Raw genomic sequence first — 72,089 nt, forward strand, 5'->3', positions numbered from 1 at the left:
TCATTTAGCCCTCCCCCACTTTTTCCCTATTCCCTCACCCTTCTCTTTTCTCATGCTCAGCATAGTGATTGACTTTGATAAGTTTGTGTGTATACATCATGTTCACTGAGTTGTTTTTCTTCCCCCAGCCCCCATCTCCCTCAGTTAGGTTACCTTCTTCACTCATCAAAGGTTTCTCCTTAGCCCCAGGTAGTCATTAGGAAACCAACTAACTAACCAGATGTTCCGAAGAAACTTTGATTAAAACATAAACACATTGAATTTTAGATCATATTTTCTTGTGTTTAAATTAGAACGTAGCTTTTCATGATACCAAGGTTTTAAAATATTGCATTTTGGTCAATAAATAATAATTTCAAAAAGACATTAATTAAATAATTGACAAGTCTTAATAAAAAAGTACTTAGTTCAGTACCCAAAGTGTCTACAAGGAGGCTTGTAGATCAGGAAGAACTTTGAAGAGTCTGTTCATAAAATTCTGAAAAGATGTTCTCCCTCCCAATATTTTCATTAACATTAATATGCCACTTCCTATTTATCAGCACCAATCTGCACATCTTCAACTTTCATGTAAATTAATCTTTACAGCACAAGGGATGTATAGTTATCTCGGTTATTTTATAGGTGAGACAACTAATATTTAATAAGATTAAGTAATGAACCCCAAATCATTTAACAAATTTAAAGTCAGATATTCTCAATTCTCCATGGTATTTTCTATGCATAAAGGAATGTAATAACAATGAAATCAGAAAAGCTTAATATCTAGGATCTGTCGGGAATCCAGCCCGACAGCTGGCGGGGCTTGGAAGGATGATGAGTACTGACGACTTGAACACAAACCCACGAGCCAGGAGTCAAGTCAAGCAAGATCTCCTTTATTTCTCTCCAAGCACTCCTTTATATAGCACCAAGCCACGAGGGGAATTCCCATGAGAAATAGCCTAGCCTATCCGGGATAAAGATCACTAGCAGTAGTTTACAGCCAATCCCAGGCCAGTACATGAGCCATTCATGTGTGCGGAAAGCTCCTTTAAAGGTAGAAAGGGAAAAACCGCTCAGTCTCCCCACCCATAATGAATGGGGAAACCACGCCTTTGTAATTTCCTCCAGGGGCCATCTTTAGCCCATTTTCTGCTGAATCACTTTACTTAAAGTTTTGCCTTAGGCTGTAGGCCGCTCAGGCCGAGGAAGGCTGCATCTCCTTAGGCGCTGTATGGACACATTGAGGAGGTAGAAAGGAAATAGGCAGATAGGGAAAAGGCCTTGGTAGAAAAAAGTTAATTTCATTGAGTTTCCTGAGCAGCGACAAATGCCTAAAACTCCAAAGGCTCAGAGTTAAGAAGGCCAGAGCTTCACAAAGCCATCCTGAGTTTCCTAATCAACAAACCCACCGAGCAAGTCTGGCATTCCTGAAAGGAGACCCTTCAAAGGACTTGCAAATGCCCTATGCAAATTCTCCTTGGAATCCCAAAAGTCACCCTAACCAAAACGAACTTGCAAGTGGTCAGGCTTTGGCCAGTCGGATGGCAAAGGGGGACTTTCCCGCTCGGGACCCCCTCCCCTTTTGGGGAGCTGTTCTCTCTCTTGCAGGTTGTGTTGGCCCTGAGAGAAGGCAGAGTGCATCTGAGGGCACGTGGCTCGGGCGACTCTTGAGTAGTGACCTGAAGGCCTCTGCTGGACATCATGGCTGACCAGGCCCCTAGGGGTGACCTGCACCTCTTTTCTGGCAGATCGCGTGGACTCTGGGAGAAAGTAGTTTGCAACTGATGGGCACTTGGCTCGGGCGACACTCGGGTAGTGACCCTGAAGGCAGCTACTGGACCCCGGAGTTCCGACCACCCCTATGGGGTGTTAGGCCACTTTTCTCTATTCCCTTCTGGCAGATCGCTTGGACTCCAGAAGAAAGCAGCCTGCACCTGAAGGCAATTCGGCTTGGGCTACTCTCAAGTATTGTCCTGAAGGCAGCTACTGGACCCAGAGTTCCAGCCCCTTTGGGGGTGTTCAGCCACCCTTGCCCCATTCCCTGCTGCTTCCAATAAACCTTTTGCTCCCCTTCCTGAGGTCTGCGGGTGTCATTCTTCGCTCACTGTAGACAAGAACTTGCCGGGTTTTTCTCTCAAGAAACCCCCGTTTTAACACCCCATCAAGGATCATTCATTTGAAGTGATTTTATCTCTAAAAGACTTAGAGATAAATATATTATTAATGAGAAAACTAAGGAGAATCCAAAAATAAAATTTGTTTAAAATTTTATAAGTTATTTCCATAGAGAAACTGTATATCCAATCCAATTATATTTATTATAATAGCCTCATTGAAGGCTACTGAATGGATGTTAAGTAGTAGGCATTGTATCAAATATCTCATGTTCATTACTTTAAGTTCCTATAAACAATTGTGAAAAAATAGTATCTTTCTTACTTGAAAAACTGAGACTCAAAGTTTAATTTGCCTACAGCAGCATAGCTCATTAAGGAACTGATATTTGAAATTTTAAGTATATGTATAATCACATTTATATGTTATTTAAAAGATAGTTGTGTTTATTTTAAAATAACACATCAAATTGACAATTACTTAAAGTATAAATAATTTGGGAGCATTAACTAGTATCATGAAAGAAAAAAGCCCAGGAATGAGCCCCAGAATAAGTACTATGAAAGAGCCCAGAAAAGAGAGACATGTGTGAATTTAAAATGAGAAGAATTTAAAGAAGTGCTAGAAGGTTCTAAAAGCCCTTTGTAACAAATTGAGAAGTTTTGGAAACTTACAGTGTGACCTTTTGGTCATGGCAGCATTTTGAAGCCACAGGAGCAGGATAGCAAAGCTTCACATAAATGTTGTAAGGACTAATTAGTAATATACACTGCGGTCCTTAGAAAAAGGTCTCTAGATGCAACATATTAAAAACAAGTGCACTGAGACTTTTTGGTCCCTAACATGATTGATGGGAATACAGAATATCTCATATTTTCAAAGGAAAGAGAATAGGGAAGCTTGGGAATAAATGGCATCTTACACAGAGAGCAGTCTGTATTTTCAGGTTCCTCTGCAATCTGACAGAGTTAACACAGAAAAGGAAAATAGAAAACTGGCTTTTGTGAACTAATTCAACTAACAAGATTAAGAACAGAGGAACTAAATTCTGAATATAAGAAGTGAAGGAAGAAATAAATTGAAAGCAGACTTGCTCGCTGTTGAAAAGCTGAAACTTTCAAATCAGTGAGCTTAGAGTTGGGTTCACAGTTGTATCCAGGAGAACGATTTATTTCTGACTTTATACTGACTTTTGAAAAGAAATCATTCTTAGATTAAAACATCCAGGGAAGGTGGTATTGGGTAAGGAGGATCTATGCCATTTATCTGAAAAATTGGAGCAGTCAAACTTTAAGAATTAGACAGTCTTTAAATTATGTAGACATAATTATACATATATATATGTAGACATATTTAATATAATACACTTAAATCTATGTAGACAAAAATGTTATTGCCTAAATGTTCTGATACTATAATTGAGGAAAATATATGTGTATATGGAGGAAATAGATAGACATATATAAGTATTGCAGATATATAAATACATATATATGCATATATATATATGCAAATTGTATGTCTATATCTGAATAGGTATGTATAGATATAGATACATGTAAGTATAGATACACATATACACATTCATATAATCTAAGTTGCCAGTGTTAACAAAACAATATGCAAAACAAAATAAAAAAAGATGGGATTCTCCCAAACTTTTTCTACAAGGCCAGTATCACATTAATCCAAAACCAAATAAAGATACCTCAAGAAAAGAAAATTGCAGACTAATATCCTTGATGAACATAGATGCAAAAATTCTAAACAATACACTAGCTATATGCATTCAAACCATATCAAGAGAATTATACAACACAATCAAGCTGGTTTCATCCCAAAAAAACAAGGCTGTTTCAACATATGCAAATCAATACATGTTATTCACCACATAAATAGAACTGAGAACAAAAATCACATGATCATAGCAATAGATGCTTAAAAAGCATTTGACAAAATTCAGCACCCATTCATGTTAAAAAAAAAAAACTGCAGAAAACTGGAATAGAAGGAATGTATTTAAACATCATTAAGACAATATACAATAAGTCCAAAGCCAACATCATATTGAATGGGGAAAAACTGCAAGAATTTCCTCTAAGTTCAGGAATAAGACAAAGATGCCCACTATCAGCACTCCTTTTCAGTATAATCCTCAAGACTCTTTCCAGAGCAAAAAGAGAAGAGAATATCAAAGAAATTCAAATAGTGAAAGAGGAATTAAAACTATCCTTGTTTTTAGATGACATGAACCTTTATTTAGAAGACCCAAAGAACTCAACCAAATGACTACTAAAGCTGATTAACCAATTTAGCAAAGTTGTAGGATACAAAATAAACCTATAGGAATCAGTTGCTTTTCTTTATTCTAACTATAAATCCACAATGAAAGAAATAAAAAAATTTCATTAACAATAACCTCAAAGCCAATAAAATACCTAGGAATAAACCTAACCAAAGATGAAAACGTCCTCTACAATGAAAACTATGAAATATTAAAGAAAGAAATTGAAGAAGACCTTGGAAGATAAAAGGATCTCTCTTGTTCATGGATAGGCAGAATAAATATCATCAAAATGGCCATTCTGCCAAAAGTTATCTACAGATTCAATGCAATTCCTATCAAAATACCAATGTCATTCTTCATAGACCTAGAAAAATGAGTCATGAATTTTATATGAAGAAAGAAAATACCCAGACTAGCCGAAGCATTCTTAGAAGTAAGAACCATGCAGAAGGCATCACAATCCCTGACTTTAAATTATACTACAGAGCAAGAGTAGTTAAAACAGCATGGTATTGTCACAAAAACAGGTACACAGAACAATAGAACAGAATAGAATATACAGAAACAATCTTACACATTTATAATAGTTGATCTTTGACAAAGGGGCCAAACTCATACACTGGAGAAAAGACAGCCTTTCAACAAATGGTGCTGGAAGAACTGACTATCCATTTGTAGAAATGTGCTACTTTGCCAGGCCTGGTGGTACACACTTGTAATCCCTGCACTTGGGAGCCAGAGACAGGAGGATCACGCGGGTTTGAAGCCCCTCACTGACTTATGAGACCCTGTTTCCAAATAAAAAATAATAATAAAGAAAAAATATGCCACTAAATTTTTACCTCTCACCATGCATAGGAACCAACTTGAGATAGATCAAAGACTTGGAAATTAGACCAGAGATTGTGAAGCTTTTAGAAGGCATAGGCTCAACACTACAACATATAAGCACAGGCAGTAACTTTCTCAACAAGACCTCCAAAGCTCAGGAAATTAAAACAATAATTAACAAGTGGGATGGCATCAAACTAAAAAGTTTCTGTTCATCAAAGAAAATCATCAAGAACCTATAGAGGAAGCCTACAGAATCAGAGAAGATCTTTAACAGCCACTACTCTGATAAGAGGGTTAATATCAACTTATATACAAATAACTCAAAAGACTCCACACTAGCAAAACAAATTATCCAATCAAGAAATAGACAACTGAATTGAATAGACACTTCACAAAAGAGATACAAATGGTCAATAGATACATGAAAAAATGTTCAACATCATTAGCCATCAGGGAGATGCAAATCAAAACTATGCTGAGATTCCATCTAACCCCAGTCAGAATGGCAAGATAAAGAACTCAAATAACAACAGATGCTGGTATGGATATGGGGAAATAGGAACTTTTTTAAACTATTGGTGGGAGTGCAAACTGGTTCAGCCACAATGAAGATCAGTATGGAGATTCCTTAGAAAACTAGGAATGGATCCACTGTATGATCTGGCTATACCACTTCTGAGTATCGTTCCAAAGGGGTTGAAATCAGAGAACTACAGTAACATATGCATACCCATGTTCATAGCAGCACAATTTGTAATAGCCAAAATATGTAACCAACCCAGGTCTCCATCAACAAAAGAATGGATTGCAAAATTATGGGAAGTACACCCAATGGAATTCTACACAGCAATAAAGAAGAATAAAATCATGTCATTCGCAAGAAGATGGAAAAACCTGGAAAACATTGTGTTAAGTGGGATCAGCCAAGCACAGAAAGAGAAGAGACTTATGTTTTCTCTTAATGCCCAAACTAGGGAGTATTAGGCACCAGAGGGACTTCAGATAATGGAAGGAAAATTGCAGCAAAGCTAGAATTGAAGGGTAGGAGAAGAAGAAGGCTGAGGCTGATTAACTGGAGAAGCTACATCTGAATATGTTTATAACTGTGAATATAGCATGGTCAACCTGAACACTCATTGTTGGGAGTGGGGTAAAGGGGAAGCAGGGGGGAGGGCACCAAGCACTGTGTGAATGTGCTATTTTCAATATGATCCACATAAAAATCTTCTTTGAAGATTTTTAAATGTGTGTATCCAGTTGGGACATGCTTATACTAAGATATTATTTATCTGAAATTCAAATTTAAATGGCATTCTGTATTTTATCAATAGCACAAGAGTGAATCTTGGCACTAACATGGGTAAGGAGCTTTATTCAATATACATATATACACACAAACAGAAATAAAGACACAGTAAAGTTAGCCCAATAACTAATTACAGAAATATTTAAAACATGATATATCAAGCTGGTTATGGTGGCACATTCCTGTAATCCCAGTACATGTGAGTCTGAGACAGGAGGATCATAGTTTTAAAGCCAAGCTCAGCAACTCAGTAGATGCTCAGAAACCTAGTAAGATGCTGTTTTCAAGTAAAAGAAATAGCTGGACGTTGTGGTGCACACTTGTAATCCCAGTATTTGGGAGCCAGAGACTGGAGAACTATAGTTCATGGATAGCCTCAGCTGCTTAACAAGGCCTTTTGGAACTCATTGAGACCCTATTAAAAAATAAATAAATAGCTGGGCACGGTGGCACATGCTTGTAATCCCCGCGCTTGGGAGGCGGAGACAGGAGGATCTCGCAGGTTCGAAGCCCCTCGCTGGCTTAAGAGACCCTCTTTCCAAATAAAAAAAGTATAAAATAGGTCTGGGAGTATAGCCCGGAAGTAGAAAGGTTTCCAGGAACCCCACTATCACCAAAAAAGTTAAAAATAAATAAAAATAAAAATAAAAGGCTAAAAAATAGGACTTGGGGTGTAGCTCAGAAATAGAATGCTCCTGGGTTCCATCCCCAGAACTTCAAAAATAAATTAAAAATAAAATTTAAAAAAATAAAATAGGGTTTGTAGCATATCTCAAAGTTATAACAATACAGCCTTCTAGGGATTTTTGAAACATGCTTATTGGTTTTTCTCAATCAAACTCACCTGCCTGAAATGTTATTTAGTATTATCTCCAACATTAATCATTATTGAAATAAAGTGACTTTTGAGCTAAAAAGGGAACATAGGAAGAATACATATTCCATAATCATTCCTTTGTGCCACCTATGTTGATGAAAACAAGTATAAACCCAATCCTGCTACACATGCATTTATTAGTGAGCAAGTCAGAAAGAGTCAAACAGCCCATTCTTATTAGAATGGAGCATCATAAGATATCTACTTGGCTAGAAGCAGTAGATCCATTATTATCAAACTTTTAATATATCTTAGCATTTTGAAGAACCTAATAAGAAAATGGTGTTTGAAAATACATGCACGATTTCTATGTGGAGAGCATTATAAAAAGTCATTTATTTTTCGTTTGGGTGTTTTAATATCTGGTAAATTACTGGGAACTCAGAAGATTTTCACAAATGTAAATAGCATTTTCAAAGTATACCCTTCTTAGGAATCAGTATAGGTGCCTATAAACAGATGAATGTATAAAAGATGTATAAACATACATGGCATTCTACTCAGCCATAAAAAATAATAAAATTATGTCATTTTCAGGAAAAATGGATGAAACTAGAGAATAGGCTGAGATCATTCAGTCTCAGAAAGTCAAGGGTGGTGTGTTCTCTTTTATTTATGGAAACTAGAGAGAAAATAAAAATCATAAACAATGCAAAGATAAATCTATAGAGTAGTTAAAATGGCTGGTGGTGGGAGCTAAGGAGGGGAAAGGGGAAGAGGGAAGACTTGGGAAGGAAACAATTCAAGTGATGTTACATCAACATGTGAAGATATTATTGCAAAACTCACTAACTCAAGTGGGAGTGGAGTGGGGAACCGGATGGGATATAAAGGGAAGTACACAAAGAGGTGTGTGCATGTGTGTTTTTAACACACTGAACCTCACATTAGTGTATAATTTTAATGCACCAAAAATTTTTTTGAAAATCATGTCATCATTATTTCCTTAGGCAACAGTTTTGAAGAACTAATTCTTAACATGGTCATATATTTGCATTTTGTATATGTGTATACATAAAACTAACTATATTATGATAATTAGAATACCTTGTGATACTGTTATGATAATTAGAAAGAACTTAACAAAAAAGATCTGCTATGGACCCAAACCAAACAAAACCAGGAGTTAAACTTCCACAATTGTTATTTATGTGATGGCCCAACTTTAAATGATCTCATCCTATTCATGGGATAGAGTCACAGCAAGTCATTATCTTTATACTATCATGAAGTTTTGAAGAATGTATTCATTGAAACAAAACACTGCTTTTATCTTGCCTTCAACTATATATTTGGATTAACAGAAAAGGGATAGCTTAGTGACCTAAACTTTTCTCTGTAGCAAGTCAACTTGACAAACCATGTCATAAGATGTAAAAAACTAGCTATAATCATGGTGTCATAGTCTCCTCTTTCCTTCTCACCTAGGAAGAAATAAAATTATAGTCTAGTAGATATATATATATAGGAAACACACACACACACACACACACACACACACACACACAGTCTGTTAGCTTGCTGTTCAGAATATTATTATACCAATGACATGCAGGAATTTATTTAATGCAATAATAACTTGATTGATCAGTAAAGCCTTACTAATGAGCAAATATATAAAGACTCTGCAAAAACAAAGAAAATCACCAAACTATCTTAAAATGGGATGAGATACTTCATATATAGAAACTATTCCTAATCAATCATCTTTCAGGCAAAAGGTCATTTTATTTCCCATCTTGTTAAAGATATGAGAGAATGTATCAGTAATCTTTTATTTAGATGTAACTCTGATCTTTATTACCTACTCAGATTTATTCCAAAATTTTTGATATTTAAATAAGCCAAATGTTAAAATCAGCTCATTTTTAATAAGATTCACTTTAATATAAATGAACCACTGCAGAAAATATGCCAGGTAATCAAAAATATTTTTAAATTTTTTTTACATTACTCAAAGTTATGCCTCCAACAAATCATTATGAAAAGGTAATTTTTAAGTTTGTCAAAACTGCATTCATTATTTTTTACTGCTATTGGCTAGAAATGGTTTAGAATATTTAAACATCTGCACTGCAGATAATGTAAACTAAGTTTTTGAGAAGCAAATGACAGAATATCATTTCTTAATTGAATACACTGACTAGTGGATAAATAAAAGTAAAATAATACTTAAAAGTAAGTTCTGTTTAGTACTGAAATACCTGTATTAAGAGAACCTCAAATTTTAGTCTTAGTAAACTCTACAGACTTCTGATTGCCTTATCCTATAATCTCATGTGTGTTCTTGAACCAAATATCAGTTGTGACAAGGAATTCAAACATGTAAACTTTCTGAGAACATAACTAGACATGTATCTTTGTGTACAAAGAAGATTTGCTGATATGGGAGTTTTGTTTGTAGCCTATTTATGGTTTTAGATAAAACTAATCCTTTTAGATAATCCTAAAAACTTCACTTATTTTTCTATTTGTGGGCTGGAAATTGTTAGCATTGATTCCATGATTTTTGTTTTCTTTTAACAAAGAATAATATTTTAAATATTTCTACATGCAATGCCAGTCACAAATTTATATTCATTGAAAATGTAATAATGTCACATATATATTGAAGTATGATCAAAATAATCTAGATATATTAAAAACAATGCTAACCATTTTTAAATAATACAAGACCTTTTTATTCAATTGTGATCTTGCATAATCCTCAGTGGAATGATGTAACCTAGAAAGTGAATAAGATGCTTATTTTATGTGTTTTATTTTGTTTCATTGCTATTTCAAATTTTACCACTTGTCTATTAACATATGAAAGAATTAAAATATGGTATCATTTTGGAATTGTTTTTCATTATTTTTATCTTTTTTTCCTCATAACTACATCTGAGATAAATTCAATTCACACTTCTATTGAGCCAGTGGGATGTGTCAGACTGGGGTCCAGCTTCTGGGGTCACACAAATGAAGGAGATAGGCCTGACCTTCAAAGGCCTCAAGTTAACAAGAAAAATAGATATATAAATTGTACCCAATGTACAAGAATCATCAGAAGAAAAAAATTCCCTCTAGTAACACTTGGTAGGGGTATAGGAAAATTTCTTTTACATTTTCTTTTCTTTGTTTGACATGATATTGCTTATTATGTAGCCCTTTGCCTTTAAACACTACAACCCTGTTTCTGTAATCTAAAAACATAAATTAGCAAGAGTTTGATTGCTTGTTGGTTTATTGGTAAACACTTTTACACAATTCTTATTTTAAAATATAGAATAACTTTTACATACTATCAATGGTTACTTAGCTATTTGTTTAATTGTTTTTATATTTAGGGAACAAAATAAAGTGTTATAGAATGTGGTCCTGGTAACAAGGATGAAAATCATTCCTGTCATGGGATACATGCTCTATTGTGGCTATTGTTCCTGCAGATAATTTTTAATACTATTTAATGAACTTTCAAAATGAATGAAATTACCCAATTATATGTAGATATAAACCATAGCTTTATATAGCGGTATAAACTTAAAACAAAATTATTGTAAATTTTAATAAAATACTAATAATTTTCCCTAGGTGCTTCAGATAGTTTTATAGAAATACAATACTTTAAATATATTTCAAACTCAATTAATTCTATTACCATTCTTTTTGTTAACACACTCTAGATGTGGTAATATCTTTCTGAAATATGATCTGGATTTCACATTTTTTAATCTATCTATGTATCTATAGGGAACAAAATGTTGTTTGTCAAAATTAAATGTGACTCCAAAGAGGTTGTGTTAATATATGAGCAGTATGTGTGAAATCATATACCTCCAAATTTTGATAATAACATACTATGTTTGTGTATGTGTATATGTGCATATATGAATTGGATGGCTATAAAATTATTGGATTTGCCTAAACTTTATTTATATGAATATTGGCCATCTTCATATGCAATTCAGTTGAATACCTAGTTCACTTATTTTGATATTTCTTATGTTTTTAAGACATTTAATGTTGTATATAACATCAATTATTTTCTTTTAGTCCATGAAATTTTATGTTCTGTAATGCTCTAAAATACCACATTTATCATACATTTTAGTAATTTTAATTTCACATAATTGATCATTCCCATTTCCTGGCTTTTCTGTGGTACTGGGGATGGAGTCCAGGGACATTGTACCTCCGAGATAAATCCCCAGCCAATATAGTCCTTGAGACTCTTGCTGCAGCTATCAGACAAGAGAAGGAAATCAAAGGAATTCACATAGGAAGAGAGGAATTAAAATTATCCTTATTCACAGATGACATGATCCTTTATCTGGAAGACCCAAAGAACTCAACCAAAAGACTTCTGGAGCTGATTGACAAATTCAGCAAAGTTGCAGGTTATAAAATCAACCTAAAGAAATCAGTGGCTTTTCTTTATGCCAACAATGAATCCAAAATGAAAGAAACAAAGAAAACAATTCCACTCACTATAACCTCAAAACCAATAAAATACCTAGGAATAAACCTAACCAAACATGTAAAAGACCTCTACAACAAAAACTATAAAACATTAAAGAAAGAAATTGAAGAACACCTTAGAAGATGGAAAGATCTCCCATGCTCATGGATAGGCAGAATAAATATCATCAAAATGGCCATTCTGCCAAAATTGATCTATAGGTTCAATGCAATTCCCATTAAAATACCAGCAACATTCTTCATAGACCTAAAAAAATCAATCATGAACTTTATATGGAGAAAGAAAAGACCCAGAATAGCCAAAGCAATTCTCAACAATAAGAAACATGCAGGAGGCATTACAATCCCAGACTTCAAACTATACTATAGAGCAATAGTTGGAAAAACAGCATGGTACTGGCACAATAACAGATATACTGACCAGTGGATTAGAATAGAAGATACAGAAACAAACCCACATATCTTTAGTCAATTAATCTTTGACAAAGGGGCCAAACACATACGCTGGAGAAAAGACAGCCTTTTCAACAAGTGGTGATGGGAAAACTGGCTAACCATTTGTAAAAAGATGAATCTAAACCCCTATATCTCACTAAGCACAGAAATCAACTCCCTAGCTTTTTAAAAGTACTTTCAATGGCTTGAGTCATCAGTTTTTCTTCAATTCTGGGTCATTTTCATTAATATATATATATTTTTTTTCTAATAGTCCCTTTTTTACCCAATCCTATTATATGCTTGAGTTTCTCCTCTCTGAATGCTAACTTTGTTCTTTACTTAGTGTTTTCAAAAATCTTGTACTAGCTGGACATGGTGGCACATGTTTATAATTCCAGCCTTTGGTAGGCTGAGACAGAAGGATCATGGTTCGCAGACAGCCTTAGCTACTTAGTGAAGCCCTCTGCAACCCAGTGAGACCTTGTTTCAAAATAAAGAATAAAAAATAGAACTAGGGTGTAGTTTGAAGATAGAGTGCCCCTGGATCCCATCCCTAGTACTGAAAAAAAATAATCTTAGGCTAATATTTCACCCATTTTTATCTTGTTTCTCACTACTGATTTGCTCACAAATATTTTCAAATCAGCCTTCAATGTAATGGATAAACACTCTTTGTACCTTCTCTACTACTTTCCTGTTCCAAATTCTTGCCATCCTCTGCCTGGTTTCACACTGTTTTTCTAACTTTAATAAATTAAGGAGACGCTGTTTCAAAAAAGCTAAGGGTGTAGCCCAAGGGTAGAGAGTATGTGAGTTCAATTCTCAGTACCACATGCATGCCAAAATAGGATGTCATACCTCAGTTAACATATGCATAATATCCTACTGTGTGAATAAACCATAATTTTTAATCTTTAATACTACATTTACACTATTTCCATTTTTTACAAATAATATGACAAAACATCATACGTATAATTTTTCTAATAAAAAGGTTTTGAAATAACCTTTGATTTTCTGGTAATTTTATTGCCATCGGTTCTTAGGAGATATAATTTGGGGTACCTGGGAGTAAAAATGCACATGGAATAAAGTCATAGTAGGATGGAATATGGGAATTAGCTGGTCTCAAGGAAAAAATAAAACAGGAACAAGTGTTGTGTACCAAAAAATACCCCAAAGTCTTCCTACATCAGCAGCAGAGTGAGTTTTTGAAAGACTTTACATCATATTCTGGGACACTGGTGCCACGTGGCTGAGGAAAGCTGTGGTGCAGTCTGTTTTGTGGTCCCTTGACTCCCATACTGCATCTCCTTGGTGAGCAGGACTGCAAGGCAACACCATCCTCCTGGAAAGGTGAAAATGTGATCATTGAGAAGCTTCCAAGTGCATGCCTAATTTGGGGTAAAAAGTATGGCTTGAGGTCTATCAGAACTAACAGAAAGGGAGCTCACAACTTTTCCAGGATCTTTGTTTACATCCTTGAAAAAGTATGTGGTGGGAATATTACTAAAATCCCTGGTGTGTGTGTGTGTGTGTGTGTGTGTGTGTGTGTGTGTGTGTGTGTGTGTGTTTTACTGGGGATTGAGCCCAGGACCTCCAAACTATGCCCCAAGCCCTATTTTATTCTTTATATTGAAATAGGGTTTCACCAAGTTACTGAGGCTGACCTTTATTTAACTTGTGATTTTCCTGTCTCAGCCTCCCAATTACTGAGATTATAGGCATGGACTGCCATGTCTGGCTACTGTTAACTTTAAAATGAAACAGGATGAGGCCGGGCGTGGTGGCGCACGCTTGTAATCCCCACGCTTGGGAGGCAGAGACAGGAGGATCGCGCAGGTTTGAAGCCAGCCACACGTGCTGGCTTCAGAGACCCTGTTTCCGAATAAAAATGTAAAAATAGGTCTGGGAGTGTAGCCCGGAGGTAGAAGGGCTTCCAGGAACCCCAGTACCACCAAAAAAAAAAAAAGAAAGAAAGAAAGAAACAGGATGAAAATCTTTCTTTTCTTCCTTTTTTCTTTCTTTCTCTCTCTCTCTCTTCTTCCCTCCCTCCCTCCCTCTCTCTTCTTTCTTTCTTTCTTTCTTTCTTTCTTTCTTTCTTTCTTTCTTTCTTTCTTTCTTTCTTCTTTCTTTCTTTCTTTCTTTCTTTTTGTTCCAGCACTATTGCCCCTGTTTCTCCAAGCTGTGACTCTTGCAGGAATGTCCACTATTCAAACATGTGTTGGGAGCTCCTGTAGAAGTGGCTATATTGAAATTGGTGATATTCTGGCACAGGTTCCTTTGTGACACACAAGAGACACTCGGGATTCAAATGATTTTATAAGACGGGTTATGCAGAGTTGAAGGATCTGGAAGGAATTCAGTATCATACCCGAAGATTAAAAAAAAATTTCTGGCAGGGGGCAGTGCCAGGGACCAAGGTGGTAAAAATATTATCTGGTTTTACTGTCTTTCCAACATACATTATGTTCAGTCCAAATTGACCACAATAGGGTCCAGAAGTCAATGTTATGCAGCCCAATTTCAAGTTAGCTATCCCCAAGCAGTTCTTTGAGTCCAGGTGGCAATTATTTGTAGCTGTCCCCTCAGGCAGGCCTTCCCCTTCTAGTTCACCACCGTATTTACCATTGCTCAGTTCAGTTCACAAGAATTGCCTCAATTGTTTGCTCACCTTCCTATTCCAGGTAAATACAGAAATTTTTGTCCTAACATTCCAGGCCTTTGAATTGAGGATTTAATCTGAGTTGTCAATCATTGTAACAATGGAAATTGTAGACTGATGCCTGAAACAGGGCCTGTTGCTGACTTTTTTGCCCTTTTCTTGCTTACTAGCAATTGGGACATCAATCATAAAACACATTTAACCTGCCAAATGAGCAATTGGTCATTTTGCTGGCAGAGTTCCAATTCTTTTGGAACTGGCAGAAACAAAGAAAACTCAAGAAGTCACTCAAATTAAGGACTCTGTGTGTATCTCCTGTCACCTTGCCCTCGAGCCTTTACCCCTGCTTTATATTGCTCTAGATACAGGGAATCAGATCATTAAGGACTGTGCAAATAGTTGAAGAGGAAAGCAGCTGATGTGAGCCTGGTGGTCTGCTGAATACACTTGAAAGTGGTGGTGGTCTTCCTAGATCATGTGTTTATTGAATTATTTTAGCCTTATAAAGATTGATTTATTTAAATACAACAATCAATAAATAACTTTTTTTAAGGTGACAGGTATTGAGAATACTATTTGTGTGTCTTTAAATGCAAAAAAAAAAAAAGTAGAGTTGCCTGCACTTTGCTTGAAATTAGGACCTAACTTGTTATTTGGTGGTCAAGAGCCAAGAGAAGAAGCTTCTGCTGGACAAAGAATTCTAATGCTCAGATCTTATCTAGGAATAATAAAAATAATATGAGTAGGAGTCAGGTAATGTAATTCATGTATATAATACCAGTTCTTGGGAGGCTGAAACAGAAGGATCAAAATTTTGAGGCCAACCTCAGCAATTTAATGACATCCTCAGCAACTTAGCAGAAGCCTGTTAAAAAATAAGTAAATTAAAGGACTAGAGCTTGGAAGTAGAATTACAATGTGTTTAATCTCCAATGATCAAACAAAAGATTAGAGTAAATGCAGCATTGTATAGGTATAGAGCTCCAAGATTGACTGATTCTTACAAAACTATAGTCTTTAGGGAAGTCAAGAATTCACAATCTAGTCTATTATTTATTAGCTATATGAACTTGTAAAGTTATCTAATCTCATGATTACATGAAATGAAGTCTATTTCATTTTTTACCATTGGTGCTAGGAGTTGAGCCCAGGACATTCTATCTCCAAGCTACATACACAGGCCTTTTTATTCTTTATTTTGAAACAGGGTCTTGCTAAATTGCTGAGGGCTTTGATAATGTCCTGATGTTGGTTTTGAACCTACAATCTCCCTGACTCAGCCTCCCGACTACTGAAATTACAGGTATACACCATCATGTCCTGCTTGACTTTAAAACATTTATCCTATAGATCTTAGCATACTTTTAAAAGGAAAATAGCTACTTGATTTAAAATATTTCACTTCATTTATTTAGATATTATTAATTAACTAATATTTTATAGTTGTATTATTCAGACCTTTGTTTCTTAAGAACAATAATCAGGTATCATTAAGAAGCTATTACTTTGGATGTGGTGTAGGAGTAGCACTTATACAAGAGATATATAATCAAAACAAAACTAAACAGAAAACCACCAAGTTCAAATTTCTTTCTTCTACGCTCACAAAGCAGCACTGTGCTCATTTGAAGACATAAAGTCTAGATGTTGGCATTGAAATCCCTACATAAAGCTGTTAAGTAAAAATGAGAGAGACCCTGGTAAACTGCTGAAGCCTGTCCTCTCTCTTTACACAATGCAACAGATGGACACATTAGGAAGAACATGATAGTTAGGGAAGCCTTTTAGTTAGGAAAGCATATATATAGCATTCCACTTCACTGTGCCATTTACAATAAGTAATTTTGAGGAATCCAAAAGTGATGGTGCACACCTGTAATCCTCATACTTGGGAGACTGAGACAGAAGAATCTCGGCAACTTAGCAAAACTCTGTTTCAAAACAAAGAAAAAAAAAAAAGGAAGAAAAGAAAAACCGGCTGGAGGTAGAATGCCCATGAGTTCAATCCCCTCTACCACATACACACATACACATGAGAGGGGGAAATATCAGTGGGAAAGAGTGATATCAAACTGACCATACCAATACTTTTAAAAGCACTTTATACAAAAGATAAATACACATACGACTGTCTGTATGGGAGAACAGATAGCAAATGTCATTTTGAAAGTTCTAATTCCATTAAAACCTGAATCAATAATCATCAGTTTTTAGTATGAGTTATTATAGATTATTCAAATGAGATACAACTTCTGTCTTTTATAAATTAAATGTCAAAAGAAAGAACACCTATATACAATGAAAGGAAAGCAAAATAACTAGGTAGTTTATATATCATTTATCCATCCAAATATTTATTGGTCTATTTTTTCAGTGATTATCTTTGTGTACCTATTATCTCTTTTAGTTTCTGGGGATAAATTAGTAAAAATTGAGTCTATCCAAGTGGATCTAATGGAATCCACACTGGTGGAATCATTCAGACAACATTTAAATTTAAACATACTAAAGTGTTCACAGTGATTAGAGAAAGACTGACAGAGAAGGTTTTTTGATAGGGTGGTCATGGAGGCAATGGTATCCAAGTAGAAATAAATGTCCAGTAAAACCAATGTAAATGGTTTTAAATGATTAAAAATGTTCAGTATAATAAAAAAGGAAAGAACATGGAGGAATGAACTTATGTACTTGAAGTTTATCAGGTTGTCTTAGCTACCAGAGCCATAAAAGGAATATGATAAGAGTTCAGGAACTTTATAGGGACAGGATCATTTGCCGTCATCTAGGTCATGGCAGAGTTTGGTTTTAATTCTATTGTGCTAAAAATGGGGGCATTTAAGCATAAAAGTAGTATGAAGAAATAAATTTAAAAATGTTAGAGCATTGTATGGTGAATATATGAGAAAGCACTAGAAATTGAAATAATTATCAAAAAGGAGGCTGTTGTCATCATGCAGTGACAGCATGATGCAGTGTATCCCAGTGCTGCTGTTTATGACAGAACTGGCGTGCATTGTTTGTCATTACTTTGCCCTTGTATAATGCATTACATTTTTAAAATAATTTCATCTCCTTTTAAGTTAATAGAACTGGCATCACTGTTTAATTTTATAAATTAAGAAATAAAGATACTAATCAAGATACTTGTCCAAGGGATATGGTGCAGAATAGCCTCTTGTTTTATAATACTAAATATATACCTATGTATTTCAAGTTCTAGGGTGTCCACAGTAACAAACTTGAGCCTCCTTAACTAAAACTCTGGTATTTTAGAATATTTACTACATTTATCAAAATATGTTTAAAATAGTATCTAGTTAGCACTAATTAATAATGCGTTTGGGCTAGGAGTTTGAGACAGGAGGATCACAATTTCATGACAAGCCCCATCAACTTAGCAAGGCCCTCAGCAACTTGGACTTCATTTAAAAAATAAAATAAAATAAAATAGGACTGGGGTGTACTTAGGTAAAATGCTGCTGGGTTCAATTCCCTGTACCAAAAATACATACATATATAATACATACATATACATACATAATGTACATTTACAGTTTTAGAGAAATATGTATTAAAAACATATGAAAAACATAATAATATAACTAATGAGGCAATTGATTATAATGAAGCAACTTGTTCTATATATATAAGAAGTTAAAATTTCAAGTGGTAAACTAATGTTCCTCTTCCAGTCTAGTAGTCTATTCTCCTCTTACACTCCACCTTACTTCCTTCCCAATATGCAACACTTAGATAATCAGCATAGCAATAACCCCAAACAAACAAAAAATACAAGAAACAAAAACTAATACCAGTGTCTCTATTGCAAGTGCTGCCATTTTAATTTTACTTCTTTTAATTCTTCTACATATATAGCATGTAAAATTTCCAATGTAAGAGTACTGAAAGTTTATTAGTGTACAAATACCTCATACATTTAAGCAGTACTATGATTTAGAAAGTTAACAGTATAGTTTTTTTCAGACTACCAAATCACACTGTCCAAAAATAAGAACTTTTTTAATTTTCTCATATATTTTTCCAGAAAATGTACTACATTAAATTATGCTCTTCTTTTTCAAGAAAGTACAATGGTGCTTTCTAGATACAACTGAGAGTACTGCCTTACTTAACTAGAGCATATATATGACATTTTTTAATTTTTTATTTTATAATTTCTAAACTTAGTCTCCCCACTTGTCTTATTCATCTAGATCATATATGTATATATATCACATCATTTTAAATAATTTTATTGTATTATATAATTTATAAATTTATTTAATCACTCTAATATTGATGAACATTAAGGTCATGGAAGATTTATTTTAAATGATACAATGGTCTTCACATTTCATGTATACTAGTATCATATTGAGTGGACATGAAGGAAAAACAGCACAAATTAATTGATGGAACAAAATACTTTCTCATTTTATATTTTATTAGCTACCTAAACATTGTATTCTTTATGTGAAATATAATACGTCCAGATGGGAGGATCTAGGTTTGCAACCAGCCTCAGCTAGTTAGTGAGGCTCTCTGCAACTTAGCTAGAACTTGTTTCAAAATAAAGAATAAATGCCGGGCGTGGTGGCTCACGCTTGTAATCCCCACGCTTGGGAGGCAGAGACAGGAGGATCACACAGTTTCGAAGCCAGCTTCGCTGGCTTAAGAGACCCTGTTTCCAAATTTTAAAAAAGTATAAAAATAGGTCTGGGAGTGTAGCCTGGAGGTTGAAGGGTTTCCAGGAAATCCAGTACCACCAAAACAAAAAAAAAGTTAAAAAAGAATACAAAGTTGGGCATATATATATATTTTTTGTTGTTGTTGTTGTTGTTGATATATATATATATATATATATATATATATATATATATATATATATATCACTTCCCAAAAGAAAAGAGAATATAGTGATTATTATTCCCCTTGATTACCAAGTTGATGAAAAATTACTAAGAAAAATGAAGGACAAAAAACAGACAGCAAAGCCCAGGGCAACAGACAGGCAGACGTTTACCTTGTTACTACAGTGACAAGTTTAAATGGTGCCATATACATTGTTCCTCATTTCATTTCATATCTTTACCTTTCTGTATATTTAAAAGAAATTTTCCTGTAAAATAGTTTTTCAGACACTTTGTTTAGATTTTTTTTAATTAGGCACATTTACCTTTTGCTCCTTGAATTGAAAGTAACATTTTTATATTCACAGAATAAAGTTTTTTCTGTGTTACATATTGACTCATATTATATCATGAGGAAGACAAAGAACTGTCTTCTTCATCTATTCACCCTACTGACCCATTTGGGTACTGAAATATCTAACAAAATTAGAAAACTTGAAATGACACTACACATCAGGGTAAAATATCTGTGGAAAATCAAAGTTCTCTTGGAAGGAGAAATATCAGAAAAATCTTTTGTAGCATTTTGGGTAGTGTGGATTTTTTTTTTAATTTGAATAGAGCTTTAGGAAAACACAACCAATGTGATAGATTCTTCTCTATCAGGACTTTAGTTGACAAATACACTCTGGACCTGAAAATTAGACCAAGAACTTTCTGCCCCAGTCAGCTTCCAGGCTGTGGAATTGATAGAACACTCCAAATAAACAAGAAAAGAAACCAGGACTCACAGATTAATCTATGCACAAATCCTTCCTCAGCATACATCTTTCTTCACTCTAGAAATAACAAAGAAAAAGAGCTAGTGCTATTTTTTGCACAAAATTATACAATGAATGTCCACAACATAGGCAGAGAATCTTTTGATTGGCAGGCAGCTAATTACCAATGTGGGTCAAATCAGATGGTTTTGGGGACACTCCTGAGTTTATGGAGTTTAATTAGGCAAAGTAACAATGACCACACTGTCACAAAAATGAATACTTTATTAGATTTCTAATTAGTAGATGCCACTCTAAGTGTATGTGTATTATATATTATATTCTTCTCTGGAGGGCATTAATTGAGTTAGGAAAATACCTTATAAAATGGTAGAGATTAACAAGATGAAATTTTTAGAAGACAAGTGGCAAACATAAAGATACTACAGCAAGATTCGTGTGAACTATTTAAGAAACTTAAAGGAAGGCCAGTAATGTAATGTAGTCAATCAGTGGGAAATCAGTACATGAGATGTCTGTGGAGTAGTTAAGGCTATATATTGCCAGATACTGAAAAGCATAATCATGGTTTAAATGTGTATCCAAGAACAAAAGGAAAATATTAAGTATAAGAATGACATACTGGCATTTGTTTTTGAAGTGATTGCTCCACAGTAAGATGTGCAGATCAGACAGATCAGTTGTGATGCATGGAGCAGAAGTGAGGACACCAGAAGAATGTCGTTTCAGGAGATGATAGGGGATTGTATGCAGATATTGACAGTGCAGCTTGGGAGAAATAGAACAATGAGGCATATATAGGTTGTCCAAACAACCAGGAAGTACAGTGTTAGCAATAAAGGGACACAGCACGTTGCGAGCAAGGCTAGAGCAAAATAGACTAGAAGACTAGATGTGGAGAAGTGCTGATAATTACTGTGTATGTACTAATTGTTGAAAACTGGTATAAAATACAGAGTGGACTATGTTTCTCAGAAGGGATTAGTGTTGGTCCCGATGCCAGAGAAGCTCTCTTTCTTGGCAGGGATTCTAGTAGACCCAGAAACTGCCAACTTCAAAAGCAAATGCCAGTGAATGATAGAAAAAATAGAGTATTGAAATAGAAATAAAAATCATAGTCTAAATGAAAGCAAGGATGAGGTTGTAGCTCAGTGGTAGAGGCCATTCAGTGGTAGAGCCCTTGCTTGGCATGTATGAGTCTCTGGGTTTGATCTCTAGCACTGAAAAAGAAATAAAGAAGGAAAAAAGGATAGAAGCATTAACATATACGAGAGATATACCTGCATATCTATATTCATTGTGGCATAATGCACAATAGCCAAGTTATGGAAGCAGTCTAGGTGCCCATCAACAGGTAAATAGATATATGTTACCCATATATATGAATATTATTCATCTATGAAGAATAAAATTATGTCATGTGCAGAAAAAATGCATGGAGCTTGATGTCTTCATGTTGAGTGACATGGAAAAGGTGAGATGGGTGGGGAAAAGGGTAAGGGAGGGTGGATACAATCAAAACATGATATAAATTAGTATGGAAATGTCACAGTGAAGCCCATTAATATGTGCAGTAAGTATGAATATATATATAATAAAAACAAGGCTGAGAAATACCAAAAGATAGGGAAACTACGGCAACAAATGTAAGGTAAGGAGAGTAAAATTTTCACAAAATAAGGCATACAAAAAGCAGCTGGGCACAGTGGTACACACCTGCAAACTCAGTACTTTGGAGACTGAGATAGTAGAATTCTGGGTTCTAAGCAAACACAAAATAATTTAATGTGACTCATTTTCAAAATAAAAATTAAATAATGGGCTGGAGTTATAGCTCAGAGGTAGAATGCCCTGTCACAAAATGACAAGGAAAACAAAAAACATATTTTTTCAAATTTTACTGTAATAAAAATGTCAAAATAAAAGTAAATAAAATTTATTTATTTATCTATACAATTTTAAAATGTTGAAAGAAACCACAAGCCAGATGTGCTGGTGCACTCCTATAATTCTAGTACTTAAGAGACAAAGACAGAAGGATTATAGATTTGTGGCCAGCCTCAACACTTTCGTGGGAGGCTCTGCAACTTAGTGAGACTCTGTTTTGAATTTAAAAACAAAATAAAATAAAATATCACTGGGGGTGTAGCTCAGAGATAGAATGCTCTTGGGTTGAATTCCATACCCACCCACAGTTGTTGTTTAAAAACAAAACAGACAGTTATAAAATTAAATTATTCTAATTTTATTTAAGTCTTTATAAGCAATATGTATTATGTCAACACAAGAGAAAAGCATACCCAACACAAAAGCTTTATCAGTCAGTGCAAATCATGATTTGTAGATGTCTTATTCACTTATATATTATCTGAAAATTCTGCAATAAAAATATCTTAAAATAAAAAAAATGTGTGCATTTGTATGTGTATATGTATGTATGCTTTTATGGAGCAAGAGGTTTTGGCAATTTTGTCACATATATAAACTACAAAGATCTTCTATTTAATGAGATGCTGCATCCATACAATACAAAAATGATCAATATTTTAATTTTATTGGTACATTGTAATCATACATCTTGATTAAGTGCAAGGTGGTAGAGGCATACATGTGCACAGCACTCATTCAGCTCTTCCCTAGGTCCTACCCTATCTCTTCCCCCTCACTTCCTTTCCATGCACAGCACAGAGATTAATAAGCCTGTGTATGTACATCATATCCATTGAGATGTTTCCCTTGTTCTCTCTCCCATCTCCTTCAGTTAGGTCCCCTTCTTCACTCAGCTAAGGTGGTCTCCTCTTTTATCTGGAGTCCATCCTATGCCCTGTTTCCTCTCTATCATAATTCACAAATGCTAAACTATGGAACCAGCCAAGATGTCCATCAATAGATGAATGGATTACAAAACTATGGGATATGTGCACAATAGAAGTTTACTCAGCCATAAAAAAGAATAAAATTATGTCATTTGCAAGGAAACGGATGGGACTGGAGATAGAAAAAGATGAATATTATTGTCAGCACCCTCTCTGAACAGCAGAGCCCACTGAGAAAATGTAGCAATATGCATATTATTGTTTGTGTCTTTTCTGTACAGAAGATAGTGACAGCCAACCCCATTTCTTAGTCATCAACACAACTTCCATGATCTAGCTCCCAATCAGGGTTTGGCACTTCATAGTTAAGCAGGTCACTGGAAGTTTGTGTAAATAACAGATGGTCTCTATCAAATGTTTTCTCCATCAAAGTGTTGAAAAAAGAAAATGATACAAGAAAAAGGAAAATGATTAGAAAATGAATCACATCACTCCAAGGAAATTAATAATCTAAGAATGATATCTACAAATTCTGATTCAAGACAGTTACAAGTCTATATATGTAAAGACATATTATATATTTGTATATTTGTGGGATATATGTGTATGCATGTATCACATATATGCACATTCAGTACATGAATAAACATGTATATTGATAATATCTACATACAATAATATACAAATATATATGTACAAACATTCAATGATACTAACATACGTGTACTTAATGTTTAGAAGGTCTGTGCACATACATTGTCACTTTTTATCTTGGGGTAGGACGTTTGTCACTGGAAATCAACTTTCAATTTCCTTTTTATATATAATTTATTGTTTAATTGGAATTTTCTGCTAGAGAACCCTGACACAGTTGATACAAAATTCTAAAGCAAGGTGTCAGAATGCAACAATTCAAAGCAATTGTCAGCCCACAGGTCAGTTTTTAAAGTTTCAGTGGAGAGATTCTGTACTGATTGAACTGCTGAAAACCAGCAGTAGCCTCTAGAAAGTTACAACTGAGGGATTGCAGCAGGGAGTCGGCAAAGGACCTAGCAAAATGCCCACACAGTGCTCCACTTCAAACACCAGCCCGGTTCATGGTACAGAGCAAGCTCTGCAATAGGAAGCACATTGTTCCAGGAAAAGCTTTGTTGTTGTGTGAATTTTTCTCCCATATGGTTTTGGGAAGCTAAGTAAAATATATGAGGTAATTAAATGAGAGAAGAGGCAAACACAGCTTCATCAAATACGAACACATGGCTTAGCTACTGGAATTCCTTACTTTGCAGAAAAGAGAACTTTTCTTCTAATAGAAATATTTAAATGGATATGTGAAATTCTGAATTGGAATTGTACTGTATGGGGTTTTGACCTCCTATTACCTAAGAGTAACCAGAGAAAACAATCATTTTTGAGTATGTGTCTCTGTGTTACTGGGGATTGAACCCAGAGGCATTCTACCTCTTTGATACACCCCCAGATCTCTATTATTTTTTTTCATTATTTTGACACAGGTTTCCACTAAATTGCTGAGGCAGGGGCTTATTTTATATTCCTTTATTATCTTGAGTTATTTTCTTCTATTCTTATTGTCTGCGGTGCTTGCTTTAAGCATGAATAGGTGTTAATTTTGTTCAATGCTCTTTCAGCATTTATTGAAATGATCATGTGATTTTTGTTTTTAGTTCTGTTTATGTGAATTATATGTTTGTTTTGCTTTTGTTTTTGTTCTTGTTTTTGTGTTTTTGTACATTGAACCAAGCCTTGCACCCCTGAGATGAACCTGACTTGGTCATAGTGTATATTTTGTTGATATAGTTTTGAATGTGCATTACTAGTATTTTGTTTAGCAGTTTTGCATCTAAGTTCATCAAAGATATATGCCTATAATTTTTTGAGCTATCTTTATTTGGTTTGGTATTAATTTGATGTTGGTATAATCAAATTTATTTGGGAAATTCTTGTTTCTTTTTCTTTAATGAAATAGATTGAGGAGTATTGGGATTAGCTCTTCTATAAAGAACCAATTTGATAAAATTTATTAGGAAAAGTATTCAGTCCTAGGCTTGCTTTCATTTTTCCGTTTTCTTTTTTCTTTCTTTTGTTTTTTGAGTTACTTGGGATGCTATCCAGGGAATTTCTACCTCCTGATTATACGCACAGACCTATTTTGTATTTTACTTGGAAACAGGATCTCACTAAGTTGCTGAAAGCCTCACTAAGTAGCAGAGGCTGGCACTGAACCTGCATGATCCTTTTGTCTTATCCTCCCAAGTACTGGGATTACAAATACCAGCACCACCATGCCTGGCTGGGCTTTTTGGATAGTAGACTTTTTATTGCTGCTTTAGTCTCTTTAATTTCTATATCTTCTTGATTTATTTTAGGAAGATTGTATGTGTCTTGAAATTTGCCAATTTGTTCTAGGTTTTACAATTTTTTGGAGTAGTTTTTCAAGGTAGTTTCTGATAATTCTTTGGATTTCTGGGCTGAAAGTGAAAATGTCAGTCAAATTTTTTATCCCTTATTTTAGCAATTTGAGTTACCTAGTGTTTTATCTATATTTTTATTTTTTCAAGAAACCAGCTTTTGTTTTCTTGATTTTTTTTGTATTGCTTTCTTATTCTTTACTTCATTGATTTCTGCTCTGATTTTAATAACTTATGGTCTTCTTCTGGATTTGGAATTAGACTCTTCCTGTTTTTCAAGGGCTTTGAGGGGTGTCTTTAAGTTATTTATTTGGCAATTTTTCTGTTATTTTTATGTGGGCTTTCAGTGCTATAAATTTTTCTGTAAACACTACCTTCAAGGTGTCCCAGAGGTTTTAATATGTTGTATCTTTATTATTGTTTGTTTCTAGAAATTTCTTGATTTCACTCCTTACTTATTCTATGACCCATTCCTCATTATGCAATGTGATGTTCAGTCTCTATGTGTTTATGTGGTTTTTCTGGGTCTTCTTTTGTTTGATTTCTAACTTCATTCTATTGTGGTCATAAAACACACAGGGAATTATGCCACATTGTTTAATTTGCTAGTGAATGATTTATAGCCGAGGATATGGTATATTTTGTAGATGATGCTGTGAGTACCTGAAAAAAATGTGAATTCACCTGTAGTTTGGTGGGATATTCTGTTTATGATTAATAGTTCCATTTGGTTTATTTTGTTCTTTAGGTCTGAGGCATCTTTATTGACTTTTTGTTCAGAAGATCAGTAGTGTGAGAGGAGTGCTGAGGTCTCCCAGTATTATTGTTTTGGCATCTATTTGTAGCTTAATATCATGAAGAGTTTATGAAAGTGATTGTGCATTTTTGGAGCAAAAATTTTTATTGTTATATTATCTTTCTATATTTTGTCTTTTAACAGTAAGAAAATTACCTCCTTTGTCTCTTCTGATAAGTTTGGGCTTGAAATCTAACTTGACTGATATAACAGTTGCTACTCCTGCTTGTCTTCAAGTTTCATTAAAATGGATTGCCTTGCTCCAGCTCTTCACCTTTAGTTTGTGAGTATCTTTACTTATAAGGTGTGTTTCTTGCAGGCAGCATATAGTTGGATAATGGTTTTAGTCCATTATATCACCTTACATTTTTTATTGGGGAGTTAAGGGCATTTATATGCAGTATAATTATTGAAAGATTATTTTTAATTCTTAACATTTTAAGTTTTAAATTCTGTTTGAGGTAGTTTGTTCTTTTTTGCTTAGTTGTTTGATAAAAATTGTTGTTTCTTTGGTTCTGGCATTTAGTAATTAATTAATCTCTGAGTATTTTGTGCTTTTGAAAGACATACATTCTTTCAGCTTCTGTTTGTTCTGGATGGTTTTTATTTCCCATAGAATGTGAGTGATATTTTTGTTGGGTAGAATAGTCTAGGCTGGAATTTTTATTTCAGAGTTTGAAAATGTCACTCCAGGCCCCCCTGGCTTTCATGACTTGGTTTCAGAACTCTGGAGTGATTAGTATTGGTTTGCCTTTGAATGTCACTTGTCTCTTTACCTCTACTGCTTTTAAAATTATTTTCTTAGCATCGACAAAAGCCAATTTGATTATTATGTGGCATGGTGGACCTTTGCTCTGATATTGTCTAATGGGGGTTCTGTATGTTTCCTATACCTGTATGTTTACCTTTTTTATGTCTGGAAATTTTTATGATGCCACTTTTCTCAAAAGATTATTGATTTCTTTGATTTCAGTTTCTAATTTTTTTTCTCTTATGTGCCTGTTATTCTTAGGTTAGGTACAGTGGGAATCTTATAAGACTGCTAGTTCAAATGATATGCTTATGCCATTTCAAGTTGGGCCAGAAACATTACATAGAGACTATGTCTACCTGGATTAAATGTTTGAGTATGAAGATAAATTCATTTGTGTAAAGTTATTTTTTTCTTTGGGGTCAGTGTGTACATAGCATATGTTTAAGAAGTATAAGCTTTTGGCTAAAATTTGTTTTACAATTAGAAATACCTAGCACACTCATAAAATGTTTGGACAATTGAGGAATAGTCTTCTTGTCTGACATTTACTTCATGACTTTATACATTAAGGTAAAAGAAACCAGTCTACATGAATATACCAAAGAAAATAAAATTGCTGCACAGTTGCTTTTGTATAGGTTGCTGCATTTATCCTCTCAAAAGATAAAGGGTAGAATTCACTGAGCTAAGAGAAGATTCACTGAAGCCATTTACAATGCTTACTAGGATAGCTACCCCAGCAAGGGAGTATGAGTTGCCCAGGGAAGGTGTTGATAGAACTAGCTCAGAATTCTCTAAAGAGACTGTATTGTTCTCTTTGGCATTTCCATAGGTAGTATAGAAGCCAGTTTGTTGCAACATGAAGCATTGAAGTTTTCTTTTAAGCATCAGTACTTGTTTTCATTTTTTACACATTGTTTTCTTTACTCATTTCCTCTTTCCAGACTTTATTCTTCCCCTTAATTTGTGCATGGAGTAGTAACAGTGTTTACTTCCATCCATGATGTAAAGAACAGGTTTAATTTTCAGGTTAATCTATTACTTATTTATTTATTTATTTATTTATTTATTTATTTATTTATTTTGGTGGTACTGGGGTTCCTGGAAGCCCTACTACCTCCGGGCTACACTCCCAGACCTATTTTTACATTTTTATTTGGAAACAGGGTCTCCTAAGCCAGCGTGCGCGGCTGGCTTCGAACCTGCATGATCCTCCTGTCTCTGCCTCCCAAGCGCGGGGATTACAAGCGTGTGCCACCACGCCCGGCTAACTTAATCTATTTTTAAATGGGCATATTAGCTTGACCATATAATTATGCAAAACAGAAGGCTGTGATATTTTAGCACCTCAAAATAAAAGTCATATTAATCTTTAGAAAAATACATTCCTATTTCCTTTTTGTAACTTTTTTTATTCTTTGTTTCGAAACAAGGTCTCACTAAGTTGTAGAGGGCCTCATTAAGTAGCTGAGGCTGACCACAAACCTCAATCCTCCTTTCTCAGCTTCCAAAGTTTTTATAAATTTTTAATCTTATTCTAAAATAATTTAGTTTACTTTTACCCACAATATAATGAAGATTATTACACCTTATGGAGTAAAGGTGCTAATAAGAATAAAGCATATAAAACAAAAAACATTTTTACTTTTATTTTTGTGTGTGTGTGTGTTTGTGTGTGTGTGTGTTGTGTGTGTGTGTGTGTGTGTGTGTGTGTGATACTGGGGTTCCTGGAAGCCCTTCTACCTCTGGACTACACTCCCAGACCTATTTTATATTTTTTTATTTTTGGAAACAGGGTCTCCTAAGCCAGAAGGGCTGGCTGCAAACCTTCGCGATCCTCCTGTCTCCACCTCCCAAGCTTGGGGATTACAAGCATGCGCCATCACGCCCGACCAAACATTTTTACTTTTATCATCAAACATTCTGATAAAAAAATAAGGATTATTTAGTACTATTGCATGAAAACTTCATATTACATCATAATAAAAATTAGTGCATTCCCTTGAATATGTTTACAAACTGTTTCATATTACAAATTAAGACTTAGGTTTATTTTCAATTAACTAGCCAAATTTCCTAAGAACTTACCAAATTTATAGCCATTCCTCATAATTAGCAAAATACTAGATCAAAAACTTAGCGGTTAATTGGGTGATGTGCACATGCATGTCTCACAAGTCTTTTATCCCACAAAGATGTATGACTACAATGAACCAATAAAATTTTTTTTAAACTTTATGTAATTTTGAAGTGAAATGCCATAACTGCAGCCAGAGGAAATCTCTTGTTTTCTTCAAATTTTTATTTCCAAGGGATGAAAGTACAAATCATAGCAAATCTTTGGAAAGGAAGAAGGAAAAATTATCTCTTGACAGAGTTTTTGGTTAAGAATTGTTTTCATCTGTACTTATAAATGAAAAGGAGTAGCAAATTAGAAGAAAGTAATGTGAAGGTAAAAAATGTTTTCTTGATTTTTCCAGTTTTCGTCATTGCTTAATTGACTCCTCTTTAGAAATTATAATTTGTCTCTCTGGAATTGTAGCTATAAGCACTGATTGTGACTGAATGAAGATCTTGGAGTATTGGTCTATATGACTCACATTTCCCATTTGCTGGCCCACTCTTCCTAGTGAAGAACAAATAAAAATTAGAGATAAATGGTGATGGGATGGTTGGCATCTGAACAGTTCTACATGTTTTTGTTGAAGCTGCGGTAGTGGCAGGCCCCTGTAAGAGAAAAGATAAGACCAGAGATGTCTCAGAGCTACCATTTCTTTCCATCTCTTGCTCATATTTGTGGGGCTTTTTGAAACATCAGGAATAAAGTGGAGGGGAAAGATTAAAAACAGACATGACATTTTCTCTTGCACTGTTGACATTTAAAAAACATATCCAAATGCTTCCTTAGTCAGAAAGATCTATTCTGAAATGAAAGTACAAAATGCTACTTTATATAGGACTATACAAAGGATATTAGGTCTGGTTTCCTTCATATGCAAAATATCACTAAATGTTGAGTATAACTTGCTGTATTGCTAGAATTTCGCACTTTTAAAAATTCATCTTCTCAAAAAGAAGTAGATTGTGTCTACAGTGAGATGCCTGAATAAGTGTTTTGACTATTTTTAAATTCTTGGTATGAAGTCTGATTTCCTTTAATTCATGTTGAGTACTTTTATCTGCCAGGCATTGTGTTAATTGGGGATACTTAAAACATAACACACAATTCCTCTCCTCAAAAAGCTCATTATTAATGTTGGAGACAAGAAAATGAAAAATAATTTTATTAAGATGAGATACTAATTAATAGATTAGTTGGTGATTCCATAAAGAAGAAAAGTTGAAGATTATTGATTATTGCGATTCTCTCCTTACTTTCTAAGCTGTTACTGTATCCAGTGAGCATACAAGGCAGCATCCTAAAAGTCCCTTTCCAGAATTTCCTATTTATTTCTGTTGGACATACACTTTTTTCTCAATTTTTCAATCAAATGCCAATTTAGGTACTGTTAAAGAGATTTTACACATTTAAAGTCACAAAATAGTTAAACATAATATAGGGAAGTTGAATAGCCCTCACCTTGATCTCATTGTATAAAATTTTAAAATAGGAGTTTCTTCTTCTTCTTCTTCTTCTTCTTCTTCTTCTTCTTCTTCTTCTTCTTCTTCTTCTTCTTTTTCTCTCTCTCTCTCTCTTTCTCTCTCTCTTTCTCTTTCTTTCTATCACACACACACACACACACACACACACACACACACACACACACACACAACTATGCTGTCGCTGGCATGTGAAAAAAATATGTTATGGACTAACCATGTCAAGGTATTAAAGGTGGCCTCTAGCTACTGAGGGTGGTCCCTGGGTTACAGTGATGTGGAAACTCTCATCTTACCACCACAAAGAAGTAACTATTCTACAAATATTCACAAGAAATTGTTTATAAGATTGAGAAAGGACTTCAAGTTCCAGATAATAATCACAGCCTTTGTGATCACAAATTATTTTTATTTTATCCTGTTGATACCCTGAAGACAAAAAGTGCCCCCTATGCCTAACTTTAAAACCTAAAAAAAAAAACTGAGACAACAAATTTGCACTTCTTGAAAGACTAAGTTTCTTGCAATTTGTTACTCCACAATAGAAAATTAATGCAAATTGATGTTAAAGAACATTACTTATGAAAATATATAGCTGGCAGAAATTCTAATTTTTTGACATGAAACAGTAACTCATCCATCACAGGAAACTATCTGGAATTTTGCAAGCATAAACAATGAAATTTATATTAATTATAGTGTCAGTAACCTAAAAATATCTCTGCATATGTGATTGCAATATAATGTATAGCACTTTAAAGTGACAAGAAAAAGGTAAAATGCACATTTCTTTTAGCACTGTCCAATTTGATCTTGTTTCCTAAACTACATAATCTAATACAAATTTAAATGATCAAGCAAATTAAAGTTTTTTTCTTCCTATCATCAGTTTTAAAAATGCTTTTGAATAGAGAAACTATGTGGACTTATTGAACACTACACAGATAATAGATTTTAAAAAAAGAAGCCACAAATTTCAACTTTAGGATGATTTAAATTTTTATATTTATTTTATGTGAGGTTCAATTTTCTTTTAAAAAAAAAACTGCACAATCTATTTTCCAGCTACTAGAATAAGTTAAATGATACCTACTCACTCCATTAATGAACATGACATGATAACACAGGTAGGATAAAACCACTTTACCTAAAACATGACTTAGCTTTCAAATTTAAACTTAATTTAATTTTTTTTAATCCTTCAGTGTTATTTAATGAAAAGGTCTCATACTGTCATGTACAGGATATACCAACATTTACTATTCATCTGTCATGATTCATGAAAAAAATCACGATTGTATGTTTGGAAAATCCTTGAACCCATTCTCAAGTGTCTGTCATAACAGAAAGGATATTTTTTCCACTCAAATAAGAAAATTTCTTGTAAAGCTACAATAGTTATTACCCAGCTACATGCTTTACATAATCCCATGAAAAAATAATTAAATTGTTCCTAATCCCTGATGCACCCGCACAAAATGTTCATGTAAACAGCAGTATGGTACATCATTTAAATAACGTGAATGACCTTTATATACCTTGACCTAAACTTAGGGGGAAATAAAAGACATCACTGCCACACCTAAAAAGCATGTGAAGATTCACAATAAGAATTTTTTTCTCATATAAATAGAATAGGCTATATAGCCTCCTGGGGGTAACAAAAACCTTACAGATATTTCATATTGCAAAAACAGCATGCTCCCTGGATACATATAAAGTCAGAATATTCAGGAGTGATTAGGAATGAAATCGGATGGCATTTTTTAATACCCAGCTTTAATATCCACCAGACTTCGGGGTCTGAACTATTTGTAGCACCATGAAAAATGCATTAGAAAACCACAAAGGTACATAATTCAAACCAACCTTCCCTTGAGGTTCACTTAGTCTACTGTAACAAAGAGCAAAGATGCACAGAAACAATTTTTTAAATAATTGGCTTATTGCATTTACCTAGCAAGAAAAATTCTGTGTTATTGATTTTAGTGTATCTCATGTACACTAAGCACCAATTTAAATGAGATCATCAAACACCACCAGCAGTTTGTGGCTCAGCCTAAAAGTTCATTTCTTATCACTTTCCATGCCACACCCTTAGAGTTCAGGAAGATAAAATTAGACAGGTGATAAAAGACTGACAGAGGAACTCCGCTTCCCTATCAAATTTCCACCTCTCAAGTAAAACATAGTGGCAGAATGTCAAAGGTCTACTGCACGCTCTGGAACCTACCAGCTCTGCAGCAGTTTCTGCTTACTAGAATACAGACACAGTAAGGAGGCTGCGGCAGAGCCCACGGCCTTCGGGGCTGGCCGGGCTGGCCTTGCTGCTGCCTAGCCAAGCTCCCTGTCGCAACTCTCACACTCCCCACTAATAGAGGAAAGAGGCTTGAGTGTGAACACCACTCGGGGAGTCCTAGGTCTACCTCAGTTACCACCGAAGGCAAATGATACTCTGCCCAGAGTGAACATCCAATATGAAAAGCAACACATGTGCATTTTTAGCAGTACTAATCCTTACTATTAGCTTGCCCTCCTAAGGCATAAAAGGGACAATGGCATACCTAGGCTTATGCCCAACTGAGAGTCAACTATAAGTAGTCAGACTCTTGCATTTTAAAAATACAGGTCAAAAATAACTCCCAAAAGAAAACCGATTTCTTCCTTAGTATACAAAAAGCTGGGATGATGGTTAATTCATATATAAAAACTCATATACAAAACCCCTACTTCTTCCTTCCAAACTCCTCAGGTTCATACAGTTGATTCTAGCACACAACTGTTTTGTACTATAGTTACGTCACTAAAGTACCAATAAAATACTTCAGTTAGCAAACTGAGGTTATACTTCTTGACAACTGCATTAAAACTGCAGCGCTGAGACAGAGCTGGGAAATGCCATTCTTAAGCATGGGTTTCTTCTTCCTGCTTCGGTGTCCCACAGTGATTATTAAAAGAAGGAATCTGGTCTGTAAACGACTGGGTCATCCACTACCCATTGGGAACATCACTGAGAGCTGATTCTCCTAAGTCCTCACTGTTAGCCCATTTGAAGGAAGCCACAAGGCTCACTAGCACATGGATTTAGACTATAAGCACCACCATATGCGGCTTCATAATCGGAGTTGTTTTTTTCTTCTTTAACAACCATCTTCTTTGCGTCCTCTTGTGCGAGATGTAGGTCAAATGTGCAGTGCACCTTCTGCACGTCAGTGTTGCACTCGGTGCCTTTCAGCTGGTCTCTCAAGTCCTTCAGCTTGATGTAGTAATGAACCTTTTCCTGGGCTCGGGGAAAACTGAGCACAGCAAGCACTGGATGAGGGCATGACATAGCAGTGAGTTTCTGTGTCTGGAATCTTGTGGGGCTGAAGCCCAAATTCCAAGTTCTTAACCTTTACTCCAAAGACTTCTTTACTAAAAATTTCATAACTACATTTCCATTAAACATCGCTATTCGTGGCTGATATTTTTGTAATTTCTGTACTAGAATACATCCTCCTTCACGAATTTCTTTACTGAAAAGATCTTTGCTGCTGGGTGTTGTCCGTTCAACCATGTTGGTAAATCCCATAGCATACTTCCCTGGGAAAGTGTGATCATCCATGTGATTCAGCTGGACCTCAATCAGCCCCGACATAAACAGGGACTTCCAAAAATGATTTCCAAGCCCAGGGTAATGATGCCCTTTGTAGGCAGCCATCAGTCCTGGATTAATGCCAATAATCACAATGTCCAGATTGAAGGTCAAAATGTCAGGAAGAGTCTTGGTCAAAAGCTCAGCTTCAGAAACGCCATTAAAATGGTCTACTTTCCTTTGCACTTTAAGTGTGTCTGTAATTTTTTTTCTTGCTTTTCTTTTGATTTTCCAAACTGGCCAGATTTTTTTTTTGACTCGGTGGGTTTTTTGGGGTTCTGTTGCTCAGTTTTTTTCTTTTTCTTCCTTTTGGGGACTCTTGCACTGGTTCCTGGGTTGGTGCTGGCTCTGGCGCGTCGGCAGGCACCTGCTGCTCGTCCACGACAGCCACGATAGGCGCTTCAGCCATCATAGGTTGAAACGGGAATGAATAAAAAGTGTGGGCTTGCCCAAAGGAATAGCTGCCAGCCTTCTCCGCTGCCACGCGTGGCGGCTGGTCACTTAGGCGCAACCCCTGGTATCTGATGGCCGGCAAGAAAGCAGCTAGCCCGGCGCCTCCCCACCAGTCTGCATCAGCCCCCCTGCTCGCCAGTCCGCAGCCCCCCTAAACTTAATTTTAAAAAATCCTCTATAGTACAAAGACTCAGGCCTGCGGATCCTTCTTTCTTGTTTCTTATATTTATTCATTCTTTTTCATTCTCACTTTATCATATAAATTACATAATTTACCAATTCATATCTGAATTGCTACATTCTTGTATTTTATCACTCTAGTTTACACTAAATATCTTATGAATAATTGTTATCAAAGTTGGCTTTAAGTATCCATTAGCTTATAAAATTGAAATAAGAAAGCTTCTGCATAAATACATAGAGTTATTTTGAGGGGAAATTTCTTTGGTTTAAAAAAATCTCAAAATTTTAAATGATTCCTTGATTTAAAAATTAATCAGAAGCTAAAATAAGGTAGTCATTATGCCATGTCACTTATAGAAAAGGGATGGTAGCTCCTCACTACTAAGTAGCTATGAACTTTTTTTTTTTTTAGTGGTGGTGGTGGTACTGGGATTCCTGGAAGCCCTTCTACCTCCGGGCTATACGCCCAGACCTATTTTTACATTTTTATTTTGAAACAGGGTCTCCTGAGCCAGCGCACGTGGCTGGCTTCGAACCTGCGCGATCCTCAATCCTCCTGTCTCTGCCTCCCAAGCGCGGGGATTACAAGTGTGCGACACCACGCCCGGTAGTAGCTATAAACTTTGACCTAGCCTTCTTTGCAACTTTTCTAGGGCTAATGCTGACCTGTATATTCTCGGTCTCCTTTCCTTTCATCTGGAACCACCCATGAGCTTACCTCTCATGCATGTAACAACTGTGGTTAATATATTCTGACTACATTACTGAATCTTATTTCAAAACCTCAATATGGATATTTTATGTTTTATATCAGTAATTGTTTATTGACACTATTTTATTTACCAGACAATATACATAGGTCCACTATCCTTTACTTTTCTTCCTTTTACCTCTTTATACCTGCTCACGTATCCAAACTCAGTTTATCTTAAGACCTATCTTATCATAGTAAACCTTTCCAGCATACTAACCACATTATTGGGCTCAATTCTCAGTGACTTTATTTATGCATATTCTATCACCATATAGCGATAGTACTGTCCTACAAATGTCTAGACCATTTATGGTTAATCCTACTTTCTTTGATCAGTAGTTATGTTTTATAAAATATTCATACATTCTGCCACAATGACATCTAAAATAAGTTAAACTTGGGTCATGTGTATCTCCTACAGGTTTATACACATAAGAGATACTTCTTATTTTTATATTTCTCTTAAAATAGTAAAATTGATATTGCTTCTTTATTATGGCACTTGTTTAAAGATATGTTTTCTCTCATTATAAAAACAAATTCAGGACTCACCATCTTTTCTTCTATTTTTTAAATACACAGATATATTTAAGGTTAGTTTATTTTATCTCTTTATATTTAAATAAGAAATAGAAAACATGTCTGGCTACACTTAGTAATAAGTCTCAATGAACTATATAAACATAGAACTGCAAAAGCATCTTTGGTTAGTGCTCAGCTGTACAAACTTTGGTGGGTATGGACATCCAAGTTTAAATTCTGTCCCTTCAAACTTGTAGGTTTTTATAGCTCAATCACGTTTCTTTTCTTTTAATTGTTGCATTGCAATCATATATTTTAATGGAGTACAAGATAGAAGAGGCATACATGCAGACATCACTCATTTAGCCCTTGCCCAATTCCTCCCCAATCCCTTTAACTCCTTCTACTTGCAAACTAAATAGATCATAACTGTTTTACTTTAATGAAACCTCTCACCGATTACATTTCCACCAACCATACCCAATACTAATTTTTTTAAATCTGTTTTCACCCAAATGTATAAAAGTCTATACATCTAAAAAAGAAAGTAAGGTAGCCATCTGAAATTACTCTGAAATCTGTTTTATAAAACAAATACTTGTCTCTATACCAACGTGAAGAACATACTTATTTAATATTTAATATACTATGAGAAGAAAACACAGTTTTGAAAGCAATTCTCTTGAAATACATTGCCTTGCCATATAATAATTTCTTTTATAACTTTAATGTTCTGAACACAATAAGTATCTAAGATATTGATTATGCTGATTACCAGATTTGATTATTACATATTATATAACATACTTGAAATATCACTGTATTCCATAAATGTGTATAGTAATGTGTCAGAAATTTTAAAGGTAAATTTTTTCACATTAGACTGCTTCTAATATAGCTTTAATTTTTATAATTCATAAATAATGAATAATTTTAAAATGTTAAAGTCATAAGATCTATTTTCATCAGGATATTGAATAACACCTTAAAACGAGCATGGAGAATTAAAATAAAGGATCAAATATCAACTATTATATATCATTTTTAATTTTATAACTATCTTATATTTTTAATGAAGATGGATCAAAGACTTAGAAATTTGACCAGAGACCTTGAGGTTCCTTGAAGAGGGCATAGATCCAACACTGCAACACATAGGCACAGATAAAAACTTTCTCAACAAGACCCCAAAGGCACAGCGAACTAAAAGGTGAATCAATATGTGGGATTGCATGAAACTGAAGAGCTTCTGTATAGCAAAGGAAACTATCAAGAATTTCAATTGAGAGCCAACAGAATGGGAGAAGATTTTTGCTACCTACTCCTCGATAGAGGACTAGTATCTAGAATATACAGAGAACTCAAGAAACTCAGCACTAGGAAAACAAATAACCCAATCAAAAAATGAGCAAGTGAATTCAATAAACACTTCATGAAAGAAGAAATTCAAATGGCCAATAAATGCATGAAAAAATGCTCAACATCATTGGCAATCAGAAAGATGCAAACCAAAACTACCCTGTGATTTCACCTAACTCCAACTAGAATGGCAATCATTCAAAACACAACAACAAATTCTGGTAAGGATGTGAAGAAGTGGGAACTCTAAAACATTGTTGGTGGAATTGCAAATTAGTGCAACTTTGGAAAATAGAAGAATGAAACAAACCTACCATTTGATCCAGCAATATCACTTCTGAGTATCTACAGAATAGGAAGGAAACCAAACTAATGCATGTGTATCTATGTTCACAGCTGCACAATTCACCATTGCCAATCTATGGAACCAGCCAAGATGTTCATCAACAGATGAATGGATTACAAAACTGTGGGATATATACACAATGGAATTTTACTCAGCCATAAAGAAAAACACAATTTCATCATTTACAGGGAAAGGGATAGAACTGGAGGACATTATGCTAAGTGAGATTAGTCAGTCACAAAAAAGAAGAATCAGATGCTTTCCCTAATATGCAAAAGCTATGGAGAAATGAGTAACAGGAGGAACTCTAGATGAAGAAGGAGATCCTATAGAGGAACAAATAAGGCAACCTAACTGAGGGGATAGGAGGGGGGAAGAGAGAAACTCTCTAAAGCACATGATGTACTTGAACAAACATATCAAAGTCAATCAGTAAGCCAAGCATAGGAAGGAGAGATGGGGAGGGAATAGAGTGGGGATTAGGTAAGGACTAATTGGGTGATGTGTGCATGTATGTCTACTCTAGTCTTTTATCCCATTAAGGTATATGACTACAATGCACCAATAAAAATTTTTAATAAAGAAAAAGCTATTTTACATGGTATTTAAAGAGCAAATGAATTTAAAGAACCTAAACCACAAGGGCAAAACATATATAAAATATGTGGTAAAGTTTAGATTTAGGTTGAAAATATTTAACTAGATGTCCTTTCATTGATTCCATATTTAACATTAGATAGATTCCTCTCCTGTTGGAGACTACATTCATTTATTTTTTATTACATTGCCTCAACAAATATCTAAAAAGTACTATGTATGCAAAACCTTAAAGAACATGTTGTGTGCATATATATTCCTATCACTTTATACCTCACTATGATACATATTTATGATGCACCAGTAAAAGTGTAAATAAGAACATGTAATATATGCAAAATATAGGCACATACATTATAGAGTTCAGAATTGTAGTTCATATTCTCCATTAAATAAGACTCTTTCTCTAATAATTGCAGAAAAAACAAAGTAGACTATTATATTTTGATTTATCACTATCACCTTGTAAATATGAACATATGTACAGTTTTAAATATGAATCATGTATTCATATGAGACTTGATCTTAAGTTGCAAATTATTAGTACCTCAAGAGTAATTTTGTTTGGGTATCTACCCAAAAGAATGGAAAACAAACTGCCAAACTAATGCATGTATATCTATGTTTATAGCTGCATAATTCAAAATTGACAAACTATGGAACTAGCCAAGATGTTCATCAACAGATGGACATGTACATCTACAAAACTATGGGATATGTAAATAATAAAATTTTACTCAGGCATTAAAAAGAACAAAATTATGTTATTTGCAGGGAAATGGATGGAAGTGGAGAATATGCTAAATGAGATGAGTCAGTCACAAAAAGTTAAAAATTAAATGCATGTTCTTGCTATTACTTGGTAGCTAGGAAGGAAAATGGTCATAGGAGAAATTCTAGATGAAGAAGGAGAAACCATAGAGGAGCATATAAAATAACCTGACTGGGGGTAATGGGAAGGAGGAAGAGGAAATTCCCTACTATACATGATGTACATTCATAAACTTACCAAAGTTAATCACCAAGCCAAACATATAAAGGAAGGAGGAGGGAAGGAATGGGGCAAGAATTGGGGAAGGGCTAAATTAGCAATGTGAGCAAGTATGCCTCTACCATCTTGTATTCCATTAAGATGTATGACTAAAATGTACTAGTAATAAAAGAGGAAAAAATAATATTTGGTTCTTTCTCTGTACTACTGTGATTTGTCTGCTTCTCATTAAGTGTATTTTTTTTTTTTTTTGTGGTACTAGGGTTCCTGGAAACCCTTCTACCTCTGGGCTACACTCCCAGACCTATTTTTATATTTTTATTTGGAAACAGGGTCTCTTAAGTCACCAAGGCTGGCTTCGAACCTGCGTGAGCCTCTTGTTTCCGCCTCCTAAGTGTGGGGATTACAAATGTGGGCCACCACGGCCTGCTCATTCTGTGCACTTTAAGTTGTATATGATATAAGTATTTGAAACAGTTTTTCAAAGTGTTAAAATTATATCAAATTTAGGTGCATTTTTTATTTTTTATTTTTTTATTTTTTGCAGGTCTGGGGATGGAACCCAGGGGCATTCAACCTCAAAAACTACAGTCCCTACCCTATTTTTATTTTTTATTTTTTGAAACAGGGTCTCACTAAGTAACTGAGGCTGTCCGCGAATCACGATCCCCAGGTCTCAGCCTCCCAAATGCTGGGATTACAAGTGTGTGCCACCACGCCTGGCGACATTTCCCTTTTTCAAATCTCAACTACATCTTTGTTTGATTCCCTGCTTTTCTGCCACACTCCAACCCTGCCAATGTCTGAAGTTGTCTTAATTTAAACCTAAAACACACTTGTGAATGCTTACTATCTTTTGTTTTATAGTTGATTAGTCTCCTGTGTGTCTTCTACTTCCAATAGGAGAATTTGAGGAAGAGTAAAGTTTCAGAAAACTAATTAATACCCTAGAAGTTTGTGGAATTTTTAGTCCTGTAAATTCTCATGCTTAAGAAATACAAATTGAAGTCAGTGGCTTCTGATGTGTTTGTAACTTTTATGGTACCCTGAATATGTGTGTGTGTGTGTGTGAATATATGTGTGTGTATATATATATATATATGTGTGTGTGTGTGTGTGTGCTGGTGATATTATACCTATTATATAAAATACTAAAAGTAATGTTGGGTGTGGTGGTGAATGCTTGTAATACCCGTGCTTGGGGGGCAGAGACAGGAGGGTCGTGCAGGTTCGAGGCCAGCCGTGCTGGTTTAAGAGACAGTGTTTCCCAATAAAAAAGTATAAAAATAGGTCTGTGAGTGTAGCATGGAGTTAGAAGGGTTTTCAGGAACCCCAATACCACCAAAAAAATAAAAAAAGTACTAAGAGTATTGTCTCTTATAGAAGGAAGGAGTGGCTGTGTATGGGCACATGTCTTTAATTCAGACTGAGAGGCTGAGACAGGAGTGCCACAGGTTGGCTTGATGATAGAATGCCACTGGTTCAACCTTCAGCAAAAAGAAAGAAAGAAAGAAAGAAAGAAAGAAAGAAAGAAAGAAAGAAAGAAAGAAAGAAAGAAAGAAAGAAAGAAAGAAAGAAAGAAAGGGAAAGAAAGAAAGAAAGAAAGAAAGGGAGGGAAAGAAAGAAAGAAAGAAAAGAAAGGACGAATCTGGTTTTAATGTTTTAACTATGTCATTGAGCAACAAGTATAAAAATGCAATGAAAGAGACCATTTTATAAAAATATTTAGATAAAAACAAAGTATAGTACTCTTCACAGTACTTTCTAAGAAATTTGATTTAGACTTAAAAAAAAAAAAACAGCCAAAAAAATCTTGTTTATTTTCTGAAAGGTGGTAAGGGCCATTTAATGTGCCTCAATGGAATTTTCACTAAATGACAAGATTACTCTATCAGACTAGAAGATATTTTGACATTAAAACTGGTTTTGGCCAGGCGTGGTGGCGCATGCTTGTAATCCCCGCACTTGGGAGGCTGAGACAGGAGGATCCGCAGGTTCGAAGCCAGCCTCAGCTACTTAGTGAGGCTCTCAGCAACTTAGTGAGACCCTGTTTCCAAATAAAGTATAAAATGGGTTTGGGAGTATAACCTGGAAGTAGAAAGCCTCTGGGTTCCACCCCCAGTACCACCAAAAAAAAAAAAGAACTGGTTTTGTTTCTTTCATGGATATGTTAGAAGAGAGATAACATTTTTTGTTCTGGATTCTATCTTACTTCTACCCTTTACTACTGCTTCCCATTGGTTTAACCTATCCACTAAGTCTAGTGCCACAAAAATCTAAAAATTGTCAATAGCATCAACCCTTTTACACAGAGCCCTGCACCAGAAATGCAAAGAACAGATTCAAATACATAAACACACACACAAACACACACCCACACATAGAACCAAGTCATGGTTCACATAATATGTGTTTGGTAAATAGTGAATTTCTGATAGCATACATTACTTTATATAATCTCATTTCATTTTAAAATATTCATATAGTTTTATATTTTCCAAAAGTTAAGTCCTTTTTTGAATTAAATGTTTATAATATTAATAGATTTTATAATAATAAAATCACATATTTTTGCTTAGACAAATGAATTTAACAAGTTAAAATATCCTTTATTTTAGGATTTTTAGAACCCCATTCTAAATAGTGACTTTGAAAATAAAAGTCTCACAAATTTATTTAAACTTGAAGTCCTTTGTCCTTCATTGAGTATTTTGAGACTAGTATCTTTACCTGTTATATTTTAGGCCCTATTAATTTATGTTTTTTTAAATCATCTTGGCTTATATTGATGTCATTCTTATGATACACCACAACTACTAATATCAGGAAATATTAGGATCATGAATTAATTTAAAACTATGTTCTGTTTAAATTTACAAAGAATTCACTGATATTCAATAGTGCCTATTTTAAAACAACACATCAAAACATATAATCTGTTTCTGGAATCATCATGAGCCCCAGATTGCCAGGTTGTGATGTGGACATTTTTCTACAGAGGCAGAATTAAGTAGAAACTGATATTAACATTTTATTTTCCCAGCCTCACCTAGAACCACCTTCCAGCACTCATTCAGATCTCCTTTAACTTCATCTTCACCATTACCCAAGGATGTGCCCTAACCTAGTGATTGTGCTAGTAATCCCTGTTAGAATGTTCTAATATCCCATTGCACTAGCCACAAGGCAACTAGCGCTTCAATTCTCAACTCAAATGTTATATGCTTTGTAAAATCTGTCCAGATGTCCCAGTATGCAAAATTAATTATTATTTCCATATAATATGATTGTGCTTATTATCTGTTTTCTCTTATACCAGTTATAACATTGCATCATAGTTAGATGGAAACTTGTCTGACTTCTCTGATATAATGTAAATCTTAAAATTAGAGATTACATTTTATACTTACTATATCTTCAGTACTTTGCATAGTAACTTGATCTTTTTAGTTATGCAATGAATAATCTTTAAAAAGTTAATGTCTGCTTTCTAAAAGTATACAAAAGAAAAATGTAGATTGTAAATTACTATTATGCCTTATTATCTGGAAAACTACCTGAGTTATTTAGTTTAAATGGTATGTAAAGGCACAATTTTAATCTTTACATCCTAACAAAATATTATCCTGTGGACAAACTCATTTAGCCCTCAATCTCCACTGAGCAAATTTGTTATGCACCCTAATACTTCTATTTTGGTATTCATCTAAGTACTTTCCCTCCTGTGTACAAATGGATAACCCTCTATTTTACCCCAAGGCATATTCAAGCTTGAAAAGGGCTGTAGTAATCCAAAAAGAGAAGTGTAGGCTGCTCATTCCAGCAAACCAGGACTATCAAAGAGAATGCCAAAGGGCGTTATTCATTAAAAAATGAATTAACAAGGCTTTCTACAATTTTGCTGCATATTTTTCTTTTACAAAAGACTAGAAGAATGCATGATGCAGTGAATTCAAAAGCAAAAAATACATTCTGGCAACTATTCAAATGCAAATTTGCCTATGTTGAGTGTTCAGGTGACAGCCTAGTGTTTATATATTGTCTATCATTGTAACAGTGAAGCACTCAGACAATCTAATTAGGTTATTAAAATTACCTGTTTTCAGAGAGACTAGATTTCTCTGAAAAGCTTCTATATAAAGCTATTTTTGGATGTCATAGAAAGGTGTACCAAGATCTTTTATATAAAGACAATTCCCATGAAAATAAACACTAAAAACGAACCAAAACAAATTGAAATAAAACTAACAAATAAAAACAAAACACAGGGAGTTTATTAGGTCAAAAATAATTCACAATTTATGTTTTATTATTTAATTTTAAATTAGATTGATGCACTTTACTTCATATATAGGGCTATATTTCAAATTTATGACTCTCTCACAGCACAGTAGCAATTTGAACCATTCTTGCATTGCCAATGTGTTTGGTCTTTCATGTGTATCTTTTCTATGTCAACGCTATTATCCTTTAGTGATACATGGTTTTAGCATGGCCTGTAATCCTTTTTGTGCAAACATCTCTAGGAATTTTAACAGTGTACATGGAAATTAGAAGCACAATCTGAATAGGGATTGGCACTATAATCCATCTTGAATATGGAGTATGAATTCTGATGTATCTTCAGTAAATTAAAAATTCTTATTAGTTCTGCCAGAAATATTTCTAATGATTTGACCCTAGAAGGCTCAGTTAAGTGAACTTTAAGTAGTTTTGTGTCTGACAAAGTGAACTATTAATTTAACCATGCTTAAAGAATGTCTTCTTCCTCTCATATATTAAAATTGCACAAGCCATACTAATCACAGTAAACTAGTACTCTTTATTTAATTATTATAGCAGAAATGATTTGTTTTGTGCCCAGCTCAAACAATATGAAAATAAAGTTAAACTTGCCCACAAAACCAGGTTTAAAAAATTAGCAATAAGGTAGAGAATAATATGTTGGGTCTGATGAAATTTGGACAAAAGCAACAAAATGATAATTAGTACAATCTGTATTTCCCTTCCTGCATCATTTGTGGGAAAGAAACTGTTGCATTTGGATAAAAGAAAAAAATTCTAACTTCAAGGTATTATTCATTTCATATTAAAATAGTGGTTTTATCTTTATTTAATTCCATATAGAATGATAGGAATATCTGGAAATAATCATTGTAAAAATAAGTATGAAATATATCTTTGTAGGTGTAACACATTTTAGAGAAGTGTGAATTTGGGCCTTATTATTCTTTGTTATAAAAATGTATATATGAGTTTATCAATGTACACCATGTAAGGCTGATACAATACTTTTGTATTGTTTTGACAGAATAAGTTTCAACTACATTGTTCAGCAAATCAAGTTTAAGTAGCAGAAATTAATAGAAATATTTAATCTATTTAAAAGGAGAAATGTTCTTAATCATTTGACAATCTCCAGACTGATCATTAAAGCAGCAATTTCTGACATGGTCCAAACTGGTCTAGGCTTCTATTTGGTAGGGCCCTTCCCATAATTTCTGTACTTCAGACACCTGGTTTGCTTGGAATTTCCATGACAAGCCATATATTTAAGCACCTTTGCCACTTTGTTCTTGACATTTTCATTATCCATTGTGACTTCTTTGCTCTACACTGCATACTATTGTATACATTTATATTTTGAGACATTTTTAAATTTGTTTCTTTATCGCAAACTTGAATTTTATTTTATTTATTTTTATTGAAAATAAATGGTATACATTTAAACTCTACTTGGTGCCCTCTTCCCCCCACCCCTGTCTTCCCTCCCCCCTCCCAACAATGAATGTCCAGGGTAACCATGCTATATTCATACTTTTACACATATTCAGATGTAGCTCCTCCATTAATCAAGTTCAGCCTTCTTCCTCTCCTATCCTTCCATTCAGACATTGCTGAGATTTCCCTTCCATTATCTGGAGTCCCTCTGCTATCCCTTATACTCCCTAGTTTGGGCATATTAGAAGAAAGATATGTCCTTTCTCATTCTGTGCGTGGCTGATATCACTTAACATCATGCTTTCCAGGACTTTCCATATTCTTGCAAATGACATGATTTTGTTCTTCTTTATAGCTGAACAGAATTCCATTGTGTGTATTTCCCATAATTTTTCAAACCATTCATCTGTTGATGGGGACCTGGATTGGTTCCATATTTTGGCTATTACGAATTGTGCTCCTATGAACATAGGTATGCATATGTTGCTGTAGTTCTCTGATTTCAACCCATTTGGAAAAATACCCAGGATGGTAGAGCTGGATCATATGGTGGATCTACTCCCAGTTTTCTAAGGAATCTCCACACAGATGTCCATAGTGGCTGAACTAGTTTGCACTCCCACCAATAGTGTAAAAGAGTTCCTCTTTCCCCACATCCTTTCCTGCATTTGTTGTTATTTAATTTCTTTATGCTTGCCAATCTTACTGAGGTTACATGGAATCTCAGTGTAGTTTCGATTTGCATCTCACTGATGACTAATGATGTAGAACATCTTTACATGTATCTACTGGCCATTTGTATCTCTCCATTTGTAAAGTTTTTATTCAGTCCAATTGCGTCATTTATTGACTGGGTTATTTGTTTTGATACTGTAGAGTTTTTTGAGCTCTTTGTATATTCTGGATATTGGCCCTCTATCAGAATGGTGGCTGGTAAAGATCTCCCATTCTGTAGGCTTCCTCTTTAGGTTATTGATGGTTTCCTTTGATGAGAAGAAACTTTTTAGTTTGATGCCATCCCACTTGTTAATTCTTGCTTTAATTTCCTGACCTTTGCAGGTTTTGTTGAAAAAGTTATTGCCTGTGCCTATATGTTGTAGTGTTGAGCCTATGCCCTTCTCTAATAACTTCACAGTCTCTGGTCTAATTTTTAAGTCTTTGATTTATCTTGAGTTGATTCCTGTACATGGTGAGAGGTAAGGATTTAGTTCCATCTTTCTACAAATGGATAGCCAGTTTTCCCAGCACCATTTGTTAAAAAGGCTGTCTTTTCTCCAGCATATGAAATTGGCCCCTTTGTCAAAGATTAATTGACTATAGGTGTGTGGATTTGTTTCTGTATCTTCTATTCTGTTCCAATGGTCAGTATAACTGTTATTGTGCCAGTACCATGCTGTTTTTACTACTATTGCTCTATAGTATAATTTGAAGTCTGGGATTGTGATGCCTCCTGCGTGATTCTTATTGCTGAGAATTTCTTTGGCTATTGTGGGTCTTTTCCATCTCCATATAAAGTTCATGATTGATTTTTCTAGGTCTATGAAGAATGTCATTGGTATTTTAATGGGAATTGCATTGAATCTATAGATCAATTTTGGCAGAATGGCCATTTTGATGATATTTACTCTGCCAATCCATGAGCAAGGGAGATCTTTCCATCTTCCAAGATCTTCTTCAATTTCTTTATTTAATGTTTTATAGTTTTTGTTATAAAGGTCTTTTACATGTTTGGTTAGGTTTATTCCTAGCTATTTTATTGGTTTTGAGGTTATAGTGAATGGAATTGTTTTCTTTATTCCTTCCATTGTGGATTCATTGTTGGCATAAAGAAAAGCCACTGATTTCTTTAGGTTGATTTTGTATACTGCCACTTTGCTGAATTTGTTAATCAGCTCCAGAGTCTTTTGGTTGAGTTCTTTGGGTCTTCCAGATAAAGGATTATGTCATCTGCAAATGAGGATAATTTTAATTCCTCTCTTCCTATGTGAATTCCTTTGATTTCCTTGTCTTATGCTGTGGCAAGAGTCTCAAGAACTATATTGGAAAGGAGTGGTGATAGTGGGCATCCTTGTCTTGTTCCTAATTTTAGAGGAAATTTTCACAGTTTTTCCCCATTCAATATAATGTTGGCTTTGGGTTTGTTGTATATTGCCTTAATGATGTTAAAGTAAGTTCCTTCTATTCCAATTTTCTGCAGTGTTTTTAACATAAATGGGTGTTAGATTTTGTCAAATGCTTTTTCAGCATCTATTGCTATGATGATGTATTTTTGTTCTTGGTTCTATTTATGTGGTGAATAACATGTATTGATTTGCATATGTTGAGCCAGCCTTGTTTTTCTGGGATGAAGCCAACTTGGTCATGGTGTATTATTCTTTTGATATGGTTTTGAAAGCATATGGCGAGTATTTTGTTTAGAAATTTTGCATCATGTTTATTAAGGATATTGGTCTGTAGGTTTCCTTTCTTGAGGTATCTTTATTTGGTTTGGGGATTAAGGTATTACTGGACTCATGGAAGGAATTTGAGAGAGTTCCATCTCTTTCAATTTCCTGGAACAAGTTGTGAAGTATTGGTATGAGTTCTTCACTGAAGGTTTTGTAAAATTCAGCTGGAAACCCATCTGGGCCTGGGCTTTTCTTTTATGGAAGAATTTTTATCACCATTTCTATTTCTTTGTGTGATATTGGTTGGCTTAGGCTTGCTATGTCCTCTTGGTTCAGTTTAGGTAGGTTATACGTGCTTAGAAATCTATCAATTTCTTCCATGTTTTCTAGTCTATTGGAGTATAAATTTTCAATATAGTTTCTGATAATCTCCACTATGAATGTCTCCACTTTGAATTTCTCCACTATCTGTGATGATGTCTTCTTTTTCATTTCTGATTTTAATAATTTGAATTGATTCTCTTTTTCTTTTGTTTAGGTTTGCCAGGAGTTTATCAATTTTATTAATCTTTGCAAAGAACCAGGTTTTTGTTTTGTTGGTTCTTTGAATTTTTTTGTTGTTGTTCTCTAATTAATTTATTTCTGCTCTAATTTTAATGATTTCCTGTCTTCTGCTGGCTTTGGTATTAGACTGTTGCAGTCTTTCTAGGTCGTTGAGTTGTGTCATCAGGTTCTTTACTTGATGATTCTCTGCCCTTCTTATGTGGACACTCAATGCTATGAACTTTCCTCTTAATACTGCCTTCATAGTGTTCCATAGATTTTGGTAAGTTGTGTCTCTGTTTTCATTTATTTCCATAAATTTCTTTATTTCTCCCCTAATTTCTACTATAACCTAGTTATCATTCAATATTGTATCATTCAATCTCCATGTATTTGAATAGTTTCTTTTGAGTTTCCTGTTGTGGATTTCTACTTTCATTCTATTATGATCTGAAAAGATGAAAGGAATTATATTATATCTTTTGAATTTACTGGTGCTTTCTTTGTGTCCCAGAATGTGATTTATTTTGGAGAAGGTTCCATTGGTTGCTGAGAAGAATGTGTATTCTGTAGTTCCTGGTTGAAATATTCTGTATATGTCTATTAGGTCCATTTGGTTTATAATTTTCTTTAGTTCTAAAGAGTCTTTAGTCATCTTTTGCCTTGAAGATCCATTCAGTGGTGTCAGAGGTGTGTTAAAATCTCCCAGAATTATTGTATTTGGGTCTATTTGAGGTCTGATGTCCAGAAAGGGTTGTTTTACAAATGTGGTTGCACCCACATTTGAAGTATAAACATTTACTATCATTATATCTTCTTGGTGTATTGTTCCTTTTAATAAAAGGAAGTGCCCTGTTTTGTACCTTCTGATGTGTTTTAGCTTAAAGTCTATTTTGTTGGATATCAGGGCTGCTACCTCTGCTCTTTTTTGTTATCCAGTAGCATGATATAGCTTTTTCCATCCTTTCACTTTCAGTCTGTGAATGTCTTTGGCTGTAAGAGGAGTTTCTTGCAAACAGCATATATTTGGATTATGTTTTTTAATCCACATTGCCAGTCTATGTCTTTTGATTGCTTAGTTAAGTAAGTCCTTTGACATTAAGGGTTATTATTGAAATATGATTTTTATTTGCTTTCATTTTGAGTTCTGACTTTTGTTTGGTAGATTGTTTTTTCTTTTAGACGCCCCACTGATCAACTTTCTCTCTTCTCTGTTTCTGAATTCTGCTTCTTTTTTCTTCTTTATGGCTTATTTTTTTAAGTATTTTCTATAGTGTTGGCTTTGAATTCATGAAATTTTTGAGATTCTGTTTACCTTAAATCACTTTTTTGTTTCTCCATCAATTTTGAATAGTAGTGTTACTGGATATAGTTGTTTTGGCTGGAAGTTGTTTTCTTCCAGGGTCTGCATCAAATTGCACCCATCTCTCCTAGCAGTCATGACTTGGGTTGTATAGTCTGGGGTGATTCTTATTGTTTTGCCTCTGTATGTCACCCGTTCTTTTGTTTTCACTGCTTTTAAGATTCCTTTCTTGGCTTATTATGTTGATCATTTTGACTATTATGTGGCCTGGGGAGGTCCTTCTTTGATCTTGTCTTAATGGTGTTCTGTATGTCTTCCATGCTTTCTAGTCTATTGGAGTATAAATTTTTAAAGTAGTTTCTGATAATCCTTTGAATTTCTCCACTATCTGTGGTCATGTCTCCTCTTTCATTTCTAATTTTAATAATTTGATTCTCTTTTTCTTTTGGTTAGGTTGGCCAGGGGTTTATGAATTCTATTAATCTTTTCAAAGAACCAGCTTTTTGTTTTGTTGATTTTTTTAATTTGGGTGATTTTGGAGTAGCTAAAGATATAGGTGCAGGAGTCAGGTAAAGTGTAGGATATAATTTGGTTGTGGAAGAATTTAAGTATAATCAGGTTAAATCAGGTTGAGAATAGGAGAAGGTTAGATAGTAGGACTCTTATATTCATTAGAATATTTAAGTATGGAGATGTGAGAAACTTTGTGTATTAAACAAAGAGATACAGTTAGGGGACAGAGAGACAGTTTTAAGGAAAGATAGTAGATAGTCTAAATTAAAGATTTTTGTAGAAGGAGTGGGGGGAAGGAGCAAACAGAAATGAATAAAGTAACAAAATAAGGTACAAAGGCTAAATGTTATTCATCTAATATAAACAATAACATCAACAAACACAAAAATAGACCACCAAGAGAGAACATAAAGTGTTAAGAGAATAAATAGGATAAAAATTAAATAAAATAAAACGAACTAGCAACCATGTGAGGTGAAGTGAAAGAACCAAACAAGAAACTCAAATAAAAGTAAAAAAAGAAGAAAAAATAAATAAATCCCCTCAAAATATCAAAATCCAAAAAAAAACTAAAAAAAAAAAAAAACAGCAAAATAAGAAAAACAAACAAACAGTCCTACTACTTTTGAATTCGCTTCTGGAGTATATTCCAATGTCTCGTATTTGTTTGGAGCAAACTCTTGTGACCCCGTGCAGGTAGGGCGCCTTAAGCACCCTTCCTGTGTCACTGAAGTTGAACTTGCCTCCCTTGGTGCACACTAGCACCCACAGTCATTGCTATGTCTTTTGGTACTCACTGTGTGCCTGCTGGGTTCCGTGGCTCATCTGAGCTCATGCTGTTACCTGGCAGCCCAGTCTGGGGCTCTGAAGCGCTGGCAGCTCTTCTATATCCCGCTGATTCTCTGCACACATGGCAGGTCTGGTTCCGGGTCCCTGAAAGTCTCCCTGTGCCTCTGTGGGTGCCACCTCCAGAGAGCAAATGGTGTTGCTCAGGTGCTCGGGTGAGTTCGCAGCTACAGATGTTGGAGCTCTATGGCCACTTTCAGACTCTTGGGGTTTTTACCACACAATTCTTGGGCTGTTTGGGCTATTTGGGCCAGCAGCCCCTCATGGAGCCGCTGGCCGCCAGTGTCTGCAACTCGCTGGTGCTTTTTTTGTGTGTTGCAGTGAATCTCCACAGGTCAGAGTTACTGGATTTCTCCCACAGTAGTTCCTGAGTCTGTTTTGGGTCATAAGCTGAATTAAATTTTGTTTATTAAGGTACTGCCTTCTCAGTAGTTGAATTTATTTTGCTCCAACTAGTGAGATATACTGCATCTCTCCATCGTCATTTTTCCTATTCTGAGACATTTTGAAATTAAATAATTGAACGTTCTTACTGTAATTTTTTTTAAAGTTTCCATTTCTCCTTCTTTTTCTTCTTCTTCTTCTTCTTCTTCTTCTTCTTCTTCTTCTTCTTCTTCTTCTTCTTTTTTTTTTTTTCAGTACTCGGGACTGAATCCAAGGTCATTCTATCTTCAAGCTATACTCCCAGCCCTATTCTTTATTTTTTATTTTGAAACAAAGACTCACTAAATTGCAGAGGGCCTTCCTAAGTAGCAGAGGCTGGTTGTGAACTTCTGATCCTCCTGTCTCTGCCTCCTAAATACTGAGATTACAAGTGTGCACCACCAACCTGACTGCCATATCGCTTAAAAGTATAAAAGTATTATACTTTTATACTGTAACTTTTTTAACTGTAGTGAGTACAGTTAGACTCACTAATTAATCTTTAATGCAAAAATGGAAGAGTCAGATCCTCCAGAAAAGATGTAACTCTTTGTTTAACTTGACTTTATTGCAGGTATGCAGGAATCTTTTTAGTATTGATTAATATATACTTTTATGTATTTAAGGATTGTGATCCTTCAAAGTTTATATGTTGAAATTCAACCCCCAGTGCCATGGTATTAGGAAATGAGATATTAAAATGTGATATGTCTTGAGAATGGAGCTTTTGTGAAAGGGATTAGTGTCTTTAAAAAAGGGATAGCGGAGAACTCCCTTGCTTTCTTTATGTGATGTGAGAATACAAATATGTTGTTGGATATTTACAACCTAGAATAGGGCTCTGACAGAAACTCATTCTTTGAGCCACACCAATCTTAGACTTCTAACCTCCAGAACTATGAAAAGTAATTTATATTATTTACAAGTTACTTATTCCATAACAATTGTTATAGCAGCTTAATGTAAATAAAGTGTATCATAGGTACCTAGATATATATTGCCCAATATATAACAGGCTATCAAATATTAATAAAATGAATAAAGGAAAAAAGAAATTTTACTGAATGACTATACATCTTTTTACATACTATAAATATCTATATGTACACATATATGTCTATAGATATATGTGTGTATATAGGTATCTATATGTATATATGTGTGTATATATATTTTTATATCTTAGAATGGTTTGTTATTCTTGATAGTTTTTGCCAAATTCCTTTCTGTATAAATAATGTCCCTATATCTCCTATTATATATCCTACTTACTTCAAGGAAATATATAGTAATTAATATTGTTATTCTCAGTAAAATTTCTAATTTACTTATAGGGGAAGCAATCTATACATTCTTTAGAAGATGATAAAGTAAGAATTAATCATAAAATAGAATTCTATATATACAGTATTCCATTGAACTAAGTCTATAGAAACAAATGTATCTGGGGCTTAAAATTATTAAACACATATATAGAAGCAAAACTATATATCACATATAAATTATAAAAATGCATAAAATTATAATTTAAGAGGTATAGGAATAAAAGACACTCGAAGAATACATCCAAATTTATGATAATGGTTACTTTAAAGACATAGGTCTCTAGAATGCAAAGAACCTGAAACATTAACTCTATATGTTGTATTTTAAAGCATGAGACAAACATAGATGTACACACACACATAAAATTATGGAAATTTTTTAATATCTAGTTAATCTATGTAATGGTCTTATAGGTATCTATTGTATTATTCTCTAATACTCTTGTAGTTTAACCCTAATAATAGAGTAAATTAAGCCTCAAAATAAGTTAACAAATATTTATATTCCCTTCTTACGTAATTTCCTCAGGGGATGAGGCCAGCAGTTACTGAGACATTGTGTATTAATATGGGAGAAAAAGTCTAGTTTCAGATAAATTTCATTTCTATGCTCCTGAAATATATAGGGAAAGTGAATGTTACAGAGAAATTGACGCTCAAGTTACCTAACTTTTTCAAGGTTCTGGTACAATGAATAGCAAAATAATTGAAGATTGTGCATTTGTTAAAATGTTTAACTCCTTTCCAAATTATTATGAGCAAAGCATAAAATGTTTTTTCTTTCTTTACAGAATTGCTTTAATAATTTAATAAGTGATATATGTCAACTATAAATTTGAACTAGATGAGATATTAAAATTTTCAACTTCGTATCTTCATTTATATAATAAGCTGGCTATTAGTACCTACCTGCGAAGTTTTCCCTTGCTTCTTAAATTTTATTTGTTTTTATTTTTGTTTTAATAAAAACAACATAGCTAGCATAAGTAAAGAGCTTGAAATGCACCAACATTGGTGCATTAGGGAGTAAGTTTCCAACACAGGAACTTTGGGAGGCATGTTTCTACCATCAAACTAATTTTTCTGTAGCAATGAGAGGCAAAAACTGCAACTCTTCACCTCATCTGATTCTAGTTTACATTTAAGAGCCTAACCTGTAGCCTCCTGACAGCAGCAGCTGAAGTTTCATTACTTAGATAAAAAGTTTCTCTGCCATGAGTGTAGTTCCCAATGTAAAGAAGCTTATCTGGTTGTTTTTTACCCCATGAAATAAAAGAGCACATCCTCTGTAAAACATGAATGATAAAGTAGAAAAAAAGTGGTTCCAAACAAAAAGCTCAAAGTTTCACATATAGGAGAAATTGTTTCTGCCATATTCATAGGCTTTGTTATTCTAAAACCCATATAAACAAGTTCATAAGAGTGAGGAAATGTTCCAGGATCTCAGATCTATTGTTCAGGTTCCCTGGAAGAATATAACAGAGACTGCTGGTGAAATGGTTGAACAAGCCGGGCGTGGTGGCGCACGCTTGTAATCCCTGCGCTTGAGAGGCAGAGACAGGAGGATCTCACAGTTTCGAAGCCAGCCGCCCGCTGACTTAGGAGACTCTGTTTCCAAATAAAAATGTAAAATAGGTCTGGGAGTGTAGCCCGGAGGTAGAAGGGCTTCCAGTACCACCAAAAAAAAAAAAAAAAAAGAAAGAAAGAAAGAAAGAAAAGAAAGAAAGAAAGAAAGAAAGAAAGAAAGAAAGAAAGAAAGAAAGAAAGAGAAATGGTTGAACAGAAGTAAACTTGTGAAAAAGGCTGCCAGGCTCAGCTCCATCCCCACCACTTGCCAAAGTAGGCCACCAGCAGTAACAAGCTGGCTAACTTATTTTTACACCTCTATTTTTAATCAGTTTCTAAATTGTAATAAATTATGTAATAAATAACATCACACAAAAATGATTTATGCTAGGGAAAAAATAAAAAGATTGATGTATTAACTCACTAAGAAGTAGAGAATACAAATTCTGGCAATTAAATAAATATATGCTGTTAAGTAAATTAGAATTTTTTTACAGTATTAATTTTCTAATACATGAATCAATTGGATTGGCATAAAATTTTAGGGTCTATGCCTAGTTTGATATTCCTTGATGCTATGAGTCACTGCCTTGTTCTCCCTCCAAGCAGGACCCATACTGGCCCTAGACTGTTCTCCAGGGTCAAGCCTCTCTTTCAAGAACAAGAGGTCACTACCATTGACATCAATGGAAATTGCCTGTGTCCTTTAAGGCTGCATTGCTCAAAGATCATGTCTTCTGAATAATTCCAAGAACAGAAGAAACAGTTTGATGTGAACAAGAGGGTAAATGCTAGTGCCATAATTCTCAGATGCCTGTCAGAAAAATTGGAGACAGAGCTCATTGCAATCAGGGATGATTTGGGCAAAGGAACAATAAAGAGAAAAGCTGTCACTGAAAGTGGTTTTGAATAAAGGAGGAATCCAGAATAAAGAAAGAATTATTATTTTGAAATCTGACATCTTTTTTCCTCCTGAAATTCCAGTTTATATTCACTGACTTTGTAGTTTACTCTGTTACATGTAGGCAGAATAATGAAAGCTATAATGTCAAGGACTAAAGAGAAGTACACATAAGACTGTCACATCATCATCACCATCAATTATATTGTTTGAAGCCTACAGAGTGTATGACACTATGCTATGAATAACGAGTTCTCTTCTCCCATCTTGGCTTGAAATATAATTCCGACTGTCACAGAATGGAGAGAACTCTCAGTGTAGCTTTCCTCCTCAGATGATGGGGAGTACTACAGGAAAGCTACATACCACCCTGAGAAATGTAAATACAGAAGTACACACTTTTTTTCCTCATCCTGAGTGTCTCATTACTTTGTGATATATGATTTTCATCCCCAGTGTGTATTATGATTACAAAATTATGACCAAAAAATAAAAGAATCAAAGTTAAAGAGCGTTTTCAACTTTTATATGTAAACAGTCCTAAAATAACTGGCAATGTAAAAAATAACAGTTATTAAAACAGTCAGAGAAATAGTAAAAGAGATTGTAGATCTATTAGCAGAATTGGTGAAAGAAATGTTCTCTTATATTTAGGATTAAATGTGGAGCAGGATAAAGACAAACAAATTTATATCTAGGTACATAATAGTATACACTCAAAAAACAAAAATTTCAAAAGATTTAAATTAATAATAAGATCACTTCTAAATAAAAATATTTATACTCATAGTCAACATCTTCTGATACAATAAGGAAAGTCAACAATCAGGTGAATGGAATCTTTAAAGTGTCCTGGAAAATAGCTACAACCTTTTAATTGTGTTTTTCTGAATTTTTATTTAAAAATGATGGATAATAAAATAAATTTCAAACAATCACAATCTGATTTTATCATCTAGAAACTCATGAAAAAATACAGTTTCTTACAGTATCTAAAGGAACTTAAAAAGATGGTTTGATATGTGAGGAAAAGGAGAAAAGTGACACACATTTCTCTTCAGGGTGTCTAAATACACACACACACACACACACACACACACACACACACATTACATGAATCAATAATAAAAATATTTAACTGTAGACCCAAGAAAAGATAAATATAACAAACTAGAAAATACTAGCACATAAACTAGGTAGAGAGGAAAGCCTTCAGAGGTAATGCACTCTATGATCTTTGTATTGTTCATGATAAATAAGATATTGATTGAGAGAGACCCTGTCTGCCTGGGTTATAGACTTCTAGAAATAACATCACTCCAAATCTAACAAGAAGAAAACAGCTCTCTGAAGCCATATGAGGGCTGATACCACAGGGTAATCAAATAGACAGAAATCTAAGATTCTCCAAGGAGAAACAGCCTGAGTTCTGCTGATCTGCAGCAATGCATAGGAGGAAAACTTGCCAGACAAAATATAAGAACATAAGAAGAATCCAACATTTTTGGCACAATTACTAAAGAGAAACTGTGGGTTATAATAAAACTTTGAGAAACCATGTGGGCTAATATGTACATTTCAAGCCAATGTAAAAGGAGCATATATTCATTCACAAGACTTTTATCACAGTCCTTTACACAGATCCTAAGAGAGACTCAGCACAAAGAAGGAGGCTGGCCATGGCATCCCTTGGAGATACAAATGGTCAGGGTGGATAACAGTCACTGAAATAAGAAGGTAACAATCCCCTCCCCAAAGCTATTTTCTCATCTTAATTGTCTTCCCATGTTGGGGAAGAGCAACCAACCATACTATATCCAAGAAAAAGTGAATACAAGACAACATGGGACCTTTTTTTTTTCTAATGGAGTACAAGATGATAAAGGCTAACAGTACTGAAAAAAAATTAGAAACAGTCAGAAAAAAATGCCTTTGCAAAATGAAGATAAAAATAAAACTACTTTTTGTGTGATACTTGAGATTGAAATTGGGGGCATTCTACCTCCAAGCTACTCCCTCAGTACTATTTTTTATTCTTTATTTTGAAACAAGATCTCAATAAGTTGCAGAGTGCCTCACTACATAGCTGAGGCTGGCCAAACCTGTGATCCTTCTGTCTCAGCCTCCTAAGCACTAGGATTGCAAGCATGTGCCACCATGCCTGGAAAAGCCATTAAAAAAAATTTTGAAAGAATCCATTTCCAGCAGATATAAATTACAATGAAAAATATTTTTCAGGCAGAAGACATATAATATCAGATAAGAACATAGTATTTTTTACAAAAAGAAAAGATTTCTAAAAATATTTAAGATAGTTAATTTTGAAACTTTCTGATCTAAGAGTAATGTAAAAAAGTAATGTAGCAAATTAGTGTACTTATAGCATATGCAAAGCTATAACAATAATGACAAGATATAGAAGCGAGGAGCTGGGAGTATGTAGTGGTTAGTTTCCTATAATATTCATAAAGAGTGCATAAAACTATTTGAAGGCAGGGTGTGATCAATTAAAAGTTTAAAGTCTAAGACTAGGAAATCACTAAAATATATTTTAAATATGGAATTAATAGTAAAAAATGGAGGTTGAAAAAATAATAATAGTTAAAACTAATGTATTTTATTTTAAGTTTTGATACCTGGTTATGTAAGTCCTCCAAATACTGTTTTTTAAATAATTTATTGGCTAGTCTTTATTTCTGTGCTTCCATATGAATTTAAGAATAACCCTTTTCATTCTCTCTCTCTCTCTCTCTCTCTCTCTCTCTCTCTCTCTCTCTCTCTCTCCTCACACACACACACACACACACACACACATAGACACATAAATTTGGATGAGATTTGTGTTACATATTTGGAAAATTTGAGAGGAATTGAAAATTTTTCTATGTCAAGCTTTCCAACTTTAAAGTATGACATAACCCTCCATTTACTAAGATTAACCTTAAAATTTATATTGATTTGTATTTGAGTTTATAAATATACAGAAATTTTTGTAAGTTTTATTCTTAGGTAGTTCATTTTTCATAATGTTTAAAGCTAGGTATTTTATTAAATTTATATTTTATTTGTGTATATGTTGATCAGCATTTCTGACTTAATACTGAAGTAAATCAGGTTAGAGAATTAAAAGCTTACTTTGACTCATGGTTTCAGATTTCATCATCTCATAATAGTCTGTTCAGATAAAAATTAATCAATGGATGAATACTTTGGTGAGGTTACGGCTCTCATGATCCAAATCACTTCCCAAAACTTCCACCCACCTCTGAACATTACTGCAATGGTAACCAAACATTGATGGACAGGAGGTTTTGGGAGGCATTCAAAATCTAAACTATGACAATATAAAAAAGTAACTGATTTGTTTCTAGGAAATCTGCCAGTTCACTCATTAGTATTGTCTTTTAGAATTGATCAATTATACACAATTACTTTTTGCATTTTCGATAGGTATACCATTTATTTGTTTATGATATATTGTACTCACTGGAAATTTTAGTGAAATGTTAAATATATGTGATGAGAACAGAAACCTATAATCATTAAAAGCTGATACTGGGCCAAAACCTTCCATGATTTTTGTTGTCAGTTTTTTTCTCTTTGCTATTTGTTAGTTATTCTTTATAAAGGTAGCCAAGTTCTATTCCTTTTTTTTTTTTTGCTAAATTGTTTTTGTGTGTATTTGTGTGAACAGCTTTAATTAAATTATATTTGTGCAGCTAATTAAAGAATCAAATAACTTATCTATTACCTTGTTAATGTGACAAATTTGTATTATTCCTTTTCTAATATTAATACAGATTTGCATTATTGATCTGTATCAGTAGATACAAAGCAGCAATATTTAAAATTTTGCATCAGTGTTCATGAAGATTATTGCTCTATAGTTTAACTATCTCATAATATATGTAATAGTCTGAAGTATCAAAAATATGTGGATTTATAAATGAATTTATAATTATTCATGAATAAAGAATATGCCAAGGATAAGTAGAAATTTTTAAAAAACAAAAAAAGAATATATACTTTGTTAATCATTGGAGCTACATTCTCTCTAAATTTCTAAGTTATCTTGATATTGTTAAATTTAAAATGTTATGAACAAATTTTGCATTTTCACATTATAAGAACCGCATAATATAGACTGTGATTCGATGCACACTGTAACATCTGTCAAATCTGGCTATAACTATGAATAATTTGAGAAGTGTATTGGACCACACTGTAAATTCTTAGCCAAATGGTTAATAGGTCCTTGGGGGCATACTTAATTTTAGTAATGTCTTGATAAACTTTAGATGTTTTAAGGGCAACTTATAAAAGATACTCATATACATTCTTGAGATGCTGAGCTATCCATCCTATTAAACATATTCTGTAACATAGCAATAGTGCCAAGGATGACAAATGTGATTTGAGGGTGTCTGAAAAGTGTGGATATAATATATTTTGAAGATGTAATCTTCTCGCCCAAGCGAAATCTACTTTCTTATCCTGGTGCAGATATAGAAGTAGAGCAGGAGAAAGAGGAGAAAGGTTTGAATAAAATACTCTAAACTTGAGTAAGAATCTAAATCTTTCTCTCCTTTCTCCCTACCCCAAAGTAAATTATTGTCACATCAATTAAGGCTTAAATCCCATTCTTTAGAAGTAGGCTTGGATGGCAGACTCATTGGGTAAGAAATGTTTCTGGCTGGACTTGGGTGTTTCAGTGTTTAGGAATGGTACTTTATAATGATCTGTGATAATTTTCCCTCTCAGATCCACCCCCAATGGAACTGTAAAGTGAAATAGGTAGGTGCATCCTTTTTCAAGACAATGAAGAAGTATGAGGTGCAGAAAAGATAAGTAAAAATACTATAAAAGTTTGGTTTTAGATCATTCACTCATTCTAAGGTAAGAGAATTTTTTGTGGCTTCATAGCAACTCAATCGAGTTCACCAAGAGTGGTACCACAGAGATTTGGGGCTAAAACTCCAGGAAATAACAATTGACCTAGGACATCTTCAATGCCAGTAATATGCTACAGTTTTATACAAGGATAGTTGATGTTATCTTAGATGCCTAAGATCTAGGATTATTATGCAAATCTTTTTCTATAAAGCACATAACTAATAATATATTTAATGGTAAACTACTATATAATATACAACAAGGGCATTAGAAATAAAATGATTCAAGACATTCAAGAAAGAAAGCACAATAAGCAATGAAAATTAAAAACAATCTATTTAAGAAGAAATGTATTTATCAATACTATATTTATTGTATTACAAATCCATTCAAGGTCCCTATATAGAAGAGGCTAGGGTCACATATAACTATGTTAAAAGATAAGGTTTCCCTGTCATGAATACATACACATAAACACATGCATACACGTACACTTACATAACATTTAGAATATGCTCAGATCCTTTACATTGAAAGAAGAAAATAGAAGTGAGAGACTTTAAAGAGAGGTCAACATTAGTACTTAAAGTTGTTATTGTATCAGGTGCCTCTAGATGTCTATATTGACTAAAACTGAACCTTTATGCTGAGAACATATGTTTATGACTCCTAATTAATTTGTGCATTTTTATCCTTGTTCCTATGAAGCTTGTGAAAAGAAAGGACATAAAGTATGGTATAGGAGAATCATCTTTCAATCCTCAATGCAAAATAAAAATATGTTAAAACAGAACCATATTACTGTCTATATTTCCTTTAGTTTCTTTTAAATAGCATTATATTAGTAATTGTGCATACCATGATAAAAAAGAGTACTTGCAAGCAGTAGTCAGTCCTGAAATATTTTTAATTAGACACTAGGTAAAAATTAGAACTAGAATAAATTAAGGAAACAAAAATTACGCTTTATCTGTGAAGACAATGAAATTTTTGTCTATTTTCAAGTAATTGGGATAGCTTTGCTATTCTTTTTGCTCATTTGTAACCTTTATTTGGTTCTTTAATTGATTCATTCAATAGCTGTATCACAGTCTGATTAAGAAAGTGTATTGCTAGTAGAAATGAATAAGAACAATGTATTGAAATGTATTAGTGCTCAGAGAAGTAAATGTGTTGTTTTCCCTTAATAATTAGATTGTGCTATAATTTACATTTATGAATTTACAACGATAAAATATCAATGGAATATTTTATTGATTTAATCTGCTTAACAAAAAACAGATGGTCACTGAAAATTTTATTCAAATCAGATGCTTTCCTAAATTGATGAGTCAATTCCACTAAATGGCCATTCTACTACACAATTATTCATAGAGTTATATTTGTTACTCTATAGTAAATAAGTTAAGGCAAAAAGTTACTACATATAAGAAAGGATAGCAAATGAATACAATAATGAATAAGCACAAAATATTAATAGGATACAAGGGATATTATCATAGTAAATTACTATACAGAAGAAGTCTTAAGTATCTCATAAAATAAGAAAATTTCAGCAGTGATTAATTGTATATATTCATAGGTGATAAATTATTAAAATTTAGAAATTACAGGTATTTTAAATTATAATTTAATACTTTAGTCAAATACTACTTTGATCAAAAGCAAAAATAAATGTCTCTTTCATAAAATTAGAAACACCCCTGAGAAAGGTAGGTATAAGGGGATAGGATGGATAGATTGATGATGATGATAATGATGAAGATGATAGATAGATAGATAGATAGATAGATAGATAGATAGATGATAGATAGAAGCTGAAAGTAGTAAGATATACATATCAAAGGTCATATATCCAGTAGTTCACCAAGTGGTTTTGTGCACGTCAAAGCCTGTAAAATTTTCAGTTAGACAAATTCTTGTTTTTTAATGTGTTATTGATAAGGTCATAAGAGAAAAAGAAGGTATAAATCTGGACACAAAGATCTATATCAGATAAATAATTTTGCATGCCTCACAAATGTAGGAGATATTATTTATTTTATAAAATAAAATTATACATTTTTCAAATTGCTGTAAAATTTAGGATAGATGAGAAGGGAGCAAAACTAAAGATGATGATGATGATGATGATGATGATGATGATGGAAGAGGATGAGGAGGATAAGAAGGAGAAGCAGAAAGAGAATGAGGAGGAGGAGGAGAAGTAAAGGGAGAAGAGGAGGAGAATAGCTGCAGTTTTGTAGGTGTGAATTTTACAGAAAGTAGGCAATAAACTTTTGTCAAGTTTCAGAGGTACAGGTGAAAAGACTTAGACATCTGTTCGATGTGGAAAGATGAGGCAACACAAGATATTTTTTTCATAGCTCCTTTTTACACACTCTCTTTTACTCTTTAGGGAACCCTTAATTTCCAAGTTGTGTCTCTACTATGAAAAAAAAAAGTTGATGACCACTTATTCTCAATAGAAAATAATTTAACATTTTTTACAAAAATGCTTTTTCCTTTATAGTACTTTGGCTACACTTTTCTGACTACCTAAGAAAGGTATTTTTGCGCTTTCTACTCTTTAGTCTTATAATTTAGAATGCTGACTAGAAAATAAAATACATTCAATTTCTTGGTCATGAGTAAAACTTCTTTAGATAAATAAAAATTTTCAAGAATTAATTATTCTAAAATTAAATGTGTTTTACTTTAGGATACAAAATAATTTTTGAGGGACAGAAGTATTTAGTTTTGTGTGATGAATGTATTAGAATACTAAAATAAAGATTTCAAATAAAAAGTTGTAAACACCACTGAGGATATCTGAAGAGATTTTTGAGTCAAGATATGGGTTTAAAAGTCTCAACTCAAAGAGAATGCTCAATTCAAAGATAATTTCATGCATGAGGATTAAATAGGATATATAAAGCAGAACACATAAATTAACACAATAGAAGATCTTCTATCAGAACCCAAGCAAAACCAATAGAATACAAGAGCTGGGCATGTTGGCACATGCTTGTAATCCCTGCGCTTGCGAGGTGGAGACAGGAGGATGGCGCAGGTTCAAAGCCAGCCGCGCTGGCTCAAGAAGAGACCCTGTTTCCAAAAATTAAATAGGTCTGGGAGTGTAGCCCAGAGGTAGAAGGGCTTCCAGGAACCCCAGTACCACCAAAAATAAAGAATACAATACAAGAAAAGACCCAGACTCTGAAGGTGATGAACAGAAATAGCTAAAGACAAAATGGACAAGCAAAAAGAATATTATCAACTAATATCAATTTTAAAGACATTAAAAATATATTATTCCTTGCATTAAATCTTGGGAGGAAATAAGAACAGTGCCTGTTATCACAGAACATAGAAGACAAACAGTAGTAAAATAAAGTACAACACAATGTCACAAGTTTTAAAGTAATATAGGTAAAATATTAGAAACTAAAATTTAATCTGACTAGATGGGTCGTGGGAGGCATGACCGAAAAGGTGTTTTTAAGAAGACTGTTATAACCAGTAGTATTCCCGTTAAAACTGAAAGCACAAGCAGTGGGAACTGCCTATGGAAAGAACAGAAATGAGAAAGTCAAAGGTTGTTTAAGAATGCAGAAGTTGGTCAGAATTGATGGAATATAGAATCTAAGAGAGAGTTGAGACAGAAAATTAGGTGGAAGTCATACCATGAAAAACTGTCTATTCCATGGTAAGGAATTTTGGCTTTGTCTTAACAGTTATGAGGAAAGATTTTATGCAAACAATTTATGTAGTCAAATCATGACCATTATGTCATCATTATAAGAGTTAAAAATATTGAAGATGGAAGACTAAAGAGGATAGACCTTCTCTCAAGGTATGAAATTCTGAGATTTTGAACTAAAATTGTCAGTAAGTGGAAACCGTGCAGTGGAGTTACAAAAGAGAGGGTAAATTGAAAGTTTAGGGGCTTTGTATAGCATCTCTGGCAAGTCTTAATATGTCAGAGCACTGGGGCTTTGAGCAAAGCTGTGAATATTCTGCAAATAACTGTTCTACTTTTTTTTTATTTTTGGTGGTACTGGGGTTCCTGGAAGCCCTTCTACCTCCGGGCTGCACTCCCAGACCTATTTTTAAATTTTTATTTGGAAACAGGGTCACTTAAGCCAGCGCGACTGGCTTAGAACCTGCGCCATCCTCCTGTTTCCACCTCCCAAGCACAGGGATTACAAGTGTGCGCCACCATGCCCGGCTTCACTGTTCTACTTTTAAGAAACAGCATTTGGCTCACTACTTGGCCCTAAAATTCTTCAAACTGGACTGTTAATGAACTGGATGTTATGTGATTCAGAAAGCCATAAGTAGGTAATGTATAGGCAGCTTAGCATCATTGAATGGAACAGTATGTACATACAGATAGCCCTTACTCTGCATGCCTCCATTATACACAAGTCTCAGTCACCATGGTTTAGATACATGTCCCCATACAACACAGCTCAAATTCCACATACAATGGTATATTACTTTGAGTAATTATATGGCAAGCAATCTTTGCTGCTAGCTCTTCAGTTCACAAATAACTATGTAAATAATAAATGTGCATTATGACCAGTAACCAATTATGCCACTTTTTTCAAAGTCTATTGATGCTTGCTTACTATGAATGTGTTATTCAGTTCATGCTCCCACAGGAAAGAATATAATTATGTTGCCTCCTCCTTTGTGATGGTAAACCCTTGCAACTACTGACAACATCTGATAATAAAAGGGAAATAGTCAACAAAGATGAAACTGTAACAAAAGAATAGAAACTGATATCCATGGGTTTGAAATTTGAATGGGACATAAAGAAAGTTATAAAATAAACAACTGAATGTCCATACTGTCACTATTTCTCATGACATCCAATGCAGTAAAATATGTCTGACAGTTTTTTCAGTGTAGAATTCCCCCAGTATACCATCATTCTTTTCATCATTTTTCCTCTTTGTATCTATCATTTCACCTTTGCTAAGGTTCTCTGGCTACATATCAAGAGCTCTCCAATAGTGATATTTAATCCAAATGTTTTCCAAATCCAAATTTTGTTCCTTTCTTTATTCTCACAATCATTTTTGAATAATTACTATTTTAAATTTCTTCACTTGAAAAATTGACAACGTCTTTTATTTCCTGACCAAACAGAGCTGTGGTGCTTGGATACTGGGCTTTGGGAATAGGAAGAAATCAATGACTACAATAATCTCCTACCTTAGCAATTGTCTAGATGGTGAATAATAGGTTTATAAGTGGTACTGATACATAATCAATAATGTCAAATGCTTCCAATGTTTCAAGCAGAGAGGAAACTTCAGAAAAACACTGAATTTATAACTAGCTGCTCACTTTCAGCAGATTTTACCTAAACAACCCTTATGTTATCTTAAGAGCATATTTGACATTGAATCAAGATTCTCTTTATTTGTAAAAGAAATCTGAGCAATATCTTTAAAAAATGATAAGCATATGTTGGTAGAAATATAAGTTGTTGACTACTCTGAAAATTATATGATGAAGAAATAGACTTATGTACAACAATGTACGCTTAACTGTATCTCATCTGCTTAAAATTATTACTAATTTTGCATAGTGTTTTAGAAGAAATTTTTAAACTTATATTTGTATATATAAATATACAAACCATATCAATATTTAAAAGCATCATGCTGTGGTATAAAAGCACTAGATTGGTAATCCATAATATTTTAATTTTTTAATTTTTTATTGGTGCATTGTAGTCATACATCTTAACTGAATAAAAGACTAAGTGAGATTAGTCAGTCACAAAAAAGAAGAAATTGAATGCCTTCTCTAATATGTGAAAGCTAAGGAGAAATGGGTAACAGGAGGAACTCTAGATGAAGAAGGAGATCCTACAGAGGGGCAAATAAGGCAACTTAACTGAGAGGATGGGAGGGGAAAGAGGAAAACTCTAAAGCACATGAGGTAATCCATACATTTGAAGTATTGTACCGACCCATACTTTTAACATTAAAAAAATACTGTATTAGGTTCCTATTTCATCTGTAACAGATTATTACAAACTTAAACTTTAAAACAACACAAATTTATTACTAAATATTTCTAGAGATAATAACATTTTCAGATGTTTCAGGACTTAGGTTGTTCACATTTTTGGTGCAGCAATGGTAGTTGTATCTCTCTTCTGTCTACCCTGTATGTCTTCTCTGGGTCTATTTTCCTCATATGCAAAATGACATATGTACAACAAAATACATTAAGAGCAAAATGATATCAAAATGTACACACACACACATATGTTGAGGATAAAACACAGTCACTTTAACAATTCCTTAAGCCTGATCCATTTTATATTTCTAAACTTCTACCATTTAATTTTTGTTGTTGTACTGGGGACTGAACCTCCAGAGCCTGTTACATGCTAGGTAAATGCTCTGTCTCTAAGCTACATCCTAGCCTTTTACTTTATTTTGAGACAGGGTCTCACTAAGTTGCCCAAACTGGCCTTAAATTACTATTCTGCCTACGCATCCATGAGAGTAGCTGGGATTACAAGCATATACCACCATGCTTGACTCACTTAAATTATTTTGGCCTTCGTTTCATATAACTTATATAACTTTCTAACAACGACTTCCATCAATAATAAATGAATCTTAGTGATAATTTTCAAGAACATAAGTATAGAGAATATGGATACCATATGAGGTAATGTGATCTCTCTCTAAGCCACAGTCATATTCTATGTTCTCTATGAGGGCAGTAAATGTTTCAGGTTGTGAGTCATATTATCCAAATTTGCAGCTACTATGCAAGAAACTGTAGCATAAGAAAATGCAGTGTTACTGTTAGAGGAAACAGAGGGAGTTACTTTTTCCTCTTTTTATTTCCTTCCCTCATTCATTGCCTCCAGACAAAGAGCAAACAAAAACATTCGATGTCTTGAAAGAATTATCTTGAAAACAATTCCTACTACAGAATGTGAAGAGTTTTCAAAATTATGAAAGTGTTTAGAAATTTGCAATATTTGATTAGATAACTTCAAAGAAGAAAATAATATAATTGTTCTTCTATAAAAATAATTTCTGCACGTGTTAGCCCCACTTGAAGTTTTTGCTAGCCACATAGATAACAGTTCTGAACTTTTTTCTCACATAATACCATTATTATAACTCCTATTACTTTTACTACTGAAAATAATAGAGATTTATTATCTTGCAAGTATGTAATTTCACCAGATGCTTAACCATTTATCCTAACAACAAAAGAATGGAGGTATTTTAAATTTTATTTTTGCTCTCTATGGCTAAGTATGCTTTGATATGCATAGTAAAGTGATTATGATAAATTAACACATACAACAAATTATCATATATATATAATTTTCATAGTTGTGTGTACGTGTGTTTCAAAAGGGCCTAAAATCTACTTCATCAGCAAAGTTTAAGATAAAATACAATATTATTAACTATAGTACTCTGGCTATACATTTGACTTTCATCCTACATACATTGCAAGTTTCTACCCTTTAAATTATATCTCACTACTTTCTACCTTCCTAGTCATATATCTACTCTATGTTTCCAACTAATCAACTCTTTATTTAGATTCACCATATACAACTGAGGTCATATAGTATTTTTTCTACCATATTTGGCTTATTTCACTTAGCATAATGCCCTCCAGATGAATTCATGTTATTGTAAATGACAAGAATTTTGTTCTTAAGGCTGAGTAACTTTCTTTGTTGTATACAACAATTTCTTTATCCATTTGTTTGTCAACTGACATTTAGGTTGTTTCTACATCATTGCCTGTTGTGAATAATGCTGCAGTAAACACGAAAGTGCTGACATAACCACAAGAGGTTGATTTCATTTCCTCTGGGTATATAGCTAGAAATGGATTTTTTAAATCATTTTGTAATTCAATTTTTATTTTTGTAGGAATCCCATAATGTCTGTACTAATTTACATCCCCAACAATAGTGTAAAAAGGTCAGCTTTCACCATATCTACACTAACTTTTGTTATATCTTGCCTATTTGAAAATAGCCTCCTAACAGTGAGTTAATAACTCATTGTAGCTTAGATTTGCATTTTCCTCATAGTAATGTTGTATGCTTTACATGTATCTGTAGATCTTTTTAATGTTTTATTCAGAAAAATGTCTATTCTAGTCTATGGCACATTTTTGTTATTTAGTTTTTACTAGTGAGTTGAGTTGTAGTTATTGTCCTTACATATTTTGGATCCCCATACCATTAATCAGATATATGCAAATATTTTGTTCCAATCCATTGAGTTTGTATTTATTTTATTGACTATTTCTATTCCTTTAAAGAAGCTTTTTAGTTTGATATGCTAACATTAAAAATAAATGTTTCTGTTTTCTGCTTTGTTTGTATAAAATCCAAAAAAAAAATCCAAGTCCAATATCAAGGAGGTTTCTCCACATTTTTTTCCTAAAAGTATATGGTTGCAAGCTCTATATTCAAATCAACTCCAAATAGATTAAGTATAAGACCTGAAACTATAAAACTGCTAGAAGAAAATATGGGAGAAAACCTCTACAATATTGGTCTGGACAACAACTTTCTGGATATGATCCTGAAAACATAGGCAACAGAAGCAAAAATAAACAAATGGGTTTGTATTGATCAGAGAAACATCTAGAGGGCAAAGTAAAAATATAGAAATAAGACAATTCACTCAGTATGAAAAAATATTTTAAAACTATGAATCAAGTAAGGTGTTAATATCCAAAATATAAAAGAAACTCGACTCACCTGGGCTTGGTGGTTCACGCTTGTAATCCCAGCATTTGAGAGGCTGAGAAAGGAGGATCCAGGTTCAGGGACAGCCTCAACTACTTAGTGAGGCCCTTCACCAATGAAAAATTCCTATTAAAATTTCAATGTCGCCGGGTGTGGTGGCACATGCTTGTAATCCCCGGGCTTGGGAGGCAGAGACAGGAGGATGACGCAGGTTTGAAGCCAGCCATGTGCGCTGGCTTAGGACATCCTGTTTCCAAATAAAAATGTAAAAATAGGTCTGGGAGTGTAGCCCAGAGGTAGAAGCAATTCCTGTAAATAATAGCCATGATGTTGCCATTACATTATCTAATATCAAATGATACAACAGAGCTATAGCAATAAAAACAACATTGTAATGCCACAGAGACACATTGACCAAAGGAACAGAACAAAATATACAGAAATAAATCCTTACAGTTATACCCAATTGAGTTGTTTTTTTTTCTTTTTACAAAAGTACCAAAAATGTACACTGTATTGGAGACAGCCTTTTTAACAAGTATTATTGGGAAAACTGATTATCCACTTGTATAAGAATGGAATGAATCTGCAACTTCTCAACCTGTACAAAGTCAACTCAAGATGCATAAAACACCTATAAGTTATGGCGGTGACTTTACAATAATTTTTTAAAGGCACAGGGTCAACACTCTAACATATAGGAACTGGTTGATACTTTTGCAAAAAGCTTAGTAAATTAAAATGAGAATTAATGAATGAAATTAAATTAAAAATTATGTGAAAAAAAAACTGTTAAGTCTAAAGAGAAAGTCTACAGGACAAGAAATGACCTTGGCTAGTTTCTCCTCCAAAAAAGGATTAATGTATATATAAAGAACTTAAAAAACACAGTGGAAAAAAGAAAACCTGTCTGAGACAGCATTCTCACTATTGTTATCCAAAATACCTGATAAAAACAACTTAGAGGAAGATTTATTTTCTTATCATTCTAGAGATTTCAGTGGTTCAATCTCTTTGGACTTCTATGTCATGTAAAGCCTGTGGAGTTCGGGTATGGTGTGAGGAAGAGAGAGAGAGAGGAGAGAGAGAGAGAGAGAGAGAGAGAGAGAGAGAGAGAGAGAGAGAGAGAGAGGAAAGATCTGCTCTCACATCACAAAGGCTAGAAGCAAGAAAGAACATGGAGAGGGGGTGCCACATATTACCCCCAAGACCACACCCCCAGAAACCTTCCTGAACAACCGCATCTTGCCTCAACATGTCTGATTTATCTATGTGAGATCTATGGGAACACTGTAAATGGAAACCATGACATAACTTCACCAAAAAATGTGCATATGGAGCACAATTTTTTTTAAAAAAAGAGCCCCATTAGAACAACAAAAAAAAAGACTTAATTCCCAAATTACGACTGAGTGCCTCATTACGTATGCTATATAGTGAACATGTAAAATTCTCATGGAATAAACAGGTGTGGCACAACTCCCCAGAAGTATCAGGGCAACACACAGGCACTAGGAACAAGGTGCACTGCCAAAGACTTAATAGGCAGTGCACAAACACAAAACCTACTGACCAGGAATGCTTTGACAATCATATTGAGCTCCTAGAAACTTAAGGACTATAATTGTCAGCATCTGACACTTGACAAACCACAGCTTCTTCTGCCTAGAAGCCTTACCACCTGGTCATTCCAACCACAGATAATGAGGCTGAACATTGGCCTTCCCACCTGTTCTGGTAGCTGTTGGGAAATTACTCACTTTCAGTTCTTGTTGTGCACTGGTTACAGTCAGACCAGGGGCAGACTCAACTGACCAAGTCCTGTGATCCCTTCACAGCCAAATAAGTTCCATGGTAAATGGACTGCCCAACCTGCTTTCCTGGCTGTACTGATATCTATTTCTCTCTGCCCTAAAATAGACTAAGTTTTATCATTTTTATGGATTGTCAATGAATAAAGATTCTGTCTATGTCACAATTACATTAAGTGTTCTTAAAATGACTGAGACCAAGTTTTGATTGTTTTCTGTGATCTAAGTCTGCTCAGAACAATGAGCAATAGATGTGAATAGACATCTCAAAAGAAGAAATACAAATAGCCAATAAATATATGAGAAATGTAACATCATTACCACTTAGATAAATGAAAATCAAAACAACCCTGAAATTCAGGCATGGTGGGGCACACCAGTGATTCCAGTACTTGGGAGGCTGAGACAGGAGAGTCTCAAGTTAAAAAACAGCTTCAGCAACATAGTAAGATTCTCAACAACTTAGTGAGACTGTTTCAAAGAAGCAAAACATAAAAAGGGATGGAGGTGGAGCTCATAGGTGGAGCACATCTAGTTTTCAATCTCAGATTAAAGAGCAACACAAAACTGTGGTAAGATTTTATGTAACTCCAGGTTGAATGGATATCATCAATCATATAAACCATAGTACATTCTTGCAAGGATGTAGGAAAATAGGAACGCTTATACAGTGTTTATGGGACTGAAAACTAGTACAGCTGCTATGGAGATCAGTGTGAAAGTTTCTAAGAAGACTGGGAATGGAACTACCATACAAACTAGCTATATCACCTCTGAGTATCTTTCCAAAGGAATGGAAGTCATATTATAGTGATACATTTATATTCCTGTTTCTAGCAGCACAATTCACAATAGCTAAACTATGGAACCAACCTAGGTGTTTATCAACAAATGAACAGATTATGAAACTATGGTACATACCCACAATGGAATATTACTCAGCTATAAAGAAGAACAGAACTATTTAATTTGCAGGAAAATGAATGGAACTAGAGAAATATCTTGCTAAGTGAGGTTAGCCAGTCTCAAAAGCAAGCAGTCTGATTTCTTTAATGTGTGGAAGCTAGAGAGATATTGGGTAACAGATAGGACTTGCTATATAAGGAAGAGAAACTCTAGTGGAGGAATGGGTGTGGTTTAGGGGAGGGAGGTGTGGGGGGGATACTTGATGAAGAATGAAGTTCAAATAATGTTATGTTCATATATAAAATTATCAATACAAATCTTGATAACATTTATGGGGGTTAGGAGGGAATCGGATGAGATCC

The 72,089-nt window shown here is 34.1% G+C and overlaps 1 pseudogene across 1 annotated transcript; it reads right to left on the bottom strand.

The window, feature by feature from the left end:
• Positions 1–33,899: 33,899 nt before the first annotated feature.
• Positions 33,900–35,041, bottom strand: LOC308263855 (G/T mismatch-specific thymine DNA glycosylase-like; annotated as a pseudogene). The gene has a single exon. The product of its transcript is annotated as a G/T mismatch-specific thymine DNA glycosylase-like (transcript).
• Positions 35,042–72,089: the final 37,048 nt, after the last annotated feature.

The sequence above is a fragment of the Muscardinus avellanarius genome (genome assembly GCF_963383645.1).
Source record: "Muscardinus avellanarius genome assembly, chromosome: 6".
Lineage (NCBI taxonomy): Eukaryota > Metazoa > Chordata > Mammalia > Rodentia > Gliridae > Muscardinus > Muscardinus avellanarius.